The sequence below is a fragment of the Pinus tabuliformis genome, chromosome 5_1 (assembly GCF_031772625.1).
Source record: "Pinus tabuliformis cultivar Carrire ecotype Pingquan chromosome 5_1, CPIR1, whole genome shotgun sequence".
Classification (NCBI taxonomy): domain Eukaryota; kingdom Viridiplantae; phylum Streptophyta; class Pinopsida; order Pinales; family Pinaceae; genus Pinus; species Pinus tabuliformis.
The window spans coordinates 530,239,131-530,311,219 of NC_142305.1; positions in this window are offsets into that span (position 1 = coordinate 530,239,131).

Below are 72,089 nucleotides of genomic sequence, written 5' to 3' on the forward strand. Positions count from 1 at the left end.
ATGGAAACCCCTCACAAATAACCTATTGAAGAGATTTATTTACAAATTGATAATCTTCATTCTAAACTTCATGAGTAACTTAAGCAAGATATCAATGGTTTTATATGACATAACACACTCTTACGATCTCATTATAACCTGTTTGATATGAAAATGGGGCACTTAGGCTTCTTGTCTAAGAACCTCTCCCACTTCCAAAGCTTAATTATTCCCAAGTCTTTATGATTAACCAATGCGGAATTAAATATGTGCTTGACAATATAGGTGTATGCTTATGTCTATTTTAGAACTGTTTATGTGCTTTAAGTTAATGTGCTTCAGCTGATATATAAATGCATATAACAGTAAATAATGCAGTAGTAAAACAAACACATAAGACAACAATTTAATTAGGAGTTCACCCAAAACTCTTGGGCTACGTCTCCGTGAGCTCTAGTCAACTCAACTAGGCTCTCTGGGATTATGGAAAAGTCCTTTTTACAAGCTCTTGGCTCAACTCCACTATTTTACATAGAAATAATGGGTTTAGACACCATTTTATCCCTGGCTCTTGAAGCTCTTAGCTTTCTGGCTCTCGGCTCTGGCTCTGGCTCTCGGCTCTGGCTCTGGCTCTTGGCTCTGGCTCTGGCTCTTCAGCTCTGGCTCTGGCTCTGGCTCTTCGGCTCTGGCTTCTTTGGTTCTGCAACTTTCAGCTCTCTGGCTTTTCACTTGACCTCCAAGTGACCCCAAAGACTCCCTCAGCTGCTCTGCGCATTAGCTTTTCACTCTCTCCTTATACCTTCTGCATTCACTTTCTCAATTGAGCTCCCTGTCTCCTTTGAGGCATTCTTCTGGCTTTTCAGCTACCCCAGTCGTTTCTCTGCATTTCTTTATCCCTCTGCGGCTCTGCAACTTCTCTGCTCCCTGTCGGTTAGACTGGCCATCTGGCTCTGCGGCTCCGTGGCTGCAAAATGCATCATTGCCTGTAAAAACACCTGCTTCAGCGTGGCATGATGATCAGGAGTGGTTACAAAAGGAATCGGGGCCGTTTCATAGGCAAAAACCCGAAACTAAGAAAAATCCATTACACAGAGTTTTCTGGAAAAATACACTATCGGGCGTGTATTTCGGACGTGAAATTACATTCAATCGCCCCTAAATCCCTATCGGGTCTGCCATTAGGCAGTATATCGCATCGCATTAGTGTATTGGGAAAAATCCCAAATACATGGGAAAACGATGAAAAACCCGACAAAATCCCTTTTATCGAATTTCAAATGTTTATTGCATCTGCCCTATAATCACATCGGGTCCGCCTTGGGTCGCTTTCACAGCTCCACCGTCGATCTATGGGATCTCCAATCCAACGGTCATCATGCGATTTTGGGCGACTTAAGGATACGGAGGTTACCCACTTGAAAAGGCAGTTTTCCTCTCTCCTCCGCTAGCCACGTGTCGACCAGTGTGTGGAAGCGGGCAGAGCCAGCCCAATACCGCTTTCCGCCCGAGGCCCGCCCAAAATCCGCCTTTACAGAACTCAAATAATATAGGGCCGCTCAAAATTCCTTTTGGGTCCGTTTTTATCGCTTTCCTTTGTATTTCGGTTTTTACACCGAAAAGCGTAACTACACAGAAATGCCCCTTTATGGCAGAACTCCAATGTTATCAGCCCGGGTTTATAAAACCCATCGGGTCCGGCTTGTAATTGCCCCTTTTACATCACTGCGATGCGACGTTGTGATGTGATAAATCGCAATCGCAAATCGCACTGGCCCGGGGGTTTGTCCCTTGTCTCATGCCACCGCCGATGTCGATCCGTCGATATTGGCAATCGCAACATCGCATCAGCCCAGGGTCCTTGCCTTTGCCTCATGGCATTGCTGACTGCGATCCACCGATATTGGTGATCGCAATATCGCATCGACTCGGGTCCTTTCCTCATGTTATATGCACTAGCCTGCCTCCGACCCGATATGTCAGGGATTAGCAATCGGGGGTTTCTCCCCTTTCCGCTTAAGTCCGCCTCTTAGACCATCTCCGATGTGATTTCCCTTTATAAGGGTTTTTTGCCATTTTTAGGGGATTTTGCCTCTTTTTCCTTAGAACAAAGGGCATCTTCTTTCTGCGATAACTTCTGCATCCTAAGTCCATTTTTTCCCATTCAAGTTGCAGTAGATTCAGAATGAAAAGATCTCTGTCGTGGGGCTATTTCCAGGAACCTCCTTGGACTTTCATTTTCCTCTGTGAGGAACACTAAGACTTAGGAGTCTATCCAAAATCCATTTCGGATCACGCCTTCCCACTAAAATAATTTTTGGTATCCAAAAGACTGATATATTGATCTGAACAGTAAATGAGAGTAACATCACCCTCTTCTTTCAACCTCCACACAGTTGCCTTGCACAATGCCTCTAAACCAAAGTCTCTGACCACTTCCCTTCCTAGATGGGCTAGTCTTCCTGGGAAGAATTGTCTTCCTCCTTGCCTTCCTACAGAACTCCTGCTGAAATGGTCATAGAAGGTGGTTTGAACTTCTCTGCCTTGATCATTGATCCAAGGTGGATCAACAAATTTGAAGTACATCTGCTCCACAAAACTTTCATTTGTACATGTTTGAAAAGTTGTCAACAACAACTATTAACAACAACAAAAACACAGACAACAACTGGATGGCATAAACTCCTGCTTCAACAAAAGAAACAGATCTTGTGAACACCTCCATGTCTTACATCTGCATACAAATGATGGACTAGATAATAAGCCCACAAAACATGCCTTTAAAACAAATGACCCTTCAAGTCAAGCATGTAGAAAAAGACCATTAGGACTCTTTTTCAAAAGATGAAACACTTCATCATTATCTCCAACTTGGAGACCAAGTTAACTTTCCCCAAGTCAACATTACATCACATGCATGTCAAAGCAACCAACCCTTTAGTTAACTACACATACATGTTCAAATACAAGGAAATCATCAACATCCCTGTGTTCATGAATCTCAAGCTTATGCATGTATTTCATTCTTCAACTTTCGCTTAAGCACACTATACTTTCGAAGCTGAAATGAAATATTTTTTTGCAACAACAAAGTGAGTCTCCTGCTCAACTTCTCCATTCACCTACTTGGTAAAATCCTGAAACTTGCATTCCATTAACAAAGAAATGCAAATAGATGCATCAATAGACATGTAATCTTAATTGGATAAGAACTCTAACCATTCCTCACCAATCCCTTTCAAAGGTACTACCTTTGTCTGCACATCAGCATCAACATGTGAATCATCCTAAAACACATCAATCATGGAATCTTCCTTTCCATTTCTGCCATCTTCTCTTTCCACTTTCTTCAGCTTTGGTGGAAGCATTGTTGGATTCAAAGTCCAACATTTTGCAGCAAGATGTCCTTGCTTATGGCAGTAAGTGCACTGCATGTGTATCCTCTTGACAGCATGATTTTCCTTGTCCAATGGACCTTTGGCTTCTTGCTTCCTTTCCTTCAAAATTTTCATATATGTGGCCATTCTCTTCCAACATCTAGAAACATTATGGTTATCCAAACCACAAAAGGAACAAGCAATTCTTTTCCCATATCTGTGTGGAAATTTATCATGCTTTGCAAAATCAAAAGGAAGATGATTCAAACCAGATTTATACCTTTCTCTTTCACCTTTATTGCCTTCATGAGGGGGTGAAGCAAATGAAGAAGTGGCTCCCTTTGGAACACCATCAATCTCTTCAAGGTTGTTAGAGTCTTCCCAACTCTTTGGTTCAATTGTGTGCTTCTAAATACCTGCATCCTACAAATGATGTTTCAAGCTATTGCATTCCTCCCGAATACAATCTTCACACTCTTGAAGACCTGCAATGCAACTCCTTCTTGGAGTTGTTTTAATGGTCTTCATGGTAGCTTTGGAACTTTCTCCATAAGCTTGTCCATAGCCAAGACCCAAGTACTTAGGCCTTTCCTCAATCATTATTGGCTCAACAATACCTTGTGCATGTATACCCAAGCCTTTTCCTTCATAGCCCATCTTGGACATTAGCTTGGAACCTATGCCTTTGGTATGCTTTTCAAAAGTACCAATATAAGAATTCTTAGAAGAATTTGAAGACAAACTGGAATGGTTTACCTCTTCTTCAAGCTAATACTTGACTAAGGCTTCTTGGGTAACAAATAGTTGTGCCTCCAACTCATGCATCCTTTTCAGGTTCATATTTGCAATATGAAGTTGCCTCTCCATTTCCCGCAATTTGTTAGAAAGTAACTGCTTCTCTTCCTCCATGGAATTCAACTGCTCTCTAAGTATGTTACTCTTCCTTTCATCCTCATACATTTCTCTCACCATATCCATCATGGTGGCCAGGTCTTGCTTCATGTCTTCATCAAAGACTTTTTTGAAGAAAGAAGAATTTGAGGACTCACTTGTAGAAGTAGTCATTATGCCAATAAACAAAAGAACTTCAAACAAGATTACTAAAGAGTTTATTTAAGCAACCTTTTGCAACAAACCTCTTCTGCTTCAAGGATTGCCTTGAGGTCCTTTGAGATAGAATAATTCCTTCAGCCCTTCTTCCTTCTTTTCCTTCCTGGACTGAGCTATCAATAGCTTTCCCTTCACCTCTGCAAACTCAAACAATAGTCAGTCTGCAAGACAAGCATACATCAATCAAACAATCAATCCTTAACTACCCAAACACCTTTCAGACAAGCAATCTTTTCTCTATCAGTCAAGCATTCTGATATAACCTTCTTTGAAGGTGGGGTCAATCAATCTCAAGCTCTAATACCACCTGATCTGAAAATGGGGCACTTAGGCTTCTTGTCTAAGAACCTCTCCCACTTCCAAAGCTTAATTATTCCCAAGTCTTTATGATTAACCAATGCGGAATTAAATATGTGCTTGACAATATAGGTGTATGTTTATGTCTGTTTTAGAACTGTTTATGTGCTTTAAGTTAATGTGCTTCAGCTGATATATAAATGCATATAACAGTAAATAATGCAGCAGTAAAACAAACACATAAGACAGAAATTTAATTAGGAGTTCACCCAAAACTCTTGGGCTACATCTCCATGAGCTCTAGTCAACTCAACTAGGCTCTCTGGGATTATGGCAAAGTCCTTTTTACAAGCTCTTGGCTCAACTCCACTATTTTACACAGAAACAATGGGTTTAGACACCATTTTATCCCTGGCTCTTGAAGCTCTCGGCTTTCTGGCTCTCGGCTCTAGCTCTGGCTCTAGCTCTTGGCTCTGGCTCTGGCTCTTCAGCTCTGGCTCTGGCTCTGGCTCTTCGGCTCTAGCTTCTTTGGCTCTGCAACTTTCAGCTCTCTGGCTTTTCACTTGACCTCCAAGTGACCCCAAAGACTCCCTCAACTACTCTGTGCATTAGCTTTTCGCTCTCTCCTTCTGCCTTCTGCATTCGCTTTCTCAATTGAGCTCCCTGCCTCCTTTGAGGTCTTCTTCCGACTTTTCGGCTACCCTAGTCGTTTCTCTACGTTTCATTATCCCTCTGTAGCTCTGCAGCTTCTCTGCTCCTTGTTAGTTAGACTGGCCATCTAGCTCCGCGGCTCTGTGGCTGCAAAATGCATCATTGCTTGTAAAAATGCCTGCTCCAGTGTGGCATGATGATCAGGAGCAGTTACAGAAGGAATCGGGGCCGTTTCATAGGCAAAAACCCGAAACTGAGAAAAATCCATTACACAGAGTTTTTCGGAAAAATACACTATCAGGCGTGTATTTCGGACATGAAATTACATTCAATCGCCCCTAAATCCCTATCGGGTCCACCATTATGTAGTATATCGCATCGCATTAGTGTACTAGGAAAAATCCCAAATACAAGGGAAAACGATGAAAAGCCCGACAAAATCCCTTTTATAGAATTTCAAATGTTTATCGCATCTGCCCTATGATCACATCAAGTCCGCCTTGGGTCGCTTTCACAGCTCCACCGTCAATCTACGGGATCTCCAATCCAACGGTCATCATGCGATTTTGGGCGACTTAAGGATACGGAGGTTACTCGCCCAAAAAGGTGGTTTTCCTCTCTCCTCCGCCAGCCACGTATCGACTAGTGTGTGGAAGCGGGTGGAGCCAGCCCAATACCACTTTCCACCTAGCATCAGTTGAGCAAGGGTAGTTGGAAACGGGATTCCCATCAGCACTCGGACTGGCTTCGTAGAGTCAGGTGCGGAGGTGAGCTTAGCATTTATTTTCTTTCATAATAGCTACATCCCCATCCCATCAGGTGCTAGAATGGCACGAGAAGGAATAGTGGGACCATCTTGATCTTCTACTTGACTCTGTTTTTATTGCTTTCCTTTGTATTTCGGTTTTTACACCGAAAAGCATAACTACATAGAAATGCCCATTTATGGCGGAACTCTAATGTTATCAGCCTGGGTTTATAAAACCCATCCGGTCTGGCTTGTAATTTCCCCTTTTACATTGTTGCGATGTGACGTTGCGATGCGATAAATCACACTGGCCCGGGGGTCCATCCCTTGTCTCATGCCACCGCTGATGTCGATCCGCCGATATCGGCGATCACAACATCGCATCAGCCCGGAGTGCCTGCGTTTGCCTCGTGGCATCGCCGACTACGATCCGCCAATATCGGCGATTGCAATATCGCATCGGCCCGGGTCCTTTCCTCATGTTATATGCACCAGCCTGCCTCCGACCTGATATGTCGGGGATCGACAATTGGGGGTTTCTCCCCTTTCCACTTAAGTCCACCTCTTAGACCATCTCTGATGCGATTTCCCTTTATAAGGGTTTTTTTCCATTTTTAGGGGATTTTGCCTCTTTTTCCTTAGAACAAAGGGCATATTCTTTCTGCGATAACTTCTGCATCCTAAGTCCATTTTTGTCAATTCAAGTTGCAGTAGATTCACAATGAAAAGATCTTTGTCGTGGGGCTATTTCCGGGAACCTCCTTGGACTTTCATTTTCCTCTGTGAGAGTCTATCCAAAATCCATTTCGGATCACTGTTGATGGCCTAAAATGCTAGCATCAAAATTAGAGGAAACCACCAAGTCAGGACCTTAGAGCAGATCATTTTCTGTTTGAGATGATGGCTCTGACTAGAATTATGGGACCAGTTTCCCTTTATGTGAAATTATATGAAATGAATTTAATAAAATAATAAAGCTCTAATATAACTAAAAACCGAAAATAAAGTTTAATAAAATTACTATTTATCCCAGGAATGTTGTTGGTATATGTGATTAGAGAGGTGTCATAATTAACATGACAATGTAGATTATCGTGTAACTATGAGGTTAAAGCATAGAAATATGACTAATTTAATTAAATACCTTATGAATTCGTCACATATATGAGATCTTGTTGTTCATACATATAATTTATTATTTCAATCTAACATATAAGTAGTGATAATGCACAATTTCTTAAGCACATATATTATGAACAAAATAAAATTTCCATTCAACTCTAAACAAAAGAATAACAAAAGGATAATAGTACCCGATATATCATTGCTCTTCTCATGATAAAATTGGCGATGGTTCAACTATATATTAAGAAAAATTTGAGTTACAATAGTGCAACTTAAGCCTTCTTTCAAAAATTCAGAACCCCTTCTCCTATCTTAGACAGGGGATTTATAGTTTCATGATGAAATACAAATATATAAAATACAATAACAACTTCAGGCGGTTTCAACAAACATAACCAAAATAAACAAAAAGGGACAAATTTAGAATCTATTGCAACAAATTGTCTAAGCCTGGGAGGAAGACTGTCCTCCAATTCGTTGTTGCAGCTCGTAGATATCTACCATATTATTTAACTCGAGTGGATACTTTGGTTGTAGTCGCATTTGGATGATGAAGATAACATCTCTCAACGCTAGCAAAATTTGAGTGGTGGTATTTGATAAACATCAGAGGAACAACCACTGATTGTGTGGTTTGAAAAAAAATTACCAATGACTTTCCAAGTTAATTTTGGTTAGCTGATCTATAACCTCGGCTCGCTTCTTAGAGGATCCTTGCCACATTTTAGTAAGTAGTTTGATATTGGGCAATGATCCTTCGGGACAATTTGATATGAATTTGGATTGAAACAAGTTATCGCTAACTTCTTTAATGAGGTTATTTGAAATATCTCTTGAGTGAAATATTGTTGCTTCTGCTTGCTTGAGGCGAACTTCCCATTCTCTAAAAACAATGTCTTTGTGTGATTCTTCAATTTTGGGAAGATTAGCCAATCTTCCATTTGCGCTTTCTTTTCATGTCAAGAAACCGACAATTTTCTCTTCTATGTCCTCAAAGTAAGTCTTGACATCATATAACTAGTCTACCAGGGTACTAGTTGTTCTGCATTGATCATGAATGTTTGCCAATTTCTGGAAAAATACAATATGTTGTTGAGTAAGAAGAGTATTCAACTCTTTTGTTTCCTTCTTAAACTCATTTAATTTAGGATTGACACTCAGATGTTCAATCCTTATTTGCAACTCTTTAATTTGAGAGTCTTGGGCCTGTAAATCAACATCATACTAAACATGGAGGGAGTTAAACTTGTTTTGGAGCTTCGTGACCCATCCTTGCCAATGTTCTGCTACCTTTCGTTTCTCATCTTCAATGCTATGTTCTAATAAAACAATATTTTCTTCTTTTCCCTTTAGCAACTATTGCATCTATGTAGCTTTGTCCATAGTAGCTAAAGCGTAGGCACCCATAAATTGGTTAAGTCTACCCAATTCTTCTGTAGGAGTTACCAAAGAAACTTTCAGAATGCCTCAAAAGATGCATTTCCAGGAACAAGAGCCTGGGATTGGTCAAGTTTTATTTTCTTCCTCTCCCTTTTGACCACAACCTTGTGCTGAGGGCTGTAAAAGATATCCAATGTAGGAATTTCTTCAATTATTAACACAGCCTCGAATGAAGGGAAACTTGGTATAATTTCAACATCTTTATCCTCCAAAGGCTTCTCTATAATCATTGTTGTTATCAGAGTATGTTCAAGGATTTTGGAAGTTTCTTGGATCTTCTCCTATGGAGGCCTTTTAACATCTTGAGGATCATCAACTTTAACATTAAGAGATTGATTATATTGTTCTCATATTTATTCTAGTCTAGGATCAGGTACAGAACCCTCTTCTTGAGAAGAAGAGGAGGCAACTGTTTCTCTTGAATGAGAAGCACCAACAGATTGTGTAGAATGAACAATTAGAACATCTTCAGGAACTATCCTCTCTTGAGGAATCCATAATGAATACATATGCAGATTTACTAGCCTTGAGGCCCTGTACTGACTAAACTGAATCATTTCTCCTGGAGTTAACTATTTTTCTTCTTGTTTCACAACCATTGAATAAGTAGAATCCTTCTTAAATAAATCGTAAAACTTATCTGGCTCATGGGAAAACTTACTAATGCTTGATGCGGTTGTAATCTTTTTGATAGTTTGTGAGGGTTATACTATCTGTTAGGAATAGTGGGGAAGATGAGCTCTTGAATGGCGTTAATTTGAATGATTGCATGCATGTAGTTATCCAAGGCATATATACCACACTGGACAGGGAAAACGGGCCATATATTCCTATTAGATTATTTTAAAACTTTAGAGATATTGTTTCCTACGGTCTGATGGGCAATCTCTCTGTCAAGAAGTTTGTCAAGGATGAATAGAGGTAACACATGTGGGTGAGCTAAAATACCATAGAATCTAACATAGGTGAACAATTATTCTCCGAACAAATTTCATACTTGGAACAAATCAATTTCGGCTTCTAGAGATACTCGTGGAGCCATTTTATAAAAATAATCTGGTAAATGGGTAGCATGACTCCATGAAATATTTTGTAGAAATCTGGTATATATTTTGAATCCCACAAGATATCATGATAGATGTAAATAGGGGTAGGGTCTTCTAGGGTCCACTTCCAACCCATAGAGGAAAATTCCATGGTGAAAAAAAAGGCATCCATTATATAAGTGCTCATGTAAAAGGGAGGAATTATGTTCTCAGAGACTTTGCGCTTACTCCTAAAAGACAAGATATGGGTGGCTAGGTTATCTGAGAGAATATTACCCCAATCAAAGATAAAACCTTTTGAAGCCCCATCAATAAGTGGTACCCATTGATCAATGAATTTATGAGTATTAGGCTGAGCAAAAAGTCTACACAACATAAGAACTATCTAGCAATAGCGACCGATAAGGGAATCCACAAAATACTTACCAGTTTCCTCTCTCTTGTGTTTGTTAGGGTCCCTCCTCCATCCTCTAATCGGCTCTGATGCATGATCATGTTATTTCATAAATGATTCAACGAATTTCTTGTCATATTTACACTATGCTTCGGGAAAATGGTTCATCCTCTTCAAGTCTTCGCTGACAAATGATCTGATGATTGTTTGCTTATTTGTGACAATCTGCCTGTTAGCAATGCTTAAATTGTCTACAACCCACCGAACTGTGTCTATATAAGGAATAATTTTTGGCATGGATGCATTCCTATGAAAGAAGGATTTATCCACATCACTATAGGTAGTGTTTGAGACAAGAGTAGAGTCGTCGATAGTCATTGTCCTTTGCGTGACCCTGGGTCCTTCATCTTCAAAGAGTTTATACATGGATTCCCATGAGGATTGTCTAGAGTCTTTCGAATAGGTTGTATCAGAGAACAACCTTAGTGTAGCATTATTATCTTCAATGCTTTCAAATAGAGGAGTGGCAGATTTTTGTTTCCCTATGGTTTTCTTCTTTCCCTTTTGTGCTTTCGACATATCTTCAAGGTTACAGTGATCAGGATTGGCCTATAGCAGAAAACACAGGAATGAGAGAACAACTTTTACTCTCATAGGACTTAGCGCAAATAATGAGGCTTTACAACAACAATCTCTTATTTAAAGAAAATATTGATAAAAAAGAACTGCATTGAATGAAAGTGTTTATAATTTCGAAAATAATAACTTCTCCACTTTCAAACATTAAGTGTGGAAATGTGAAGTCATGTGGGTTTTCCCAATCAGCATATTAGAGGTTAAATATCGAAGAAATCACTTGGATGGATGCATTGGAAAGTTACGATAATTTGAACTTTTGATATATGAGAGTTACGATAAAGTAACAACTATGATATATGTCAGAGAAAATGCTCTGATGGAAAGAGGTGCGAAGTGACATCGGGGAAGTCATATTGGAGGTGGCATATCGGGGGTTTAGGAACAGGGTTCCGATGGAATTTTTTAATGGGAATATCAGAGATATCAACGATGAGGGATATTAGAGATATGATATATCAGAGATAAAGTGTATTAGAGGTATAAGATATCAGAGGTGTCACATATTAAAAGTTATGATAAATGGAAACGTTGATATAATAAATGACAACTGTGGGGTCGACGAATGATTATAATATTTATTTATATAAAGGCGCACGTGACTTGTGATAAACTTTAATAAAATCCTTTTTGTGTTTTTGTTAATAAAACAATCATCAAGAGGAAGTCATATCAAAGACGGGTTTTATCGTAACTTTCTTAAAAGGGAACTTACGATATAACAAGGATCTGATGGATCTTTGAATTTGTGAGCATGACTTATCGAGACTTATTTTTATCATAAGTTCTTGAAAGGTGAAACTCTGATATATGGGTTCCGATAAAGGGACAACCTTCAAGCCTATCAAATTTTTATTAAAAATAAAAAAAATGTCCTAACTTTATTGAAAATTTGAAGAATTTTATTAAAATAAAATAAGGGTCCCCATTATTTATTAATAACTAAGTAAAAATAAGTAGGGGGTTGTTGAATACTACAACAATTGGTGACATACTGGGTGAAACAATTATCTTTGTAAAAGTAAATGAAATTTTAACAACTAAAGAAAAAGACTTAGAAAGGTCTAAATACTTGAAATTTAGATTGATTAAGATTACTCTAAATAAAACAAAAATCATTATTTTGTAAAACTTCAAAACTTTTTATTGATAAGAATCTTCATTATCTTTGTCAGACATTTTAAGTTGTAAAGATAAAATAGAGAACTATAGAAGCTTAGCATAAAGATATACTTATTTGTCATTGGTAGAGACACTGCTACTAGCAGGCGTCCATAGCCTCGATAAGGTTACCATTTCATTGAATAATACCAGTATCCCATCCACTTATAGTAATTTTTAGCGGTATTAATCTTCTTTTTAAACTTTTCTTTTAGTTGCTTGAAAGTCATTGTCCTTGTTTGGTAGCCACATAATGACAATGCCATTCACAGGTTATAATGATATTGAACAAGTCGGCTCATGATGAGACCTCTTGTCCTATAGTTATGCATCCATAAGCCACTATTATGGATTGGTGACCAGTCATGATAATGTCAACATCATTAGTTCCCCATGATCATGGTAAGATGGCTCATAATGAGACCCCTTATCTTTCAAGTTTTAAATATTTTTGAATTACACTCTAAAAATGTAAAATTAGTGGATGGGGAGGTAAAATTACTCCTTAAGAGTTGTGGATGACAATCAAAGTCAAAAGGTGCTAAAAATTCAAGATAGTCTTTATTTTTAAAAGAAATTGTACATGATAGATCAAAGGATAACAATATATTTTAATGTTTCAAGTCATGAAATATTCACAAAGTAATGGGAATAAAGATTTCAAAGTTTATAATGGATGAAATACTAAATTTCAATGTTATAATTTTTTTCTAAAAAAAAATTCCTTTAATTAATAAAACTCCATGTTAATGATGAGACAACCCAATATGAATTCAAAAGAGTATTACTCAACAAAAATAACCTAATGACACAGATATGTACATATGATTTTTTACATATTTACAGCAAAATATGCATTTTCAAGAAAAATAAAATTCAAACTAGCCCATTTACGATAAGAGAATCTCTCGTACCCTATAAATATTGGAGGGTAAAAGTTGATGGGCCTAGTTTCTCAATGATCTTAAATGGGGCGAGCCACAGTTTTTGGAATTTTGTGTGTTTACCTTTTTCTTCATGGGCCTTATCCCATTTCAAAACTAAGTCACTGATTTCAAAAAAATTGTTACTTACTGAAATTGCATCAAACCAGGACTTGACCATTTTCTGATGTTGACCATGAGTTTGTTTGGCTTTATCTCTTCCTTCCTCTAATTAGAATTTGCGACATTCTTAACTGTAAAGAAGAGAAAGGTTGTTTCTCAACTAATTTCACTAGGGATAGTGAAGGAAAAGCCAAATTAGGAAGCAATATAGCTTCTTTCCATACACTAAGTGATAGGGGGGAGTGCCTAAAGAGGATTTATGATTAATTATGTGATCTCATAGAGAAAAAAACTAGAGATTTATGCTAGTTATTTTGATTTTGGTCAACAGTTCACTTAATGATCCTTATGGGGTTTTTATTAGTGGATTCTTCCAATCCATTTCCCCGAGGATAGTAATTTGCAGAATATTTGACTTTAAAACCTCTCTTGAGTGAAAATTCAATTTACAGAAAAATAAGATGCATTGTCAAACATGAGGGCACAAGGAAGGCCAAACCTGGTAATTATATGTTGGTCGATAAAATCGATAATATTTTCAGAATTGACCACCTTCAAGAGTATTGCTTCCACCCACTTGGTGAAATAATATGTAGGAGTTAAAATATACTTATGTTGTTTAGAAGAGTTTGGAATGATCTCACCTATGATATCTAGTCCCCATTGCTCAAAAGGTTGCTCAATATTAATTGGCTACAAAGGCAAGGCTAGTTTCTTTTCTTTCCCTGAAGTTGTTTGGAAGAATTTACACTTTCTTACATAAGCATGGGTGTCTTTAAATAGAGTCTCGTGTCGATGATGTGGGAAACACTATGGCCCACCTTCGATCAAGGTCACTTCCTGTCGACTTCAGCTCATTATCCAGGAAGCTGATCTAGAGACTCCCTTCCGGTGCCTTGGAGCCTGCATGCCTCAATGGCAGGTTCTTCGTGTTCGACGTGAGGTTTTCATCATTGGCCTCCGATCGAATGATTCTACGGGTGTTCGACACCAGCTCACTGATTCGCATGCCGTAGATTGTACCTATAGTACCTTGAGGGCCATTGTCATTATTGGTGGTACCTCTCACGTTTGTTAACAGTTTTCATTACTGACTGGTAATCAGACGATGTTCATGCATGTTCGACTTCAACTCATGTATTCGCATGCTTGAACTTGTACTTTTGTTCGGGTCGAGATGGAGCGCAAGACCCTGGATTTTGTCTGTTGGAATCCAGGCTGCGATTTTATGGATTATTGTGATTATTACATGACTCATTCACTGGATGGTTGTGACCATGCCTGAGTCTATTCATCGATCCTCACTGGATGGCTGCGCCCATACCTTGGATCTAGATTATTATGTACTCTGTTATGGATGGCTGCGCCCATACCACATATATCATGTACTTGAGATATCAGTTGTACCTCTCTATGCAGATTCTTCGGCGGCGGCATTTTCAGTTGCATGTGTTCTTGTAAAGCATTTCACCCCTCTCTCTCTCGGGCCTCATGCTTTAGGGGGCATCTGTTACACAGTAATTTGTCACCATTTGTCACCGTCCCTGTTACCCCTTTCCCGCACTTTGGAGGACTCATTCCGGGACCTGTGAGAAGTGACATAACTTGAAAACACTTGCATTATGTTCCCCTAAGTATGGACTTCATATGCCTTGAAGACATCTCCTGCAGAATATCCTTAAAAAGTCCCCTTTTTCCATTAGCGCGGATCCACAGTGTATCACCCGCGCCAATGGGGGAAATCCTCCAAAGAGGGCGCGCCAGTTGGCGCTCTGTCTCAGAGTCTTACCCGCGCCAACCAAGTTTGGGAAAGCTTTTTAACAAACGCACGCCCGAAAGTTTTTTCCTTTCGACTCATGAAGCTTTTCAAGGATAATGCCAATCTCATGGATGTCGAGATTCATCGTATCTCTATCCATAATAGCTTTTCGAGGATAATGCTAATCCCATGGATGTCTGGATTCATTGTATCTCTTCCTCCTCCTCCATCTATAAAAGCTTGTTCTGTTGCATTTGACAAGCTAGTTTTTGAGCATAGGGAGAATTATACTGTCAAAAGTCTGAGAGATTGCTGTAAGAGTCTTCTTTGCATTCATAATCAAAGAGAGAGAGGCTTGTTCCCAATCTTGACAAGCTTTGCAAGACATATGTAGCTGATCATCCAGCCAAAGGAGGATTTGACGTCAGAACTATGGTTGTATTCTCCTTTGTTGATTATCAATAATAGATGAATATCATTATGGTTCCATCCTTGTTGTTCATTGTGATGATGTTGGAGTTATATCTTTTCTGACCGATATATAATTGCATCTATTGGATTTTATGTTTGTATCCGTGTCGTTCTTTGCATGTGCAGGTGTCCATTCACGGAGATCGTGAGGATCGTGACCGGTCGGAGCAAAGGAACGGGAGTGTCAACTCTTCTACAACACTAGCGTTGGAATCCAAGTAGGCTCTCATAATTCACCTTTAATTTGCAATTAGGAACTTGCGTGATAGCATTGTTTGATTGTTGCTAGACCCATTTTGGGCTAGTAGGGATCGCCTCTGTCTGCAGAGGGGATTTACCTCTCCAACAATTTGGCGACTCCACTGGGGATACTATTTGTTGTTTGATTTGTAAACTTTGGACGGAGCCTGAAGTACGGCCAGATAGCCTTTGAAACACTATTTCTCTGCATTAGCGAAGTAGATCAATGCCACTTTAGTCAATCTCTGGTTTGGTTTACGAACTAAACAACTTGGAGTTTGTCTTGTCTCTTTGGTTTTCTCTTGTTTTGATTGCTTAGATAGCTTTCTGGGTTGGATTCTTTGCTGTCTCTTGCTGCCTGGTCTGTCTGGATACTGCTGGCCTAGTCTTGGATTGCTTGTTTTTTATTTTAGCATAGAAAACTTGATTGGCGCTCTTTTTTGCATGACAGTCGCGCCAATTGGCGCACTTGTCAATGTACAGCCCGCGCCAATCCTCAATTGGCGCTACTTTTAGCCTGAAAGTCGCGCCAGCTCAGGGAAACTTTTAGAGTTTGCTTGTTTTGAGCCTTCCAAGCTTGGTTTTTGTGTCTGGATACTATTTTTCAATCACTTGAATGTGTTAGAGTCTTGTTTGATTGGTTTTTGGCCTTTACCCTTTGGATGTTTGCTTTTTTCCACCGATTTCACATTTTCAGCCCTAGGGCATCTAGTGGCTTTGTGCATCGAGCCTTCCTTAGGAGTTTTGGTCTTTTGTCGGTCCAGTCGACTTTTTGGTTACTCTCTTGCACTTGTTCAGTGATTGTTAAGCTTTTTATTGCGTTATTCGAGTGATTCACTTCTTTTTCACTTGGATTCCGCTTGGCTTCGTTTTGGGCTTAGATCACATAGCTCATTGAGGTCTTTGTGATTTTTCTTGGTTTGAAAGATTGTCTTGGTGTTTCAGGGACTTGATTGTGTTTTCATTGAGTGAAATTTGTCTTTTTACTCTTTGTTATTATCTCTCAAAATTTGTTTAGTGCATTTTGCCAACGAAAAGAAAACGAACAATCTCTTTTGCATTGCATTAGTTAATGGAAATTAGAGCTTTTCATTGTTATTAAGCGATTAGTGATTTAAAAAAAAAAAAAATTGTTTATTGCCATTAGCTGCATTAGAGTCATTGTTGATTGTTTTATGATCATTTTGTTTGATTGAAAGATCTCAACTCTCCCATAGTTAGCATTCATCGAATGAAATGATATATTTTGGCATATAGCTTGCATTTAGGAAATTGTGAGAGATTACATACGGTAGGACCTGGAAACTGAAACCTAATCAAAGATCAACTGTAAAATGAACTGAATGAATCTAAAAACGCATTGGAACTTAACGCATACATCTAGAGGTCTAGGCTAGAGACGTGTTCTGGCGTCGTTAAACCTAGTCACTATTGTTTCACATCATGGTTGGGTGATTCCTCATTTTTTGACTCGATAGTGTTCTAGCACGGATTTGTGCTCCCACGTACCGTCGAGTATATGGGGAGACCCCACTAGGTTATCATCCTTTATCCACAGGAAGCCGTGTCTGCCCCCTTACAAGCCGTAACACACTGAACACAGCATTCGGGAAGATTGACTGCTGTACGGAAAGTCCTTGGTTTTCATATGATTGCCAAGGTGTATATGCAGTTTTATGGATTGTCTGGTAAACCCTTTGCCTAGTTCTCCAGAGTAGTCACTTTTGATCCTTTTCGGACTCCCTAAAAGAAAAGGCTCACCTGAGCATTTGCCACTTCGGGCTCACTAAACATTCGAATGAGACTAGAGTCACCTTTTTGTCCTTTTCTCGACTCTTAAAACATGAAAAGGTCAAGTTCAGTTCCTTTGTCTTAAAATTTATTCGGCCGCGATTCACATTTACCCGGTTAGATCTTGTTTGTGTTAGCTTGAGTAGGCTTCTTTTTCGATGGCAACCTTTCTGGGGTTCACCAACCCAGGGATCCCCTCTGATGGAAACCCTGGTCATTTCGCTCCTTTTGGGAATGTTGGTGCTCCTTACATGGCAATGTTGTCCCTCCCAGGGTTAACTGTTGGGTTGCTTGTTTGGTTGTTCCCAACCTCTTTGGTCCTTGCCGTCTCAACTTCTGGTCAATCAGTCCCTCCACCTGAACAACATCATGTTGATTCTAAGGTGGACCTCTCCCCTTCTTCGCCTGTTTCTACATCCTCATCTTCTACTTCGCCTGGTGAAAGTCTCGATTCGAGTAACCAGGTGGCTAAGAACAAGAAGAAGAAGACGAAGAAGAAGAAGTATCCTAAGGGAGAGGCTAAAAGTGCAGCTACTCCCTCGAGTACACCTCCAACCGGGCCACCTTCTGCTCCTCCGCGGAAGGTCAAATTTCCTTGTAGATTATGCAAGGAGGACCATCTTCTTCGCGATTGTCCTGGCATTCCCAGGGTCTTAGAAGTATGGTCTCGTGATCTGGCCCGCCCCTCATCATCCTCTGGAGCTCACGGTGATGCTACCCTATCAACTAGAAATGGTAAGGGAAAAGGGAAGATTCGAATCCCCTGTAGACTCTGTGAAGGCAATCATCCCCTTCACCTTTTTCCACTCATGGATAAAGCCTCCGTTGTCTTGGAAAGTCTCACAGCTCCTTCACCCCAACTACCCGTTGGCTATCAACGTCTCTCTGCAGTCGCAGATCGTTCCCCTGCTGACAAAGAGATCAACTAAGATTCCTCTCTTGTCCAGCCTCCTCTTCCTGAACCTGGCTCTGCCAAGCCTGTTCTAGACCAACCATTGATCGGAAAGAGTGTCGACTCGAGTTCACCACCTGTCGACCACTTTGTTTCGGAAGAGCATCATTCCCATGTTCTTCTCGTCTCCTCAGATTCTCCTGCGTCCGGAAATGATTCTCCTATCCCAACTGCTCCTGAGAGTCCTGCTTCGGTCCCTTTAGAGCAGGGGGGAAATCATACGATTCCCCCACCAAGTAGTTCAGTCGTTTCTTTCGACTGGAGTCATTTGACCACCTCCTGCCTTCCATCCCATGTGCCTTTCTGGGTCACAGTACATGCCTATAATAAGGCGATACCTGGCACTATTTTGGATGAGGGTGCATCTGTCAGTCTTATGCCTGCCACTACTTGGCAAGCTTTGGGTTCCCCACAGCTTGTGCCAGTCGCACCGAATCTGACAGCTTTTGACGGAGGAACTAGTCAACCATTAGGGATCCTTCCAAAGTTCCCTATTACTTTGGGAGGCAAAACCGTCTATATAGACGTATCGGTTACCCAAGGTGCTTTAGATTTCAGTCTTCTCCTTGGCTGTGACTATGTTTACGCCATGGGGGCCCTTGTCTCTTCACTTTTCCGTGTGGTTTGCTTTCCACACGATGGAAGAACTGTGACTATCGATCAATTATCGTTCGTTCGTCCACGGGTCCCTCCTGCGCAGTTGTCATCCCCTCCTGGGTTTCCTCCACCAGTTGCATCTGCCCCACCACAGATCAACTACGTGGCCACTTATCCCATGCCTATATCCAGTGATGCCGCCGTCGTGCATAGTGTCCTAGGGGCATTGGGTCCTGCATCGGGAGTAGCACTCTTGGAAGCCCCGACTTCTTGTTCATTATGATGAGGCTTGGTCGGAGCATAGTTCATTTTCCTATGTCAAGCTCCTTAAAAAATGAAACTAGGCTTGGTTGGAGAATAGTTCGTTTTCCTATGTCAAGCTCCTTAAAAAATGAAACTAGGCTTGGTTGGAGCATAGTTCACTTTCCTATGCCAAGCTCCTTAAAAAATGAAACTGGATCTGGTCGAGCATAGTTCCTGATCTTGTGTCAAGCTCGTTAAAAACATGAAACAAGGGTTATGAGGATAGTTCTTTTACTGTGTCAACCTCATTAATAAATGAAACAACTCCCTTTCCAAATCGAGTCTTTTGATTAAGATCTCGTAAAATACAAGTCGAGTCTTTCATAGATCTCGATAGTGAACCTTCATTCCATCCACTTTGTTGAATGCAATGAAGCTTGGGGGGCATGTACCTCATTTTGCGTTATTATGCTGGGGGCATGCGAACTTATAACAAGCATAGTTTTTCATTTCAAGCTTGTGTAAACATGAAACCGAATCCAAGCAGAGTTCTCCATGGTTCAAGCTTGTGTAAAAATGAACCCATACCCATTTTACATCTCGTGATTGCCGTTATTTCGCTAAATTCTATTAGATGAGCCTTGGTTGTTTCATTCCATTGCTACCATCTCTTTGGCTGATCATATGCTTTCACTTGGTTGTTTATCCTTTCCTGAGGAACCGCAACGATGAGTGGTTTTATTAGCCAGCCTCTTGACCATTATATGTTTTGAGCAATTCCACCATTTCCGGTACCAGTTGCTACCCTTTATACCACTCGTTCCTCTAGGACGAGTCTCCTTTTAAGCTCTTTTCTGACTCATAAAAAATGAAAATATTGTAGAGTATTTTTCCCTTTTTGACTCGTTAAAGAGAATAAAAATGGAGGTCTGCTTTCAGCTCTTTTCTGACCGTTTAAAGACGAAAAGATTGCCAAGTTATTCCTCTTGACTCGCTAAACGTAAATAAGGGGCGGTCGTCTTTAAACTCTTTTCCGACCGTGTAAAAATGAAAAGATCGTCGGACCCTTGTCGTTTCAGGTTCGTTAACGGTCACGAAGCGACGTGATTTTGATCGCTTTTTTACTTTTTCAGGTCGAAGTCACTAACTATGAAAAGTACTCCTCGATCGTAATGGTCGGGCGGTTCTTTCGAGCATTGTTTTATACTTTTTCGGGCTCGAGAGACACAACTTTACGAAAAAGGACACCCTTGGAGTTTTCTTTTCTGTTGTCTTTTCAAACTCTCTAAACATGAAAAGACGCCGAGTTCTTCCTCTGTCAAACTCGTTAAAACCTGATGACATTGGATTCCGTCGAAATGACGCCTCACAAGCATATGTTATCCCCGTCAAGCTTGTTAATAAAAATAACTGGGGTACTTGCCAGAAATGGTGGGGGAAAATGGAACCATAATTATTGTCATGTCGGCAGTATGTCGCTCTTGAACATGGCACTTTATTTGCATTCGTGTCTGGGTGGGGACATCTCATCTCGTTTTTCACTTGCCTCCGTGGATTTGGGTGATCCTGTTTGACCTCTCATTTGCTCATTGCCTCGTCACCATGACCTTTGATCCATTGATGTCAAATACTACCAAGTCCACTGCCGTGCCGTCGATATGTTCAAGAGAAGTTGACCTCTGCAGAATAACAACCTCCCTCTGATAGCTCACATAATTCTGATTCACCACAACATTCTTCCTCTATCTCGTTTTGATGATGTGGGAAACACTATGGCCCACCTTCGATCAAGGTCACTTCCTGTCGACTTCAACTCATTATCCAGGAAGCTGATCTAGAGACTCCCTTCCGGTGCCTTGGAGCCTACATGCCTCAATGGCAGGTTCTTCGTGTTTGACGTGAGGTTTTCATCATTGGCCTCCGATCGAATGATTCTACGGGTGTTCGACGCTAACTCACTGATTCGCACATCGTAGATTGTACATATAGTACCTTGAGGGCCATTTTCATTATTGGTGGTACCTCTCGCGTTTGTTGACAATTTTCATTATTGACTGGTAATCAGACGATGTTCATGCATGTTCGAATTCAACTCATGTATTCGCATGCTTGAACTTGTACTTTTGTTCGGGTCGAGATGGAGCGCAAGACCCTGGATTTTGTCTGTTGGAATCCAGGCTGCGATTTTATGGATTATTGTGATTATTACATGACTCATTCACTAGATGGATGTGACCATCCCTGAGTCTATTCATCGATCCTCACCGGATGGTTGTGCCCATACCTTGGATCTAGATTATTATGTTCTCTGTTATGGATGGCTGTGCCCATACCACATATATCATGTACTTGAGATATCAGTTGTACCTCTCTATGCAGATTCTCCAGCGGCAACATTTTCAGTTGCATGTGTTCTTGTAAAGCATTTCACCCCTCTCTCTCTCGGGCCTCATGCTTTAGGGGGCATCTGTTACACAGTAATTTGTCACCATTTCTCACCATCCCTGTTACCCCTTTCCCGCACTTTGGAGGACTCATTCCGGGACCTGTGAGAAGTGACATAACTTGAAAACACTTGCATTATGTTCCCCTAAGTATGGACTTCATATGCCTTGAAGACATCTCCTGCAGAATATCCTTAAAAAGTCCCCTTTTTCCATTAGCGCGGATCCACAGTGTATCACCCGCGCCAATGGGGGAAATCCTCCAAAGAGGGTGCACCAGTTGGTGCTCTGTCTCAGAGTCTTACCCACGCCAACCAAGTTTGGGAAAGCTTTTTAACAAATGCACGCCCGAAAGTTTTTTCCTTTCGACTCATGAAGCTTTTCAAGGATAATGCCAATCTCATGGATGTCGAGATTCATCGTATCTCTATCCATAATAGCTTTTCGAGGATAATGCCAATCCCATGGATGTCTGGATTCATTGTATCTCTTCCTCCTCCTCCATCTATAAAAGCTTGTTCTGTTGCATTTGACAAGCTAGTTTTTGAGCATAGGGAGAATTATACTGTCAGAAGTCTGAGAGATTGCTGTAAGAGTCTTCTTTGCATTCATAATCAAAGAGAGAGAGGCTTGTTCCCAATCCCGACAAGCTTTGCAAGACATATGTAGCTGATCATCTAGCCAAAGGAGGATTTGACGTCAGAACTATGGTTGTATTCTCCTTTTTTGATTATCAATAATAGATGACTATCATTATGGTTCCATCCTTGTTGTTCATTGTGATGATGTTGGAGTTATATCTTTTCTGACCGATATATAATTGCATCTATTGGATTTTATGCTTGTATTCGTGTCGTTCTTTGCATGTGCAGGTGTCCATTCATGGAGATCGTGAGGATCGTGACCGGCCGGAGCAAAGGAACGGGAGTGTCAACTCTTCTACAACACTAGCGTTGGAATCCAAGTAGGCTCTCATAATTCACCTTTAATTTGCAATTAGGAACTTGCGTGATAGCATTGTTTGATTGTTGCTAGACCCATTTTGGGCTAGTAGGGATCGCCTCTGTCCGCAGAGGGGATTTACCTCTCCAACATGACCTATAACTATTATAGCCGGTTTTATCTCTAGGTCATATTCTTACAAGGTGATAACCCAATTAGCCCTCTTTTCTCCTAATTCTCTCTAAATAAGCAATTGTCTAACTGATGGGAAAGGAACAATCACTTTTGTATGTGATTTCAGGAGAAAAGTTATAAAGTGGTTTATTGACTTGAAGATCGCAAAAGCTTGTTTTTCCACTTTTGAGTAGTTTAACTCAACTCCTTGTAGATTAGAACTAAAGAAGTAAATGGGAGCTTCAACTTGTTGTTCATTTGGTTGGGTTAAAACTGCTGCATATGACTGTTCAGAAGCAAAAGTATATAGAACAAATTCTTTAGAAAAATCAGGTGATGATAATGAAGGAGCGTTTATTATTGCTTTCTTTATTGATTCAAAATACTTCCTTTTGGTTTGTTTCCATTTGTAGACTGCCTTCTTTTAACCATGTTCTGTAAAGGCATAACTATTTGTGAGAAATCAGGGACAAATCGTTTGACAAAATTGATCTAGCCAAGAAAGGATTGCATAGATTTTTTATTGTGATGCAAGGTGATTTCTAAAATAGCCTTAATTCTTTCAGGGTCTATGCAAATTCCTTCTTTAGAAACAATAAATCCCAAAAGTTTACCTTCACTAAGAGCAAAGAATGACTTCTTAGGATTCAGAGAAATTCCAAATTTTTTGCATCTTTCAAATATTTGTTTAAGATCATTAAGATGATTATTCCTCTTTTTGAATAAATTGTAATATAATCTAAATACACAACAACTTATTTATTGATCAAACCTTTGAAAGCTATATCCATAGCTCTTTGGAATATAGCTCCAACGTTTATCAATCCAAAAGGCATCTTATCATAAGCGTATGTTCCCATTTGGTCCTGAATGTGGTTTTTAGTTTATCTTCAAGATGCACAATAATTTGGTTATAGCCTGAAAAACCATCTAAAAATGACATCAATTCAGAACCCGCAACAGATTACAAAATTTGTTCCATCGGAGGAAAAGGAAAATTATCATTTTCACATGCTCTATTTAAATTCCTAAAATCTATGCGAATTTGAATGTCTCCATTCTTTTTCCTAACTGGCACAAGATTTTAAAACCACTTTGAATGTCTGATCGAGAAAATAATTTTGGATTTGAGTAGCTTATTTAACTCGGTCTTGATTTGAGCTTCAAGATTAGGGTGAATTTTCCTAAGTTTGTGTTGAATCGATTTTGCATCAGGAAACATAGGAATAGTATGTTGAATGATGGATGTGTTGTATGTTTTTAGATCATCATAACTCTAGGAAAATACATCCTTGTATCTTTTCAAAAAATGAATGAAATAAGATATTTCATTTGGTGTAAGTCTAAGGCCTAAATTTATGTTTTGGAGTTTATGATCAGACCCTAGATTAACCAATTTAAATCTTAAGGTACTACTATGGAGTTTGCAATTAGTAGCCTTTTCTAATCTATCTTTCAAATCATACCGATCTTCTAATTTTACCACAGGCTTTGGCAAAGAATTTTCTTCAGAAGATTTATTGAGCTTCCTATCATGTTCATCTTCATCAATGATTTGATCTGAATAATATCCTTTGGAACTTAAAACAAATTAGGATATCTTTATCATCATTGAGTACATGCTAATTAGTTACATTATTTGGAATGGAGGGGTGAAAAATCAATTCAATCGAAAATATATCAGGACTCAAATCTTTAGGAGGGATGAGCTTTGAAGCAACATTAGCTAGGAGATCAACACTAACATTATGTAATCTTGGAATTGGAGTTATATTGAATGTAGTGAAATGAGTAGTTAAATCTTGGATCAAAGATTGATAATGTTTAATATGATTAGAAACACAATGAATATTGTTTCTTACCTGCTTAATGAAAATTTCTAAATCACCATAAACCTTAAGATACTTGACATCAAGATTGATAGCCTTTTGCAAGCCTTGAACCAATGCTTCATATTCAACAATGTTGTTAGTGCAATCAAATTCCAATCTACATGCAAGCATGGTTTTTTCTCCATTTGGATTTATTAGGATGCATCCAGCTCCTGCACCATCATTAGATTTTGATCCATCAAAGTAAAGAGTCCAAAATAATTCATCACACTTATGTACAGTATTATCTACAATATTAATACATTTTGATGAATCTGTCTGTGAAAAAAATTCAACTTGTGATATAACAAACTCAACAAGAAAAGGAGAATTCAAAGCAGGGAAACTTCCAAAGAAGGATTCTGAAGAATAGTTTCCCAGAATATTGTTTGTGAATACCACTGGTTCATTTTCCTCATCTAAGTCGGTCATAAAATGTTTCAAATGATTTTCCATGTCAACACACATTTGTTTAGGTTTTCCGTTGTAGGGGAGACAAAGATGTGACCAATCTATTGAAAAATAACCATGTAAATTCTCAGACCAATCCTTTCTTAAAATGAGGCCATAAAATTCATGGATGTCAGCAACCAATATATCAATTATTTGACAAACTTTTGGATTTGAAGATAGTCTGATTAGGACAACATTCATTTCTCCTAAGACTTTGACTTTTGTCCTATCTAATTGGACAATTTGAACAACAAATTTCTGAGGTGTAACATTCAATTTAAGACAAACTGAATAAGGCATGATATTTGAAGATGCACCCAAATTTACTAAACAATTGTGGACATTCTTATTGAATATTTCAAAAGTAAAAAGAAAAGGAGGAGTGTGAGAATTTGATCTATCTCCAATCAAAATAGCATCGGAATAATCGATCTTATCTATAGGGACATTTGGGGGTTTATGTTTTCCTTTTGAGGCTTTTGAAGTAACAACAATAGAAGGTAATGGAGATGTAGGGGCTGCATTTATTTCATTGAGTAACAATTTCTGTTGTTGTTTTAATTTACTGGCCTCATATAAGGAAATGTTAGCTTTGATCTTTTTCATGTCTTCTATGATATTGTATTCAATGCTTTCTGTAACTATCAAAGTTTTAGATGATGAGGAGGGCTTAGAAGTAGTTGGAGCATAATCAGAAGATTGAGTAGAAGTCTTTTTTACCGTACCTTTCTCTCTAGTAGGAGTAGGAGACCTTTTATTTTTACTTGTTGTAGTAGTACAAACAGGACCCTTAATTCTAGTACTTAATGGCAAAGCTTCTTCTTCTTCTTCATTCTCTGAAGTGGTCAAGATGAAGTCCCATAAGCCATGAGATTCAACTATTTCTTCTTCTTGTGCTTCATCAACAAATAGGGATGTTTCTTCTTCTTCATCATATTCATCAGATTATGCATTTGATACATCAGCATGATTTTGTGATTGTGATGGTTGATTCCTTTTAAATGGTCGAAAATATTTCCTTGAAGATTCAACAACTTGTTTCTTAATTTCAACAATCTCATTTGACATCGTTTTCAACACTTTTTGTAGTCCTTCCAAATCAAAAGGATCTTTGGAAGCCTTTTTCTTAGATTCATCTTTAAAATTCACTTTTTTGGTATGATTTCTTTCTTCAATGGCAGATTTCTTCTCAAGAGCTTGAACTCTTTTTTCAACAAATAAAGCTTCTTTCATGTTGTCTAAGAGTACTATTTTTTTAGCTCTATCCAAGAACATGGAAATATTTCAAGGAAGAGTGCTAATATACCATTCAATTTGTACATCAACGCTGGTTCTGGAAGCCAATGGGATTTTATTTAACAAATTTTTAAATCTTGAGTTAAGATCCTTAATTTTCTCATTTGAATTTCATTTGAGGTTTGATAAATCATTGATTAAAGTAGTTGTTCAATCATCCCCAAATTTCAACAAATGAAAATTCAAATAGATCCCAATTAGTGATTGATCTAGCTGGTAAGGAGAAATACCATGACCCTGCAAATCGTTCAAATGTGTAAGGGGAAATTCTGCAAACACAATCCTCTTCTAAAACCCCATTGATATTTATTTCCAACATAAAATTATGAAGGTGTTCCTCTGCAGGAAAACTATCATCTGGATTATAATTAGGTAACCATCGTTCTGGGTGTTTAGGAAGAGGATGAAGTGGTGGTGTCATCGCAACTACCCTGAGTTATTCCATGTGTTGTAGCTCCAAATCTCACTCTTATGGTTTGTGATGCTGCACTCATGGCCTAGGGCAACCCCTCCTTCCAGACCTGGTCCTAAAATTTAAAAAACAGTGTTTTATCCCTTATACGCAACATTGCCCTGAGTTAAACGTGTGTATACGTAGGTAGGCATATACCCAACCCGCGTATATGTATTAAAACACTTAAAAAATATAAAACTCCTTATTTTCGGGCAAAGATCGCGGGTTTTACCTGCTGATCACCTGTTAGTGCCCGTGGCCCAACTGTTCCCAACCAACTCCCAACTAAAAAACTACTTTGGGAGAGGTATAAAAAGACCTCAAAGGGAAGGCCTAAAGGAGGAGAGAAGAGAGAGAAAGGTTATTATGCTGAGATTTTTCCCCTGACCAGGTCTGAAGTCCCTTGTGCCTTCTGCACTTCCCCCATTTGTACAGGAAACCCTTGTTTCCTTGTGTGTTGATGTTCATCCATTACTTGTGACATCATGGAGAGAGTCATGGAAGGAGTTTGTTAAAGGCTTGAGGCTGGAACGGATCCGGAAGGAAGCTTTGCTTGGAGCCTGCTGAAGGTGACTCAGGTGAAATCATTCCTTTTTATGTACTTTATTTGTCTATAATAAAAGAAACACATGTCTTGGTTCCCGAAATGAATCCTCTTTATGTTAATGATATTCATGTTTAGAATTCATATGTAGATGGTTGTTTGGATTTCATAACTAACTACCTTTATTTATAACATGAAGATGGTTTCTTTATAAGGTTTTGTCCATATACTGTTGTGTTCTTTGGAATTGGTTGTTTTGCAGGACAAAAGAGAAGAAGGGAACTCCAAGAAGGGTTTGGACCCTAAGGGCCTTCTCAAACATAGGACCTAAGGTACGTACCCCTTTACAATAGAATTTGCTTATAATAGCATAATGGTTGTGTGAATGTGTCTTTATTTGAATAGATAACTTTCAGTCTACTAGGGTTTCAACACAAAAAGCCCTAGGGGAACAATTCCCTTCAAACAGAATTGGTGACTCCACTGGGGGCAACACTCTTGTTGTTCCTAGTTTGGGTGTTTTCAAGCCAATCAGGGCTCAGCTGCCTGTTTGTTTGCTGTTGTTGTCTAGTCTGTTTTTGAACTTTAAGTTTTGCCAGTTTCTTCAGTTTGTTTTTTATTTTTCTTGAAACCTTTTATATACGCTGTTTTTCTTAGTTACAGAGGCGTATGTACGCATGTTGCTTTAAGTGAACCTGCGTATACACAGGTTTCCTTAGTTACAGTAGCGTATACACGCAATCTGTACATAAGTATAGTCGCGTATATCTTGCAATTTTCAAGATTTGTAAATCTTTTTGTCTCTGAAGGTCTGTCTGGTAGTTTGAGTCAGTCTGAAACAGTCATTTTCCAGTATCAGTTTTTGTTTTTACAGCGAGCATCTTGTTCCAAATTCTCTCTGATTATAAGGAGTATTGGTCTTGTTTTTTGTTGATTGCAAGCGTCATCGTTTTTTGCTAAAGCACGCAAGATTTCTTGCTAGGAATCTTGGCTGCTCTGATTCATCAGGGTAGGGAGATTGATCTCAATCTTCGTGTCAAATCTTGCTTTTGGTGACTTTTTGTTTGCTTGACAAAACCGCTTTTGTGACCATCCGCTTCTTTGTTTCATGAAAGTTGTTGATTGACACTTTCTTGGAATTTGTCTTTTTGATCTTTTTGGTTTTCATTGCCAAAGCTTTCATTGCTGCTTTTGATTGTTAAGAGCACTTTTAAACACATTTATTTTTGTTGAGTTTTCATCCATTGAGTGGTGTCAATTTGCAAAAGTGTTTGTTGCCTATTCTTCAATCACAAGTTTCAGTGTTGTTGAGAGCATTTTTGAAAAGACTTTTTTGTTGTTACTTTTGAAGAAAATCTTTTTGAAAAGCTTAGTTTTTGCTTTCTTGAACTTGGTTTTCATTTGGTTTCCTTTTAGTGAATGAAAGTGCTTTATGTTTGTCTTAGAACTTGTTTTTAGTGTTTAGACGAAATGAATGGTAGCATCTCATATTCCATCTAGACATTTTAAGTGGCAAGATAAAGATTGATAAGCAAGCAACTTTCATTTTGTTAGAGTAGTTTCGAATCTTGCATCGGCATATATTTGTTGCATTAGGATAGATTTGCATACCTTTTTAGGCATATATAGCTTTGTTAGCTTTTGTGAGTGTGAAGCGTGAATTAACGAAAAGAAAAGAAAATTTTGTTTTATTAGAAGTTCCTCTGAACCCTATAGAAATTGCTCTTCATCAAAAAACGAAAAAGTGCATGTGCATGTAGTTAAGTTTTTATTAATTTCTTTTGCGTCGAAAAACACCACTAGTTTCACTTCCGTTACCTTGTGACTTAAAGAACAGCCTATTTTAAAATCAAGCGCTAACTAAAAATCACTAGAACTTTTTGTTTAAGTCAGTTACACCAACAAGTTTAGGCTTTTAGGGCCTTGGATTAGGCGAGTGGAGAGATAACTCTCCAAGGCCATATAAACGTCAAACGTAGGAGTCTGAATAACGAGAGAAAATCCAATAGCGTTAGGAAGACCAGGAAAGCTCCAGATCTGGGAGTTAAGCACGAGGGTCTGTGAAGACAAGGAAGAGAGATACCCCCTCTCCTACTTGTCCGAACTTACCTCACGACTGTTCCGCTTGGCTTCTACGACGAGTTGGTATCCATAGTTGCTACTCCTAGGGATCTACACAGGTGGCTGCAGAGGGGAATCCCGTGGCACCTGAGGTCGATGTTGCATCACTCTCGATAGTACTACTGGAGGGCACCCTTGCGAAGCTTGGGGGCTTGCACCAGTGCAGACTGTTGTTAGGAGGTCAGCGTAACTTCCTCTAATACCTTCACTGGTAGGACTGGGCCGTCATCATCCTAGACTATCTTCGGAAGGCCCCTTAATTCACTTTCTTGTATTTTGGTGTCCGGTCTTAATCACCCGGAGCAGAAATACTTGGAAGTTGTTTGACTGGTTGTTATCTTTAGGGACTTTATAGTGTGTGCTCTGTGCTCTTAGTTGGCCTAGCTTTCAATTTTTTGAGTCTTTAGTTAGATCATAACAAAAAATTCAAAGTGGTTGACCGATCTCCCAGACGGTCTCGAAGACTTCGTGGTCTTTCACCACCAAGTTTAGAGCCTTCTCCTAGAAGGCGCAGAGGTAATACTACCGGTGGGTTCCGTCCCACGCCAGTTGACGCATCGGGGATTGATCCTCCTCTCGGGGGCATTAGTGTTCAAGCAAGGCCTGGCACTTCTGAACAAGAGAGGGACACTCCAGTCCTTTCTCGAGTTCTCTTTCAAGCGGAGAATAACATAGAGGTAGAAGAACTCTTAGAGTCATTAGCGGCTCTGAATTCTCCACTACCATCTAGTCATCCAGACGTATTACAATACGTTGGGACTCCGACGCATAGACCGTCAAGTCCAGGTTACGCTACGCGCTTACCATCGATGACCACTACTAGAAGCATGGCTTCTACAAGTGCTATGACTATGAAAACTCCAACATCGGTGCAAGGGGGAGGAACGATTTCCATCTCCTCTGCTTCCTTGTTTGGATCTTTTGCTAGCACATCTTTAGTTGGGTCTACCTCCATTCCGTCCACGAGTGGAAATGCCCAAACCAATGCTTTTGGTACTGGATTCTTCCCATTTGGCACCCACTCACAGGGTATTCCATCGGTTCCGTTTAGTGCCGCTACGTCCATGATGGGCGGATCAGCTTCATTCCAGGGTTTTCCTTTCGGAAGTGGTCATATACCACATTCCAACCCGACGATAGGATCCATGCCTTTTTCTTCTGTAGGAAAAAGCAGTAATCATTTCCAAGGTTGGACTAACCCTGGGGTTAGTGGCGCGGGAATTGGGAATCAGTTTATCGTCCAACAAGGGAATAGGTCGTACTCCATAGTTAGTTCGTTTCAAAGTATTCCTCCCTTAGCTTCGGCTTGGAATCCGTATCAGGGGTTATCAACTCCTTACAATCCTTTAGGGGGAAACTTTGTTGGTTATGGAGGCTTTGCGGCTGGAGTTGGTCAAACTCCGAATTTTTCTGGATCACAAGGCTTGCCTTTTAGTTCAGCTGGTCCTACTGGTTACTTTGGGCAGCCTGGTGCCTCCCAAAATCCAGGACAATCTTTTCAGAACTTTGGGAGTTCTGCCCAGTCTGGGTGGAATCCCCAAGGTCCTCCTAGGCTTCCGTTTCTGGCAACGTTGAACTTGCTAGATCTCACTAAGTTAACAAATGACCCAATCAAATACAATCCGGCCTGGCCTCCGGTCCCAACCAAATTCCCTTCGGACATTCCAAAATTCGAAGGGAAGAGCGGTGAAGACACAGGCGACCCTGTAACCACATTCCATTTGTGGTGCTCATCTAACTCCCTTATCGATGACTCGATTAGGTTGAGACTCTTTCAATGCACCTTGACTGGTAATGCGACCAAATGGTATATAGAGTTGCCAGGGGGCAGCTTTACATCTTTCGCTGACTTAGCCAATATTTTCTTAAACCATTTCCAGTTGCCTGTTCGTTATGATGCCGGAACTGAACTTCTGGCTACTTTTCGTCAAGATAAGGCAACTCACATCTCTGACCATATTCAGGAATGGAGACGGAGAAAGAGGCTCATTAAAGCCGAAATCCCTCCGGAGTACCGTCTCGAGTGGTTTTTGAAATCTTTACAACCCGAGATCTCCAAGGATGTCTCCATGTCTGGGGTCTATTCTGAGGAGCAAGCCATTTTTAGGGCCCAACAATTAGAATTGATCTACTCTCAGTCTGGGATCCTACAAAAATACTTGCCAGATGCTCCTGGGTCTAAGGTTGACGTAGCTAAGTCGAAGCCAGGTCCCCACGCGGATGGTATCGTTGGGTCGGTAGACACAACTACCGTGAACTTGTTGAACCAATTGCAGCAGTTGTCCTTACAAACTGCTTCTAACAACCAAGTCACATCGTCTAATCCCTCGGCTTCCCAAACTTCTTCAATTAATGCCGTCCAATCTGATAACCCCAAAGGAAATCAAAATTCCAATGGGAAAAATAAAGGACGAGGTAAGAAAAAGAACCAGGATGGGAAGCCTGATGCAAATAAGTCCGGCAACAACACTGGTGGTGGTAGAAATGAGTCTAGAAAGAAAGTCAAGTTTCCATGCAAGTTGTGCAGTGGAGACCATTTAACTCATCTCTGCCCTAAGATTGAAGACGCTCAGCGCTTGTTAGGACAGCAAGGGACTTCTAGTTCTCAAGCTGTGTTAACTAACCCTTTTCCCCAAGGGCAGCAACTTCTTGCTGGCGCGAGTTCAAATCCTGGTACCTCCGCAGGGGGCAACCAGGAAGGGGACAAGTCGTCAAATGTTTTCATGATGGGTTCTCACGCTAATGTGGCCACACGATCACACGATTATGGTGAAGGTGAAACTTCCAAGGGTAAATCAGTTCCCGAAACTAACAACCCACTTCATATTGAGCGACCTTCTGTTGAGACTATACCTCGGGTACCGAAAGGTTCCGCTAAATGCGCGACTATCAACCCTAATATTAGGGCAGCCCAAAATTACTCCATTGTTGAGGATCTGGCTCAGAGTCCATGTGCTATGTCCACTTTAGAGGTTCTCCAGTAATGTCCTGCTCAAAGAAGTGTCTTGCTATCGGCAATGGGGGCAGTGGATCCAAGTAACTCCTTAGCTCTCACCTTTGATATGAATAATGTCAAAAAGAGACTTCCTCATCACATGGCTTTCCAGATAAAGTCTACCTACCAGAAAACGAATATTTTTTGAACAATTATAGATGAGGGAGCTTCCACGTGTGTCATGTCTATGTCATGCTGGAAGGCCATTGGATCACCTTCGGTTGTTCCTTCACCCACCGTCTTGACTGCATTTGATGGTCATTCTCATAAGCCGCATGGGATTATCCCGGCCTTTCCTATATGTGTTGGGGGGAAGGTCGTCAATATTGAAGTCGAAGTCATAGATGCTAACCTAGACTATAATCTCCTATTAGGAAGCAACTGGGTATACGAAATGGACACCATTGTTTCGACCCTGTTTCGTGTCATTTGCTTTCCTCATGAGGGGAAAATCGTTAAGGTTGATCAAATGGATTATTGTCCAGTCGATCCTCAAGTAAGCTCTGACTCTACTATTCCTTTAGTGGGTAACCCCCATCTGCCTATTGAGAATCTAGGAGTCGGGATGTACTCTTCATTGATGGGTACATTTAATCTTCCCCCTCCTACAGCTGGAATAGATACAATTTCATCCTCCAGGGACCCTTTACAGAGAGAGTTTGTTCAAACTCCTTATTTTTCGGATCCTGGAACCTTAGCTTCATCTGTGACCACACCAGATGACGACAAGGCGGGTGGAATAGAATCTCTTATGTCTGCAGTAGAGCTTAGATGTGAATCTATCGATAACTCTGCAGATAACCATTCTACTACTTCCTCTGGGAAAGAGATAGATGGTGATGTGGCTCATTTTCAGACCCTTGATTCCACCTCTGCATCGGATTGCTCGGATATTGTTTTTCCATCGGATGAAGCAATATTCAAAGCAATGACGGCTGTAGATCAACCTTTGGACGATCTACATCGTTGGTCATGTTTTCATTCCCCTATGCATGAAGTCGAATCTCGGTCCTCCAATTTGACTAGCGATGTTTGTACGGTCCCTTTGGCTCCAACACAGTTATTCGCCGAAGGAAGTATATTGATTGGTTCGATAATTGTACCTATAAACATCCCTAGGAGTAAGGTGGTGGAGCCCCCTGACGGGCTCTACCTCAGGAAGTGCTTTGCTTAGCTTTGGCCAAGCAATGGCTTCTTTGTACTTTATGTATATTTGTACATATATCATCGAGAGTTTTTTATATCAGCACTTTTTGGTCTGTTGTGGCAGGTGTTGATGGATGACTTGGTCTATTTTGGGTTCGCCGATGGTGCTAGTCGGCACACTCGGAATCTCGCTTCCGCAGCTTGGGTACTTTATTATCCAACTGGTCAATTGATGGTATCAATAGGCGTATGCATCGGTCCTACTTCAAACAATATGGCTGAGTATACTTCCATTATTAATTTATTATCTGAGGCAATCTCTCATGGGATCGACTCGTTGGTAGTGTATCTTGGTTCTCAATTGATAGTGTCTCAATTAAATAACATTTATCGGGTAAGGGATCCATCTTTATATCGCTAGTATTTAAGGGTGAGGTTGTTGCAAAGATCATTTACTTATATTAATTATTTGCACATAATTGGTTAGCTGATTCTATCGCTAATCAGGCATTAGACTGGCACATCAATCATTCATCATAATAAAATCAAGCATCAAAAAGTCAAACTGTATATATATATATATATATATATCATAAAGCGTCTCGAGTGTACATATGTGTGTCCAAAAATATACAAAATTGGGACTCAAATGCCCATAATCATGTCCGGCATATCTAATGCCTCGGCTCAGGATGAGCGTCTAAGTATGTAACTATCGCATTGGCCACATGCCGAAAAGTGCGAACCCAGTCACGTGGCATGCCAACCACATGACGCTGCATATCCTCAGGAAGGTCCTCTATGGCGGCCATCGGTACTCGGCAGCTCAGTCTCGCCAAGTGTCGTTGGACGTTGTTTAGAGTCCGTTCTGTATCAGCAGCCGCCTCTTCGGCTCCTCGGCCGCGCCGTCCATGCCGCGGGAACCCATCTGGTCGTACTGGCCCAATGTCTGGAACATGATCATCATATCAGTCATTTGAATCTCATCAAAAATATTTTTCAAAATTCATTATTATATTTGAAAAATCCAAAAAAAAATCATAAAATCAAAAAAATTCTTACCAATCTCGCCCCATGCTGCGTTCGGTGGTAACACTAGATCAGGATCTCCTCGGAAATCCAGCCCAGCATAGGGGTAGTCATCCACGGCGATGATCTGCTGATCCCACCAGGTGAAGAAGTCATCATCGAAGGCAGTCCTTGGGACCTCCCCACCCCCCAGACGTTTCATCAGATCAGCCCACTGGCCCATGCATGGATCGCGTGGGGTGCTGATGGAAACTGCTACCCTGGGGTGGAGTGCGGGAACCTTCTCGAAAAAGAAAGTGCACAGGATAGTCCCGTATCCAAAGTTTTTGGTCTGTCCCCTCCTGATAGAAGTGAGCTGGCTCTTCATGTTGGCCAGAAGAGGAGTACACCAGTCGAACACAGTAGTGAGATAGTCAACTGCCATGCTCATGGTTAGCCATGACGCCTGATGCAGAGAGGATGATCCGTTCACTCGAGCTATGGTGAACAGGATTATCCTAAGTGATAAACTCGCCACATGTGTGATGGAAATCTGGCTCCCAACCTTCTTGGGATGTCTCGTGCAGTATATCTGTACATAGTCCTCTATCATGAGGCTACTCCGTGTCCTGCCCCGGGAATGTACTACCTCTCCCCTTCGGGAAAGGCCCGTGATAAAATAGATATCCTCCACTTCTACCCTGAGCAGCATCTGATCAATCATAAAGGCTTCCTCCTCGACGTCCCAATAATCAATGAGCATCTCAAGCAGACGCGTGTTCGCTTTCATATTCGGCAGTTTGAAAAATTTAAGCAAACCGCATCCCCATAGGGCATCTAAAGCTTCTGGATTGTTCATAACTTCATTATCCACCGCTGCATGCTCTCTTTCACGCCACGTGACAGGAATTCTGAGAAAAAAATGATTTGTAACCATTAGTTTTTGTTTAAAAATGGTTTGCGGCATATACGCGGGTCCCTGTGCACACAGTCGCGTATAGGGCCCGCGTGTACGCGGGTTTCATATTACCAACCCGCGTATACGCCGCGGGGAAATTTTTGACAAAAATTCAACGGTGAAACATTAATCAAAAATCTTAAAACCAGTCACAATCAATTGCAAGCTAAGTATAAGAGTTACCTGGAGGTTTTTGACAAATTTGAATGGTTGAATTTGGCTGTGGGAATTTTGCTCCTTTTGCTCCAAATCCTTTGCTCTCAAACTCAAATGGTAAAAATGGTGAGTCCAAAATTTCTTTTTATAAGTTTTGAAAATGCAAAATTTTTTCAAAATTTTATTTTGTTTGGCCTCATGTGACTTACAACTTGGGAGATTGGAATGTCGAGATTGGTTTGTTTTTCAGGACATTTTGGACGATTTTCAGTTTCGAGACGGTTCCATGACTGCTGACCCGTCATGGCAGGTATCGTTTTCTCACTGGCATATAGGTTAGGGACACCATTTTTCCATTGCATTATGCATACTAGCCTCCATTTGCCGATACATCTGCCATAGGGTCGATCCCATCGTGTTATGGTTCATAAGCCATCTTCACTCGCCGATTCTTTAAATCATGACACGATGGTAGATCCATCCTTTACATGGGCATCGTAGTTAGCACCTCATTAACATTTGTTGCCCATGCTGCTCCGATTTGAGTAGGCTCGGGAGTCCTCTGTAGTTCCGCCATGACTTATGCGTTGAAGACTCATTCTTCTTAGCTTCTCCGCTTTGTTCTGGCCTTATACCCTAGAGGCTCCTTTGTGTTGAGTTGTACTACTGCATTGCATGTTGACCACTTGCACCTTTTGGCCTAGAGCCAGCTTCACTTGGACTCGTGTTTAAGCAAAATTTTGACCATGACGATTGCAAAATCAACCTTGCATACCTTTGACTTCTACAGCTTGACACACCTTGACCCATGGAAGGAACATACCTTTGAGTGTCACTGACCAGTTTTCACCTCCCTGCATTGAGCATAGGAACGTTCCATTCCCAGGAACTAGATCATCTGTTTCACCGGCACTCGTTCTTTCCACTGTACCATAGCATTCTTTTATTCTTTTTCCGGCTTAACAGAAAAAGACAAAAAAATAAATATTCCAAAAAAGAGCGGGAATGGGATAGTATTTCCATTTATTGTTGGCAGCTAGAGTCAGTCATGTCGCCCTTGAACAAAGCACTCAAAACAAAGTCTCCTCCATGTGGGTGGGATTTAGTTTGACTTAGGTACGCCTTAACCTTGTTATTGAGTCAGTTCTCCCCCGATTGGTTATCTCTTCCAATCATATGGAGGGTTCGTTCGTGCCTCCTGCATGGCGAACTTATACAGAGTCATCATATGCTGCCACATAGTCACATTGAGTCGTGCTTTTGTTCAAGGGAAGTTGGCCTGCGTCAGCCTCTCTGTGGTGTCTCTTGACTCATTTTTCAGTCGGCCATCCCTGGTTGTCAGTGTCATGTCTATCATCACATCAGCTATATTGGTCTTTTACTCGTGCCGGTTTGAGAAGGTCCCCATTGACTTCTTGCTGGCGCGTCTTGTCCTTATCGACGACGACATCTTGCTTTGAGGACAGGCCTAGAGCCGCACCCTGGCCCTATTTTCATTATTGATAGGTCACCTTGTGCTCAGCATCGATCAGTATCATGGGTCTTTGACTGAGTGGTTTCCCTTGTGTTCGACATCAGCTTACATTATCACACATTGGGATTCGTGCAGTACATTGGTTTCCATTTGACCCTATTGGTGGATACCTCGCCTCTATGTCATCTTTCATTATTGGTTGGTTCAGAGGGTTTCTATCGTGCGCTAGCCACATCTTGTGTACGCCGGAAACGTACTTCGGTTCGGTTACTACATCTCTTTCGTCTGATTTCTTCCACATTATTGGCCTACGAGTTACACTCGCGCTAGATTGATGAAGGATGCCTTAATGCCTTCCTTCTAGCGGATCTTTCCCTATCGACTCCGACTCATTTCTCTGGGGCAAAGATCTAGAGTCCATTTGGCATTACCTTGGGGTTTGCAGTAATTAGTGGCAGATCCTTCACTATCGACAGTGGGAAACCATCATTGTCTCCTGATCGATAGATTCTTACAGGTGTTCGACTCCAGCTCATCTATTCACACTTGTTAGATTGTACTGGGTACCTTGACGCTCATTATCATTATCGGTGAGTAGTCTCGCGTTTGTTAATGGTATACATCAATGACCGGTAATCAAACGATTTCTCACATGGTCGACTTCAGATCATTTATTCCCATGGTGTAGAAATGTACCACGGCGGTCGGTGAAGACCTCAGGCTGTATCAACATTCATTGGTTCACTTGACAGTTGCTCCTGTTGCTGCTCGTTGATACCACTCCACTTTATATGTTGCAGTCAGTCATGGCGACATTCTATATGTTGGCACCTAAGTTTTGCAGTGTAGTACCATCCTATTCCATCATGTTCAGTTGGTACCTTTTGGGATCAGTCTTTGATATCAGTGATCCGTTGCATCTTTCAGCATCATTGACAGTCTTATATGTGATATTCAGACATGTACTTGTTCATCATGATCAGATGATCCATTATGTATCTTTCAGTCATTTATACTTGTATACTTAGTGGATCCGCTTGTACTTGATATGTGGACATGCTTTACTTTTTCTGAGCATGGGTATGCCCGCCTCAGACAGTGTTTCTTTCTGATCTCCTTTGGTGGCTTGGCAGGCTGAATTCTGGTGAAGTCCTCCTCGGTTTTTGACAGACTTCCTTTCCATGTACTCGCATAATATATTTTGGCCATCATGTACCCCTTCTGACCTCATATATTAGGGGGCATCTGTTGTAGCTCCAAATCTCACTCTTATGGTTTGTGATGCTGCACTCATGGCCTAGGGCAACCCCTCCTTCCAGACCTGGTCCTAAAATTTAAAAACAAGTGTTTTATCCCTTATACGCGACATTTCCCTGAGTTAAACGTGTGTATACGCGGGTAGGCATATACCCAACCTGCGTATATGTATTAAAACACTTAAAAAAATATAAAACTCCTTATTTTCGGGTGGAGATCACGGGTTTTACCTGTCGATCACCTGTTAGTGCCCGTGGCCCAACTGTTCCCAACCAACTTCCAACTAAAAAACTACTTTGGGAGAGGTATAAAAAGACCTCAAAGGGAAGGCCTAAAGGAGGAGATAATAGAGAGAAAGGTTATTATGCTGAGATTTTTCCCGTGACCGGGTTTGAAGTCCCTTTTGCCTTCTGCACTTCCCTCATTTGTACCGGAAACCCTTGTTTCCTTGTGTGTTGATGTTCATCCATTACTTGTGACATCATGGAGAGAGTCATGGAAGGAGTTTGTTAAAGGCTTGAGGCTGGAACGGATCCGGAAGGAAGCCTTGCTTGGAGCCTGCTGAAGGTGACTCAGGTGAAACCATTCCTTTTTATGTATTTTATTTGTCTATAATAAAAGAAACACATGTATTGGTTCCCGAAATGAATTCTCTTTATGTTAATGATATTCATGTTTATAATTCATATGTAGATGGTTGTTTGGATTTCATAACTAACTACCTTTATTTATAACATGAAGATGGTTTCTTTATAAGGTTTTGTCCATATACTATTGTGTTCTTTGGAATTGGTTGTTTTGCAGGACAAAAGAGAAGAAGGGAACTCCAAGAAGGGTTTGGACCCTAAGGGCCTTCTCAAACGTAGGACCTAAGGTACGTACCCCTTTACAATAGAATTTTCTTATAATAGCATAATGGCTATGTGAATGTCTGTTTCTTTGAATAGATAACTTTCAGTCTGCTAGGGTTTCAACCCAAAAATCCCTAGGGGAACAATTCCCTTCAAACACCATGGTCTATTTTCCATTCTCGGAGTACTAGGAACAAAAGAATTTGCATATGATGTAGAGGTTATAGGAGATTGGATAGTTGAAGAAGTTTCCCCTGTAGCACTACTAATTACAATACTAGTTGATTGTGAAAGAGGAATGTGAATGGAAGGAATCAAAGGATGATAAGAGGAAGGTAAAGGAGAATGAGAAGAAGAAGCGGGATCGACAGAAGGAGTATGAGGTGGGGAAGATGATGTAATCTCACTAGCCGAAGGTTGAGTATCTGGAGTATTTTTATTTTTCCGATGAGTGGGTAATGGAAAATAAAAAGGATTCATTCCACTTTTTTCACTCCTATATCTATTTAAAATTCTAGAATATTATAGAGATGAAGTAACACTTCCTTTAGATAAATCAGTTTGAGCAGGTTTTTCTCTAGAAATTGAAATTCCTTCCAGTCTCTGAATTAAAGTTTGCACTTCAGGGGACTCTGTAGGTGATTCTGTAGAAGTTTGACCAACTAAATTTGGGAGTGAGCTAGGAGATTTAGTGATTGTTTGAGAAACCTCAAATCTATGACTAGGAGATTTAGAATGTGATCTTGAAGTTGATGGAGACTTTGAGGAAAACTGACTCTTAGAAAGACTTTTGCTTTTGGGATGTGACTTTGTTTCCATTCATAGTCTGAAAGGCCTCCTTCTAGCATAAAAAATGTTGATGCCCTGAGATGTCAGCATCAACATTAGGGGAAACCATCCGGTCGAGACCTTAGAGCAAATCCTTTTCTATTTGAGATAATGGCTCCGACTGGAATTATGGGACCAGTTTCCCTTTATGTGAAATTATGTTAAATGAATTTAATAAAAGTATAAAGCTCTAATATAACTAAAAATTGAAAATAAAGTTTAATAAACTTATTATCTATCCCGGGAATGTTGTTTGTATATGTGATTAGAGAGATATCATAATTAACATGACAATGTAGGTTATCGTGCAACTATGAGGTTAAAGCAGAGAAAGATGACTAATTTAATTAAATAGTTAATTAAACTTGCTTATGAATTCATCACATAAATGAGATCTTGTTGTTCATACATATAATTTATGATTTCAATCTAACATGTCAATAGTGATAATGCACGATTGCTTAAGCACATATATTATGAACAAAATAAAATTTCCATTCAACTCTAAAAAAATAATAACAAAAGGATAATAGTACCCGATATATCATTGCTTTTCTCATGAGAAAAATGGTGATGGTTCAGCTATATATTAAGAAAAATCTGAGTTACAATAGTGCAACTTAAGCCTTCTTTCAAAAATTCAGAACCCCTTCGCCTATCTCAGAGAGGGGATTTATAGTTTCATGATGAAATAAAAATATAGAAAATACAATAACAACTTCAGGTAGTTTCAACAAACGTATCCAAAATAAACAAAAAGGGACAAATTTAGAATCTGTTGCAACAAATTATCTAAGCCTGGGAGGAAGATTGTCCTCTGATTCGTTGTTGCAACTCATAGATATCTACCATATTATTTAACTCAGGTGGAGACTTTGGTTGTAGTCACATTTGGCTGATGAAGATAGCATCTCTCAATGCTAGCAGAATTTGAGTGGTGGTATTTTATAAACATCAGAGGAACAACCACTGACTGTGTGGTTTGACCAAAAATTGCCAATGACTTTCCAAGTTAATTTTGGTTAGCTTATCTATAACCTCGGCTCGCTTTTTGGAGGATTCTTGCCACATTTTAGTAAGTAGTTTGATATCAGGCAATGTTCCTTCAGGACAATTTGATATGAGATTGGATTGAAACAAGTTATCACTAACTGCTTCAATGAGATTATTTGAAATATCCCTTGCATGAAATATTGCTGCTTCCGCTTGCTTGAGGCGAACTTCCCATTCTCTAAAAACAATGTCTTTGTGTGATTCTTAAATTTTGGGAAGATTAGCCAATCTTCCATCTACGCTTTCTTGCCATGTCAAGAAACCAAAAAATTTCTCTTCTATGTCCTCAAAGTAAGTCTTGACATCTGATAGTTGGTCTACCAGGGTACTAGTTGTTCTGCATTAATCATGAATATTTTCCAATTTATGGAAAAATACAATATGTTGTTGAGCAAGAAGAGTATTCAACTCTTTTTCTTCCTTCTTAAATATTTTAATTCAGGATTGACACTTAGATGTTCAATCCTTCTTTGCAGCTCTTGAATTTTAGAGTCTCGGGCATGTAAATCAACATCATACTAAACTTGGAGTGAGTTAAACCTGTTCTGGAGCTCTGTGACCTATCCTTTTCAATGTTCTGCTACCTTTTGTTTCTCAGCTTCAATGCTTTGTTCTAATAACACATTCTTTTCTTCTTTTTCCTTCAGCAATTGTTGCACCTCTGCTACTTTGTCCATAGTAGCTGAAGCGTAGGCATCCATAAATTGGGTAAGTATACCCATTTCCTCTGTAGGAGTTTCCACATAACCATTCCACAACACCTCAAAAGATGTGTTTCCAAAAACAAGAGCCTAGGATTGGTCAAGTTTTCTTTTCGTCCTCTCCCTTCTAACCACAACCTTGTGCTGAGGGTTGTTAAAGATATCTAGTGGAGGAATTTCTTCAATTCTTAACACAACCTAAAAAGAAGGGAAATTTGGTATAATTTAAACATATTTATCCTCAAAAGGCTTCCCTGAAATCATTGTTTTTATTAGAGTCTGTTCAAGGCTTTTAGAAGTTTCTTGAATCTTCTCCTATGGATGAGTTTTAATAACTTGACGATCATCATCTTTACCATTAAGAGCGTGATTATATTGTTCCCAAATTTCTTCCAGTCTAGGACCAGGTACAAAATCCTCTGCTTGAGAATAGGAGGAGGTGAATGTTTCTCTTCACTGAGAAGCACTAGAACATTGCGTAGAACCAACAATTAGAACATCTTCAAGAACTATCGTCTCTTGAGGAATCCATAATGAATCCATAAGCAGATTTAGTAGCCTTGAGGCCCTGTACTAAGTAAAATTAATCATTTATCTGGGAGTTAATTGTTGTTCTTCTTGTTTCACAACCATTGAATAAGTATAATCCTTCTCAAATAAATCGTCAAACTATCTGGCTCATGGGAAATTTGCCTAATGCTTGATGCAGCTGTAATCTTTTTAACAATTTGATGAGGGTCATACTGTCTGTTAGGAATAGTGGGGAAGTCGGGCTCTTGAATGGAGTTAATTTCAATGACTGCATGCATGTAGTTATCTAAGGCATATATACCACATTGGATAGGGAAAATAGACCATACCTTCTTATTGGATTCTTTTAAAACTTTAGAGATATTGTTTCCTACGATCTCATAGGAAATCTCTCTGGAAAGAAGTTTGTCAGGAATGAATATAGGTAACATATGTGGGTAATCTAAACTCCCATAGACTCTAACATAGGTGAAAAATTCTTCTCTGAACCAATTTCCTACTCGGAGAAAGTCAATTTCAGCTTCTAGAGATACTCGTGGAGCCCTTTTATAAAAAATAATTTAGTAAATGGGTAGCATGACTCCATGACAAATTTTGTAGAAATGTGGTAGATATTTGGAATCCCAAAGAATATCATGGTAGATGTGAATAGGGGTTGGGTCTTCTAGGGTCCACTTCCAACCCATAGAGGAAAAGTCCATGGTGAAACACAAGGCGTCCATGATATAAGCGCTCATGTAAAAGGGGGGAATTATGTTCTCAAAGACTTTGTGCTTACTTCTAAAAGAGAAGATATGGTTGGCTAGGTTATCTAAGATAATATTACCCAATTAATGATAAAAACTTATGAAGCCCCATCAATAAGTGTTACCCATTGATCAATGAATTTTTTAGTATTAGGTTGAGAAAAAAGTATACACATCATAGCAACTATATGGAAATAGGGACCGGAAAGGGAATCCACAGAATACTTACCAGTTTCCCCTCACTTGTGTTCGTTAAGGTCCCTCCTCCATCCTCTAATTGGCTATGATGTGTGATCATGTTCTTTCATAAATTCTTCAACAACTTTCTTGTCATATTTACATTGTGCTTCGAGAAAATGGTACATCCTCCTCAAGTATTCATCGAGAAACGATTCGATGAATTTTTTCTTATTTTTGATAATATGCCTGTTAGAAATGCTTAAATTGTCTACAACCCACCGAACGATGTTTGTATAAGGAAGAATTTTATGCCTGGCTACAATCCTGTGAAAGAAGGAATTAGCCACATCATTGTAGGCAATGTTTGAGACAAGAGTAGAGTTGTCAGCAGTTACTGTCCTTTGCATGACCCTGGGTCCTTCATATTCAAACAGTTTATACATGGATTCCCATGAGGATTGTCCAGAACCTTTTGAATAGGTTGTATCAGAGAAAAACCTTGGTGTAGCATTCTTATCTTTAATGCTTTCAATTAGAGGAGTGGAAGATTGTTGTTGCCCTGTGGATTTCTTCTTTCCCTTTTTTGCTTTTGACATATCTTCAAGGTTACGGTGGTCGGGACTGGCATGTAGGCGAAAACATAGGAATGAGCAAACAACTTTTACTCTCAAAGGACTTAGCACAAAATGAGGCTTTACAACAAAAATCTCTTCTTTAAAGAAAATCTTGATAAAATCAAACTGCAATGAATGAATGTGTTTATAATTTCGAAAATAATAACTTCTCCACTTTCAAACATTAAGTGCAGAAACATGAAGTTACATGGGTTTTCACAATCAGCATATCAAAGGTTAACTATCAGAGAAATCACTTGGATGGATGCATTGAAAATTTAAGATAATTCGAACTTCCGATATATGAGAGTTCCGATAAAGTAACTTCCATGATAGACGTCAGAGGAAATGATTTGATGGAAAGAGGCAGGAAGCGACATTAGGGAAGTCATATCAGAGGTGGTGTATTGGGGGTTTTAGGAACAAGCTTCCAATGTAAAAGTTATGATGGAAGGCTTTAATTGGAATATCAAAGATATCGACGATGAGGGATATCAGAGATAAAGTGTATCATAGGTCTGAGATATTGGAGGTGTCACATATTAAAATTTATGATAAAGGTGCACGTGACTTGTGATAAATGTTAATAAAATCCTTTTTGTGTTTTTTTTAATAAAGCAACCATCGGGAGGAAGTCATATCGAAGACGGGTTTTATCGTAACTTTCTCAAAAGGGAACTTACAATATAACATAGATCCGATGGAATTCTTCTGATGGAGCTTTGACTTTGTGAGCATGACTTATCGGCACTTATTTTTATCGTAAGTTCTTGAAAGGTGCAGCTCCGATATATGGGTTCCTATAAAGGGACAACCTTCAAGCCTATCAAATTTTTATAACAAATCCAAAAATGACCTAAATTTATTGAAATTTTGAAGAATTTTATTAAAAGAAAAGAAGGGTCCCAATTATTTATTAATAACTAAGTAAAAATAAATGGGTGGTTGTTGAATACTACAACATAACCCAACACGACAATAATGGTTGGAGTATATCATGCTTGGTTTGTTGAAGACACCTTGTAATTAGTTAAACAACTACATGAGTTACCAAAAATCACTAAATAACACATTAATAAATATAACCTCATTGACAAAATTTTAGTGGAAAATCATGTTGAGGCCTATATTAAATCCATTCGACTTCTAAATTTTGAGAGAAAGATTTATTTTTCTAACTAATTGCTTTACCTTCTAATGGAGGAAATTTAGTAGGTTTTATAATTACCCATTCATTCCATCCACAACTAGTAGGAATTTGAAAAGGCTTTCTCAAACAAGTTTGAGAATTATCATAATCTTGACCACTTGCATTGTAGTTAACCAAGCTAAATATCAAACCTAAAGAAATATTTGTGATTTTAAAACCAAATTTCAAACATTATATTTATGTATCATGAAAGTAGTAGACCTCCAATTTACTTTCTATGGAGTTTTACTCTAATGCATTTGATTATGCCATGGCTCTCCTCATAAAGAGAGTTGAGACCCATACCTGATAGGAACCTATAATGAAGCCATTAAATATAAAATAAAATGTCACCTCTTTAATTAACACCAGTATTAAATGTAGCCCATGTATGTACCATCCAACCAAATGATAATACAAACAAAATCTTCACATTATTGTAGTGGGATACTAATGCAACTACAAACACAAGTATTATTCACCCAAATATTGAATGTATACAAAGAGTCTTGTGAAAGTGTGCTAATGGATTTGTTAATTTTACAAAGAAAAAACTATTGAGGGACCCTAAATAGGTATAGGCTTTATGTGTAATAGAAACAATTTAACACTAATTATTTTGGAATTCCATGGCTAAAAATTATTCCACTCTAATAAACAGTCAAGGTGGCCTTAATGACATAGGCATGGAATTCATGTGTATATCACCAAGAACCCCTCTAAGTACTATTTTCCCAAATGATAATACTAACAAAATTGTGGCATTATTGTAGTGGGCTACTAATGCAACTACAAACATGAGTAGTATTCACCCAAATATTGAATGTATGTAGAGAGTCTTGCAAAAGATTGTTAATGAATGTTTTAATCTACAAATAGAAAACTATAGAGCGGCCCTTAATAAGTATAGGATTTCAATGTAATGGAGGAAATGTTGATCCTAATTATTTTTGAATACCACAACTAAAATCAATTCTACTCTAATAAACAATCAATGTGGCCTTGGTGACATAGCCATGGAATTCATGCATAGATCACAAAGAACCACACAATGAAAAATAATGCCCACAATTCCCAAGTGCTTTAGAACTTTTTACATTGTGAAGGAATGATGGAAGTAATCAATCAGATATGGAGCTCGAAGATTTATCCTCTAAGTTTAATATTAAATATATTGGCTCTACAAATTTTATGATGGTCATGGAAACTAAAAAAGATCGTGTAAAAAAGAAACATTTGTTTAATGAGAGGAATATGTTGATACAATATTACAAAAGGTTTAATATGAGAATATGTAAAGTAATAAAGGTTCCTATATATGTAAGATGATATCCCAAGACATAAGAAATAATGGACATGTCTTTTTTTCCTTATGCAAGTGTTCTTTGAAGTTTGATGTAGGTTATGTTGTATAATATGCAATATATTGTCCATGTGGAAATTTGTAGAAAATACATATCAAAATTAGGGAAGGATCACTAAGTAGCTATAAAAAGGGACTTTAAATATTTGCATGGATATTAAAATTATATAATTAGCTACCAAGGAAGACCTTGATTGAGAAAAGTGATAAATGTGCAAGGTTTTTTAGATGTTGATTAGGTTGGAGATCTTGATCATATGAGATCTACAATCTATAAAAAAAAAATTAACCTATTCGATGGAGGAATCAAATGGAAGAGAAAGATTGAGCTACAATTATACTTTCGACTATAAAATATGAGTACATAGTAGCCACTCATGTGAGTAAAGATTATTTATGGTTGAGAGATTAAGGATAGATTGTGGCAGTAAAAGATAGATTTCCATATAACCCTACTTGTCATGTTCAAACTAAGCATATTGATGTGTAGTCTAATTTTGTTAGAGATATAAGGTTGAAAATAACAATGTGTGGTTGGAGAAGGTTGATACCTTGAAGTATGTTGTAGAATCATTGATGAAGCTTATTACTGTTAAGAAATGATTTTGTTGGTGTAGAGAATCAATGGGGATATCTACCCTTAGTAGTTGATTTTATGAATGCCTAGTTCCCACTATTTTGCAAACTATTGAAAAACTATGGATTATTGAATATGTGTTGCATTATTTGAACAAGACTTTACATCCTGGCACAACCCACTTTTGGTTCATTTTTTGTGCTTTTTTGGCTAATGGTTTCATCACATTCTAATTTTAAGCTCATCAAGGATGATAAAGTGGACAAGGATGACCTAATCACTCATTTTGATGTGGTTCATTATAATATTCCCTTAGAAGATGCTATCCAAGTTCTCTAAGAGGTTACCGACCCTAAAACTACCAAACCTGTGGAAGTTTTCCTTCGCTCAATATTCTTTAGCTCCCAAGGAGAAAACTACAAGAAAGTCACTTGTGTTGCTATGGGCTCTTTTCTCCTATTGTAGCTAATATATTGTGGTGAAGTAAAATTATAAGTGCAGACACAAACAAATTCCTCTAGCCCGATGATGGGTCTAGCCACAACAGATACATTCTATGGAAGATTTCCTTAGGTTAGAACCAATTAAGAGGGCCTAACTCTTAGTACACTTATCCCATTTGATGATGTCCTTGCTTGCTTGCTCCAGCTATCTCTCGCTTCCTTCTTCAAGCACCTGAAACAAGTAAACAACAGCAAACAACAACCGTGATAATAGACAAATTGTAATTCAACCTACTTAACAAGTCAAGAAACATTAAGCCATGAATATGTAAGATGAAAAAATATGTAGGAAATCAATCGATAGTTGCATATATTGATATCAAAGAGAGATTACAACCATTGTCTTGACGTTGTAGTTCTCCTCTGACAAGACCAGGTTCCCACACACTTCTGCTAGCATTCCATGATGGCCTCAATCAACAATAGTTTTAAGACTCTTCCCTTTAGTGTAGGTTTTAACCCTGTACAAAAATTACTTGCATACGAATTCTAAAACACAGAAAATAAACAATGCGAGAGCATAACACATATACACAGATATTTTCCCCTGGATCCCAAAACCAGACTACCAGCTTGATTTTTCATTATGTTCCTTTTAATTTTACAATACATATTTATACATGTCGAAGCATCCAATACCATGGATCGAAAACCATCGCATCCAAAAGCATGGACCGAAAACCATCGCATCCAAAACCATGCGCGAAAATCATGCACAAAACCATAGGTGGGTCCGCCCAACCTAACATAGGGTCCAAAACCAAAATTTTCCGGGGCGCTGCCCCAGACCCCATAGAGTGGGGTTACCTGCATCCCTCAAACCCTCGCTACGCAATCAACGCAATGAAGGGGGGGCTCTGCCCCCCCTCTAACCCCCCGGTTAACTACATGGGATAGTCGTGGAAAGAAAATAACACAACCCAACATTCTCCCACTTATTGTTTTCTTTCCACAGGGGACCACAAGAGAGCTTAGTCATTTATCCAGCCCTACAATGCCCATTGTTTCTCTACACCAAGAGAACTTCTCAGAGCTCACATATTTTGTCAATGCATCTGCAGTATTCTTCAAAGTTTCCACCTTTACCAGCAACACCTTTTTGCCTTCTATCATATCCCTCACAAAGTGATACTGAACATCAATGTGCTTTGTCTTTGAATGATATGCAGGGTTCTTTGCCAAGAAAATTGCACTTTGTCTGTCACAGTCTATCCTTATAGCTTCGTGTACTAACACCATACTTGAACACAATCTCTGCAACCAAACTGCTTCCTTGCTTGCATGAGTGGCTGCCATGTATTCTGCCTCTGTAGTTGATAATGCCACTACAGATTGTTTCTTACTCATCCAACTGACTGCACCTCCAAATAGTTTAAACACATACCCACTTGTAGATCTTCTCTGATCTAGATCTCCAGCCTAGTCTGCATCAACAAAGCCACAAATATCCAATACTCTGTCCAATCCTGGTCTTCCTTGGTAGCACAAGCCATAATCACTAGTGCCACGCAAATACCTAAAAACCTGCTTCACTACTGTCCAATGCTCCTTTCCTGGTTTTTAACATAAACCTGCTCAATACTCCCACTGCATGTGCAATGTCTGGTCTAGTACAGACCATTGCATACATCAGGCTACCGACTGCACTTGCATATGGAACACAGGACATGTCCTCTTCCTCTTCTTGTGTCTTGGGACACTGTTCAGTAGATAGCTTTACACCTACAGGAATAGGAACCTTCACCAGTTTACTATCCTGCATATTAAACCTTTGTAGTATTGTCTCGACATACTTCCTCTGGTTTAACCAGAGCTTCCTCTTTTCTCGGTTTCTTTTAACTTCCATGCCCAAAACATAGTTTGCAACACCAAGATCTTTCATGTCAAATTTGAAGGACAATTGGGTCTTCAAATCCTGGATAATTTCTTTGTCATTTCCAACCAGCAACATATCATCCACATACAAGACCAAATAAATAACACAGTCACCAATTAATTTAAAATACACGCAGTGACCTGCTTTGCTTCTGGTGAAGCCAAGTCCCCGTATAAATGTATCAAATTTCTGATACCACATCCTTGGTGACTATTTTAACCCATACAAAGACTTCTTTAACTTGCATACCAGTTCTTTCTTACCCTTCACCACAAAACCTTCAGGTTGCTTCATGTAGATCTCCTCTTCCAGATCCCCGTGAAGAAATGTTGTCTTCACATCCATCTATTCTACCTCAAAATCAAAAGCAGCAGCAACAGATAACAGTAATCTAATAGAAGTTACCTTGGCAACAGGAGAAAAAATATCACCAAAATCAATTCCCGGCACCTGGGAATAACCTTTTGCTACCAACCGAGCTTTGTATTTCTCCACCTTTCCTTCTGCATTTGTCTTCTTCTTAAACACCCATTTGTTGCCAATGGGTTTCCTTCCAGCTGGCAACTCCACCAGATCCCAAGCCTCATTTTTGTGCAAAGATGCCATTTCATCAACCATGGCCTCTTTCCAGAGTTTTCCATCCTCTGAATCTACTACTTCCTTCACAGTTCTAGGATCATCATCAGTAATAGATAAAGTAAAATTTGAACAGAAAGTAGATGGACTATACCTTTCTGACTGCCTTCTTTCTCGAACTGATCTTCTCACACCTGGAGTTTGTGGCTCTTCATCTTCTGGTTCCTCCTCTGATGTAGAGTCTGATTCTTCCTCCTTTAGCTCAAACTCTATCTTCTCAGGTTCCTTTGGTAGGAATTCATGTTTAATAACATCTTTCACCTCTCTGAACACCACATCTCGGCTGTACACAACCTTCCTTGTCACTGGGTTCCAAAGCTTATAACCCTTTAAACCATCCTTATACCCAATAAAGATGCACTTTTCAGATTTACTATCCAACTTTGTTCTTTTCTCCTTTGGAACATGTACATATGCATCACATCCAAATACCCTCAGATGTGAAAGAGAGGGTTTCTTACCAGTCCATACCTCTTGTGGAGTCTTATCCTCCAATGCTGATGACGATGACATTTTGACCAGGTAACATGCAGTCTCCACTGCCTCTGCCCAGAATTCATGTCCTAACCCAGCACCACTGAGCATGCTTCTTGCCCTTTCCATCAACGTCTTGTTCAGTCTTTATGCAACTCCATTTTGTTGAGGTGTATATGGAGTAGTCTTCTGTCATGCTATACCACACTTCTTACAGAATTCTTCAAAATCCTTATTGCAAAGCTCTCCATCGTTATTTTTCCTCAGCACCTTTATCTTCTTCTCTGTCTGGTTTTCCACCGGAGCCTTAAATTCTTTAAACCTATCAAAGACTTCATATTTCTTCTTAAGGAAATATATCCATGTATTCCTTAAGAATTTATCTATAAATGAAAAATAGTACACAGACTTAGCCAGTGATGGAACCTTCACAGGTCCAAACACATCACTATGCACAAGCTCTAATATCTGTTTCGCCCTCTTACCACCAAAGGGGAAACGCACCCGATTCTGCTTCCCATATACACAATTTTCACAAAAATCAAAATCTAGAGAGATATTACTCATACCTTCTACCATACCTTTACCATGAATATTCAAAGGCCCTTCTCTCCAATATGTCCAAGCCTTTAATGCCACAGCATGGTCTTCTCTCCAAAGACCACTAGATTTTCTGCTCCATTTTCAGGAACCATAGAACTGTTGCACCCATCAACAACCGTGCTACCATGCAACTTGTATAGAGTTCCAATGCAAACTCCCCGCATCAATACCAGTGCTCCCTGAACCATCTTGCAGGTATCCTTCTCGAACACTGTTTTTACACTTGCATCACCCAACTTTCTTACAGAAATCAGATTTCTGGCCAACGCAGGAATGTGCAGAACCCCGGAAGTGTTCTAACCCTTCCACCTTGCAACTTCAACTTTACTTTTCCGTGACCAACAATTTTAGCCTTCCTATCATCCCCTAAGAAGACATCACCACCATCGTATTTCTCATACTCGCATAACCACTCTCTATGGGGAGTAAAGTGAAAGGATACACCTGAGTTAATCAACCATGCCTCATGATCTACATGTGTACTTGAAGAAGCCAAGTACACATCCCCACCTTCATCTGAGGTGGTTTTCGCCTCTGCGGAAGGAACATCATCAGATCCCTTTCCTTTATCAAGAGCTTTAGATTTACAGTCCCTTTTGTAGTGACCTTCCTTTCCGCATTTCCAGCACACCGCCTTTACAGGTTTTCCTGGAGATTTAGATCTCCCACTCGATGACTTATTTTTGTTTATGTTCTGGGATCATCCTCATACAGACAAGGCATCACCATTTTGGCTCTCCATATTTTTCTATCTCATCTCCTTTGTCAGCAAGGATGAGACTATTTCATCAAACTGCAAGGCAGTTGCATTGCTACCTATTGCAATAACCAGACTATCCCACGAATCCAGTATAGAACACAACAAACTGATGCACTTATCCGCATCTGAAATTTTAATATCAACAGATGCTAACTGACTTACCACAGTATTAAATGTGTTCAGATTCTTTGTCACTGAGTCTCCATATTTCATCCTCAGGTTATACAGCTTTTCTGCAAGAACAGTTTATTCACCAGAGACTTAGATTGGTACAAAGTCCCTAACTTGTCCCACAAATCCTTTGCCGTAGCTTCCCCTGATACATTCAACAATATTGAATCTAAGACACACAATCGTATTATGCTCTTTTTCTTCTGATCCAACTTCTTCCATTCTTCATCGGACACTCCCATTGGTTTAATACCCTGATCTATCGTGATCCACTGATCTTTATCCACCAACAGATCCTCCATCTTGAGTTTCCACAACTCAAAACTCTGACCATTAAATTTCTCGATCTCTATCTTTCCACTGCTCGCCATCTTCTTTCACCACCAGAATCGATCTCACAGATCTCCCACTGAACAGGGTCTACCACAGGCCCGAGCGAAATCCCTCAGCAACAAAGGCATCCCCTTGAAGCCAGAACAGCTCCAATACCAAATGTAGGTTTTAACCCCATACAAAAATTACCTGCATATGAATTCTAAAACACAGAAACTAAAAAATGCGAGAGCATAACACATAAAACACATATACACTATTATTTTCCCCTGGATCCCAAAACCGGGACTACCAGCTTGATTTTTCATTATGTTCCTTTCAATGTTACAATACATATTTATACATGCCGAAGCATCCAATACCATGGATCGAAAACCATCGCATCCAAAACCATGGACCAAAAACCATCGCGTCCAAAAACATGTGCGAAAATCATGCACAAAACCATAGGTGGGTCCGCCCAACCTAACATAGGGTCCAAAACCAAAATTTTCCGGGGCGCTACCCCGGACCCCATAGAGTGGGGTTACTTGCACCCCTCAAACCCCCTGTGACCCCCCCGCTACACAATCGGCGCAACGAAGACCCCTCGGTTAACTACGTGGGCTAGTTGTGGAAAGAATATAACACAACCCAAAATTTAGGCTTCACTCCAAACCAAATCACACTTCTCCCTCACACAACTAGATAGCTACAACTATGAATAGCTTGTTATTTACTCCAAACCAAAATAGCACTAGCACACCAACATTAACACTAGCTTGTGCTTGGGAAGAAGGGAGGTTTATATAGGATGAATGGATGGGAGATGGATCCTCTTCTCATGGGAGAAGGTCTTATCCCTTGAGGTAGTTCCATCATTATAGGGTAAAGGAGCCCAAACTGACGTCCTTGACCCCATCCATCCAAACCATTTACCAGACTTCCATTACGAAGCTTCTAGAGTTGGAAGCTTCGGCTCTTAATTTAAAAAACTTTCCATAATAGGACCAGCGCGACTAGAACACAACTCAGTCGCTCTGGTCGGCACTAGGGATAGTGCTAATCTCTACACATCGGCGCGGGGGAGACAAAGGTCATTAGCGTCGATCTTGTAAACTGGGAAAAATAGAAGTTTCAGGGGAAATGGTGCAAAAGGGAATTGATATGCTCATGAAGAGGGACACAATGGGAGTTTCTTCATGAAGGGAAAGCATGTGGGGTTCACTGTAGAGGTCCTCCAGGATCAAGGAATGGGGAGTACAGGGACAGTGACAAAATTTTGTGTAACAGATGCCCCCTAAAGCGTGAAGGCCGAACTAGAGTGAGGGATGAAATGCTTTATGAATCAGTGCAAGGAAGCGTAGTCTGACGTCGAAAAACTTGCAAGCAAGTACATATACATAGACATAACTGAGAAATCTGTCAAATCATACATGAATCGTGGCATGGACACAGCCATCCAAAGAATGATCATGTAAAGGGATCTAGGTATGGGCGCAGCCATCTATCAAAGAGGATCATAATGAAACCAAGGTATGGTCGTAGTTGTCCAATAATGAGAAGGATCACATATGACAACTCATGGTATGGTCGCAGCCATCCATCTGAAAGAGACATGCATATCAACATAATCATGTCACATCACTTCGCAACCTGGGCTTTTGTGATCTGAGCCCAGGATATTGCACTCCAACACGACCTGATCAAAGTACAAATCCTAACATGTGAATAGATGTGTTGACGTCGAACAGGCTAGAAAGTCGCTTGATTACCATTCAATGATGTAAATTGTTAACAAGCGCGATAGAAACCACCAATAATGACAATGGTCCTCAAGGTACTATCAGCACAATTCACGGAATGTGAATAGAGGAACTAAAGTCGAACACCCGTGAAATCACTTGATTGAAAGTCAATGATGTGAACTTGTCGTCGAGTGCAAAGAACTTGCCATTAGGGCATGCAAGCTCTAAGGTACTGGAAGGGAGTCCCTCGGTCAACTTCCCAGATAATGAGTTGAAGTCGATGGAAAGTGACCATGTCGAAGGAGGGCCATAATGTTTCCCACATCATCGACACGAGACGAAAGGATGCAAAATGATTTTGGATGATACAGAGAATCAGAGGCAAATGTAACTGCAGAAGGACAACTCTTGAACATATCAGCGACACATCTTGGAATTTTGGAAGCTTTTGGATCCATGGGATCGATGGTCATGATGACATGGCAGAGATCAAATGGAAGGCAAAAATGAACGGCCCAAACCTAGGAAAGTCAACGATATAGAGGAGGATATCCCAACCCGACACGAAGCAAAAAGTGTCATGTTCAAGAGTGAGTTGTCAACACAACTGATAGATTTCCAAATTTTCCCCCACCATTCCTGGCAGGTACCCCAATTATTTTTTAATCGCAAGCTTGAAGGGGATAGCATATGCTTGCACTGTAAGTTCATCCTTTGGACGAATCCAACCTAGTAATTTTAACGAGCCCTAGGAAGGAGAAGCTCATGTTCGTCATGACGACGAATCCGATGTCGTTTAATATTTTAACAAGTCCGACAAAGGTGTAACTCAGTATCTTTTTCATGTTTAGAGAATTTGAAAAAGACACGTAAAAGAAAACTCCACATGGTCCCTTTTCATATGTTTGTGTCTCTCAAGCCCGAAAAGGTAGAAAACGATACTTAAGAGAACCGCTTGACCATTTTAGTCAAGGAGTACCTTTTTCGTAAATAGTGCCTCCCACCCCGAAAAAGGGGTAAGCTTATACTGGGCGTACGATGCTTCGCATCCATTAACGAGTTCAAAATGACAAGGGCTTGTCCATCTTTTCACTTTTAAAGGGTCGGAAGAGAGCTGAAAGCAGACCCCCCATTTTATTTTCTTTTTACGAGTCAAAAAGGGAAAAACACTCAACAATATTTTCATATGAGCTTAGCGAGTCGAAAAAAGCGTTGAAACATGACTCGTCACCATTGTCGAACATCCATCACCTGTCGTTGCGCAAAAAGGTAAAGTGTATTATCTAGCTCTTGAGGAAAAATAGGTTAAAATATTTACAAAAACCTGATATTTTCATTAAAAAATGAATAAAAAGGAGAAAAGTAAATATATTTTTACCATTTACCATTTTACCTTGCTATGAAAACTTTTTACTCACTTTTTCCCTAATTGTTCCGGAGCAGATTGCGGGAGATCCGGGAGGTCAATCACCGAGCCGCCAGTTACAGGTAAAAACCAAAGCCCTGAGCTCCATTTCCATGTCCTTTATTTCTATTTTTAACCATTTTTTTAGTTTTTTGAGGGGGTTTTTGAAAAACTTTTTCACCCTCGGTCAGTGCGACTTCTGGGCACGGAATCACGCCGGCTGAGGGTGATTAACAAAGGCAGTCGCACCGTTTGGCGCAACTATTTTTAAAATAGGCGCGTCGGTGCCATGAATAGGGAAAAACCCTATTTCCTCAAAAAATCACCGTTTAAACTCAAATTTTATGGGCCAAGCATGATTGTTGACTCAAATTAATGGCTTTTGCAGGAAAGAATTGTTGAAAATGGTGGACTGGAAAGAACGGGAACATGAGAATGTTGACACCCAGGCAATGAATGACCCAAATTGCCTGGAAGCTTTGAGGGCTTGTGAGCTCCTCAAATTCTTTCTCACACCAGGGATGCGGGCCCAACCCAAGTTGCTTCGGTACCTTATTAGTCTTTGGGACATTAATCAAGAGATATTTGTCATTGGTGACCAGGAGCTGGAGTTGGAAACTTCAGATATATACTTCATCACTGGACTATCTCGCCGAGGGGAACCAGTGAACTTGTATGGGTCACGACCGATTGGGGCAAGCATATCTTCATTGCTTGCCGAACACTGCCCTAAGGCCCTGAAATCCAAAAGTGGGAAGATAGAGATTTCCAGTGTTCAAGATCTGACACTGAGAGTGCTTCTGTTGACCATCAACAGAGTGGCAGGGTCCCAGGTGGAACATGAGACTAACAAGTCGAAGTTCCTTTATGCTATCAACTATACAACTCCTACGATCTTCAACTGGGCCAAGGCCATGAAGATCAACATCAAGCGCCAGCTGTCCAAAGCCAAGGTGGGGAATTTGAAGCAATTTTGCTTCGGATTGGTGCTTGTGACCTTCTTCTTGGAACAGGTACCACTATTCCAGTATCAGTTGACTGAGGTAGATCCTCCTATCCACGCGATTCGCGGATGGCTCGTTGGAGTCGTTTGATGCCCAAGATCTCTTGGGATCAGCACATGTCATATCGACATGCATTCTTTTCATGGCTACGACGACAGAAAATCATCGTGGAGGACTAGCCATACAATGACACTAAATTTCGTGGAGATCCAGATATGCCCTTACTAGATGGAGAGGATTTCGACGATGAAGGTAAAAAATCAACTTTTTATTTTGAATTTTTTTAATTATTTTTGGTATATATGTGCTTATAACATTTCTCTTGTTAATGCAGATGTTGGACTAGAGTGACCTACTGGGATGTCCCCAATATCCAGGCGCGTCCCCCATCCTATTGATGATGTCGCTCCTTATCAGGAAGGGAGTGACAATGAGGAGGATATTGCGAGTAACTTTGAGGGGTTGACTCGTGGCATCCCGGAGTATGCTCGAGTAGGAGACATTCCTCGTCAGTACCAGAGGCACATGGTGGGAGTCTCGGATCAGATCCGCCGATTGCTGACTCGTGTTGCACGAGCCATATCATGCTACCATGATCACCATGCTGATTAGTTCCTAGGTCCAGCATTTACATCTTTTGAGGCCTGCGTGCCACGGATATACGAGGCTTGCGAGCCATCGATGTTATTTTGGACACACATATTATTTTTTGGGGGCTTTGATGTATCAAACATTATCACCATATATATATATATGCTATATTTTCTTGTCTACTATGGTACAAATGGTTTGTTTTATATTTTCACATGTTTCGTAAATGCTTATCCAACACATGATTAGCTAATGCACCTGTCAATGTATTCATGCCTCTAGGAATATGATGATATGTAACGTAATAAAAATGTCTTTCCAATAGACGGTATGGAGATACATTCTCAATATTTGAGGGTTTCTGATAGAATATTGCCCATTGAGTTGAAGGACGACAAGCTGTGAATCCAGGTTGACAACAAACTCTCTAATGTCAAGAGTAATCGCTTCTGACAATAGTTCGATGACTGCACTGTATTCGGCAATGTTGTTAGTTGTGCGACCTAGAAAGATACATTAAAGGTCAATCAAATCACTGTTAGGGTTATGTTGTGCTCCACAACAACCCCCCATTTCATAACATTTGTATTCCCAAAATTATCTTATGAAATGGGTCCCTTAGAGTTTAATTGGTATCAACATTATATCTTTCAAAATGGTCCGAAAACCAAATGAATACATTATACAAAAAACCTTTTGAAAAACCCATGTGATCAAATAAAACAATCCTTTTTCATTGCGATAAAGCGATCACATATCGCAATCACATAAGGGAGCATAAGTAAGTGGCACATTGGTCTCCGCCGATGCGATATCGCTATCGGCTATCGGCAATACTTCATGCACATTTTAAAGTGCTCCCATGCCATTAGCCCCGATGCAATGCGCAATCGGCAATCGGCAGTATTTCATCCACATTGTTAAGGCACCCGGGTAATGTATCCCGATGCGATGCGATATCGCAATCGGCAAATCGGCGGCAGGCTGTCAATATTATATATAATCCTCATTCTCCCGACGCGATGCGATATCGCTATCGGCGATCGGAGGTTTTGAATAGCATCAATACAAAAGGTTTAAGGTTGCCCCGATGACCGATTGCGATAAAGCACAGTTTTCGAAAAAGCCGTTAAATAAAGGGATATCATGATTTGTTTCATATTAAAGGCTTGATCCGTCCAACAATGATTCGCCTGCGCACAACCACCAAAACGCCCACAACATGCTTAAATGAATCATTCGGCCTATTAACGATATAATGGGCATTTAAGATTGGCAGGTTTTAAACGGCCATTTAATGTGATCGTAAGTCCTAAAATCCTCCCATGGATTGTGTCTGCGCCCATTTTAAGAGCTAATCCCTTATTACGCATCTGTCAATATTTCTCATCACTTGCAAGTTTTCATTGCTATTTCTCTGTATTACGTATATTTGCGCCTCTGTGCAAAATTCATCCAAAGGAGAAAGCTCAAGCAAAATGGGGAAGAAATCCAAGAAGACCACAGGCACTTCCACTACGCCAGCTGCAGGACAGGTTCTCACTGACAAGAAGAAAGGATTAATTTCGGATACAACATGTTCAGGTCTCGGCAAAACTACTTGGCAGGGTACCTACAACTTAATCGAGATTGAAGAACCTTCGGTGACAATAGTAGAAGCCGCTGCTGATTCCACTCGGAAATCTGAGTGCACTCTTAAGGATTTAGCTAACTCCTTCCTTCACAGGATAGCAGCTAGGGAGCAAATTCTCCCATACACAGATGTAGTACGTTGGGCAATTGAAGAAATCCCAATCTTGGATAGAACCTTCAGCACCAGAGACGGAAGAATTTTCGGGTCGTTCAAAGCTGAGGACTTGAGGAAAATGTACCATTTACCTAAACCAGAGAAGATATACAATAAGGCGTTCCTGGAGAAATTCACAAGTGAAAATGAAGTTGAATCCGAACCCATCTGGGATTGGAGACAAAATCCGGCCAAGCACAAACATGAATCTTCCGGTAAGTACTCAGTTGATTCCCTGGCTTCTCCTTATTGCTACGCTGGAATAATGATGTGTAGATTTTGGGGATTGCATGACTCCTCTAATTTCACCATAGAGATGGTTCCTTTAATGGAAGCTGCAGTGAACAGTCAAATAATGGATTGGGCCACTATTCTCTCAGATAAACTAGCCATAGCTGTGCTTGATTTTAGAAATCAGACTGTCGTCTCTGAAAGGAAAATTCCCCCATTCTATTACAGTGCATATATTTTAGATACATTATGTTTCAATTCTGAATTTCCCGTGCTCGGCTGGAGGTGGACGCCACAAGATCCCACGGCTATCCACATATACCATCAGAAATTATGGAAGTCCTCTTACAAGCACCATCTGTACCAAATCTGCAATGGCTTTATGGTGCCTATTTATTATTCTATTTTTGATAAACCCATTCCCAAAATTTCCTATCAAGCTTCGTTTGATTTAACAGCGGTAGGGAGTTGGTTTGGAGAGGAAAAATTCACTTATGTTAGAGTTTTCGGCAGCCAAGCCAACCCACATGTTCTCCCTTGTACATACCAGATAAACTGCTAGCAAGAGAAATCGCTTACCAGATTACGGCTGAGAGTGTTACACAGACTCTCAAGAAAGAAAAGAAGAGGGGCTGGCCCTCTTTTCCCTTGAGGTGTGGTGTCTATACTCTGCACGATCTCAAACATGCATAAAAGGAAGCCACAAAAATTCAATCCTTGACTCTGGCGACTCTCCCAAATAGGCACTTTGATCCAAGGAAAGTTGCCTATAATTCATTAGAACAGGCCAAATTGACAAAATTTGAGCATAAAGAAGATATGTTTGATGACCTATTCATTTCAGCTGAATCAATAGGCCAGGCTAAAGAATTCGCTAGAATGAAATATAATGATGAATGGTTGACTGAGTTTAATAAACTTAGAGAACAGAGGTTGCAAACTCTGCCTCTAGATTTACTAGCAACAAACCCGGCGACATCATCAAGCGAGCCTGGTCGGCAACAGTCGAAGGAACCTTCGGTTATAACAAAGGATCAAAAGAAGGAACAGGAGGAAAGGCAGAGAAAAGAAAAAGAAGAAAGGCAGAAGAGAACACAGGAGGAGAAACAGAGGAAAGAGAAAGAGGAACAGCAGATGAAAGAGCAGGAGGAAAGACAAAAGAAGGAACAAGAGGAGCAACAGAAGAAAGAGCAGGAGCAAGTGCGGAAGGAGTCCCAAGCCGAAAAGCAAAAACAAACCACCATTGATGTCAATATAGATACTCGTATTGACCCCAAATTGCTCCAGGAATGGAAGCAATTTGACTCTATCATCAGTGGGTTGGAATGTTCCAAGGATACAGACACTTCCAAGACAAACGATACACAAGACATCACTTCACCCCAGGTTCTAAGTGGAACCAGCGGCCCACCCATTTCTAAGGATGTTGAGGTAATACCAAAAGACCCCTCCGACCAAATCATTCTCCAGGTAGAAGATATTCCTCCCCTGGATGTCTTCTACAGCCCGAGGCATAAAGTAGTGGTAAAACGACAAAGGAAAAGAAGGAAGATTGATCAACCTCCCCTTTTCCCAGAACAAACTGTTACGGGCAGCGTGGTTTGGAAGGAGGAATTTGACCCCTCCGATGACCTGACAAAACTGTCACAGTATGCGGGAATCTATTCGGAAGCAACAATCGATAAGGCATCGGAGGTAAGTCTTCTACTGAAAACCAAGGATCAAGAAATTTTCGCATTACAGGCAGAATTGGCTGAGACAAAGCAGAAGGCAGAGCAGGCAGAGCAGCAATTTTTGACACAACAGCAAATGAACAGCCAACTAACTCAGCAATTGCAGGCAGAAATGCAAAGGATCGACCAAAGCGTGATCCAGAAACAGAAGCAATTATCAGAGGCATTGGCATAATTAAGGGCAGCTAATGAGCAAATGATGAAAACAAAGGATGAGCAAATCGCTCAATTGTCATCGCAGCTCGAAATAATAAAGGGCGCTCCACAAGTGGCTGAATTCAGAGCAGAAGCATTACAAATAAACACTGCATTAATATCTCAAATTAGGCTTCTATGTCAACAAATCGCTCAGGCAGAGCCACTCTGTGAATTAACGACATCCATAAATCAGCAGGTAGAGAAGGCCAGGAATGAATTGGATCAAGCTGAAGAAATTATAGCTGCATTTCTTGACTGGCAAGATTCTGAACAAGGGAGAGCAGCAAATTTGCCCAGAATCTTAGAAACACATAAAGATATACTCTTCACAGAATGGCAGTCTCAAATGATGAAAGCAGAGAGGGCAGCTTCGAGATGTAAATCAACTTCTAGCAACCTGGTTGAACTAGTTAACAACACTCTCTACTTATCAAATATGATTTCCCAATGTACACCAGGAAGGTTGACAACAACAAACACATTGGAGCAATCATGTTACCCTGATTTAGAGGAAAAGGGGAGATTAATCGCTGGGATTAACAGTTTAACCATGGAAGCATATTGGCTCTTCCTGGTAAAGCCGCATACACAGAGAGCCGCCCTTAAGTGCCTAACAGATGCGATCGGGTATATAATTCCCGATATTCAGGATGCCACCTATGCCGCCTAGCTCAGTTCGCGCCTCAACAAACCTCCTGAAGTAGAGCCAATGCTTGCGATAAGTCAGCTCAGATTTAAAGGCAAGCAGCCTACTTGATGAATCATGCCGCCAATTGCCAGATCGCTGAGGAAAATAGGATCAAGATTTATTGATACCAATTTAGTAGGATTTCAGTTTAATAGATATTTAGATTAATTTAGTATTTATAGACCCTTTCATTGTTTTGGAAAGGGTCGTAAAGTTTTGTACCAGACTTAAAGACTGAAGTTTTGCACTATTGTGCTTCAGTCAATATTGTTTTATGAAACTGGACCAGTTGTTCTTAATTCAACAAGGAGGCTTTTTATGCAATTGTGCACTATTGTCTTTGTTGAGAATGTTTCTGCGTTGAAGGAAGAATTACAAGTAGCGATTGATATCGGAGTGTCAAAGCAGCTCATATGGTATTTCTATCTATGTCTGAATTCATTCCTGTTATGTGAATTGTTATTTGATTATCCTTGCTATTGTTGATTATATGCATGTGCTTTAATAGCAATTCTACATTCTTTCCACTATTGGATGTTTTATGATATGCTTTCCTTTTAATCATGTATATGTCGATAATATAAATGATGAGTGTGGTAATATCGCTTTAATCGCTTTGCTTAACTATTTAGGCACAGTAACCTTGAATGAATTAATATCTATGTCTGTTAGATGGAGTCATCTGTATGCTTGTCTATTAGACACAGACCATCAAACAATACACTTTAAAGCTCAATAGATTCTCGGGATAGTTCATATATTTTTTTTTGTATTCTTGTCAATAGATTTAGTTATTCGCTCATTGCTAGTTCAGTCTATATATCACCCATTCATCCCGTTTATCCACTTTTGGGAAACTGGTCCCATTATCCCCAGTCGGAGCCACTATTCCAAACGGAAAAGGAGCTGTACTAAGGTCCGGACCGGGTGGTTATCCCCGATGTTGTTGCAGCGATTTTCGAGGCATCAACATTTTTGGCGCTAGAAGGAGGGCCTGACTGTGAATGGCAAACAAACCCAAATCTGCAAGCCATTCTAAGAGTAATTCTCCCTCCGAATCCTCTCGAACTTCTCATTCGCATGTTGGTTCGCCAGTATCCAAACAAGAAGAAGAGGAATCAACTACCACTGCTCAAACCCATCATACTCCAGAACAATTAAGTCTTGAATCTCCTGAAGTTCAGTCTCTTATCCACAAACTTCAGAGATTCTCGATTTCACCACAGAAATCTGAGGTATCACAAAGCAGTGTGACTTCGCAGTTCAATTTATCTCATCCTCTCACTAGACTTCAGAGTGTAAAGCTCGGTATTGAACCCACTGAGTTCCCTTTACCCAAAAGGAAAAAGGCGAAGAAAAATACTGAAGGATCTGACAGTGAAGAGTTTTCATCCACATCCCCCATTTCAACTTCTCATCTGCAAAGTCAACCATCCACTCCCCCATTACATATTGTTGTTCACCAGGGATTAGAACCTTCAACATCCCAACCTGCTCACTCTTCAGCATTATTTCCTTCCCATACATCTGGAATTCCAAAGGTAGTATCATCCACTACTGCTATTATAATGGCAGATCAATGGACCAGACCTGGTGCAGTCAATATGCCTGCGCCATTGCATCCATTACCAAATTATCCTGAAAAATGGCTACCCAAGTTTAATCCAGATGATGGAACCCAGGCTGAGGAACACATTAATAACTTCATGTTAGCAATCAACTTGAAAGGAGTAACAGAACAAGATGTTGTTGTTAGACTTTTCACTTACACCTTGCAAGGATCAGCAGGATCCTGGTATTTCTCTTTACCCTCTGGTTCCATTACTAGTTGGAACACTTGCCAAGAGCAGTTTCTTACCAAATATGGAGATGATAGGTCTTTGGCTACTTTAATAAACGATCTCTCCAATCTGAGAATAGAGCATAGGGAACCAATTAAGGGATTTAATGCTCGCTTCAATAAACTCCTCAATAAAATCCCTACAGCTTCCAAACCAAGTGAACAAATTCGAAGCGAATGGTATATCACCGCCCTACCTGCCAATATAGCCATTTTTGTAGACAGGGCTGGGAAACCGACCTTAGCCGAAAACATGAGAGAAGCACTTGCTGTTGAAAAGCGCTTCAATGCTCTAGAGAAGAAAGCTGCTCTGGAAGACAGAAAAGCCAAAAAAGTCTCTTTTAAAGATGACTCGAAAAAGAAAACCCCAAAAGACCCATACGACATGGAAGGTTTGCAAAAGGTCCTAAAAACTTTATCAAATGAAATGGTTGAGATAAAGAAACAGGTGGCCGAAACTTCAAACAAAAGGCCCTTTAGAACTTTTAAGAGAAATGAGTCAAAGCCCCCAAATGTCATATCTAATGCAGACTCAAAGCAAGAAGAAGAAGAGGAAGAGGAAACAATCGCACCGACTGATGATGAAGAAGAAGTAGTAGAATGTCATGGAATGTGGGATTTTATACTCCCCAACTCTGATATCGACAATGAAGAAGAAGCATTCCCGGTCACTACTAGAAGTAAAAGTACTTCTGAACCTGTTCAAGTAACATCAAAGAAAAGGAGTGCTGGTGCTGCTACAACCAAAGAAAAAGCACCTGCAAAGAAATCACCAGTAGCAGTTCCCCTAAACCGGCCCTCAACTTCTAATACTCCTTCAACATCCAAAACATTAGTGGTATCCGATTCAATGGAGTATAACATTGTTGATGACATGAAGAAAACTAAAGCAAACATTACTATGTTTGAGCTTAGTAAATTAAAGCATCAGCAGAAATTACTTCTTAAAGAATTGAATGTTGTTCCCTCTACACCACTTCCCAGTGCAAAAGCTGCTAATGACTCAGGCCAACCTCCTCCAGGTATGGTTGAAGCTACCGATTCAGTTTTGATTGGCGATAGATCAAATTCTCATACTCCACCTTTCCTTCTAACCTATGAGATTTACAACAGAAACCTGCACAACTGTTTAATTGACTCAGGGGAATCATCTAACATAATGCCAGCTTCAGTTTGTTCTAAACTGAACATTGAACCCCAGAAGTCTGCTATCCATATTGTACAGTTGGACAGGACCAAAGTGCAGGTTGTGGGAGAAATTAATTCCGTAACTATCAGGTTGTCTGCTGATCCCAGAGTAGTACAAAGGATTGCAGCCGTTGTGGGAGAAGGGAGGTTGGGTACGATCTAATCTAGGATGGTCCGAATAACCTATTTCTAATGATTGGTCACATATGTGGCTTCCCTATAAGGGTAAGCCAAATCAAATAAGGATCGATCGAGAGAAACATATGACCCACACAGTTACTGAATTTGAGCAAGAAAACCAACCCGTAGCGTTCAACAACAACATTTTGGGGAATTATTCATCAGAGTCATTCTTTGGCAACTTTGTTGCCCAATCATCTCCTTTTTCAGTCAATCATTTTACATCTCAGATTGAGAATTTTTCACAAACAGATCGGTCTAGATGTTTCAATGATGCTCAGAAAACTGTAAATACAATTGTTAATACTCCTTTATTTTGGTCTTTATATTTTGATGGCTCTAAGTCCAGCGAGGGCTCAGGAGCAGGTTGTATTTTGGTTAGTCCACAAGGAGAAAAGACAATGTTGTCCTGTAGGCTGGAATTTGAATGCACTAACAATACAGCCGAATATGAAGCCTTAGTCCAGGGGCTGTATAAAGCGATCGGTCTTAAAGTGCCATATTTGAAAGTATTCGGCGATTCTGAAATTATTGTTAAACAGGTGAGGAATGCAATTCATTGTCTTTCAAGTCACCTCAAGCATTATCAATCGCTAGTACAAGAACTTACTTCGCACTTTTTCGCATTCAACATTTCCTCCATCCCCAGGTCTCAAAACTCGGCAGTCGATCTCCTAGCTAATGTAGCTTCCAAGCTCCTACCTTCTGAAGACTACAGCCCAGATAGATTTTCCGTAGAATTTCTTTTTAGGCCTTCAATTCCTGACAATGTCACTAATTGGAGGGTATTCAACCATGATGAGGATATTTTACAATTCTTAACTTCTGAAAAGTCCTATGATAATCAAATCATTAAGGAAGATGAGCATGACTCCCAAATGAGAGAAACACCTCAGGAAAATGAAATTCCTAAGCCTGTGGTAAAGCTGGAAGATCTTTATGATATTAAAGACAGGTTTAAACCTATAACTAATGCAAAGCTCCAAAGCTCTACCCTAAGGTTTGAATTGATAAATCTAGGTACAGAGCATGCTCCTCAAAATATTAATTTAGGATTAGGAATCTCCTTGGAAGAGAAGGAGGCATTCATAAGACTGTTAAGGAAAAATAAACAGGTTTTTGCTTGGAGATACGATGATTTGAAGACATATGATACATCCATTATCCAGCATACCATTCCTATGCTTCCCGATCAGAAACCGATTCAGCAGAAGTTAAGAAAAATACATCCAAATTTAGAGAGCCAGATAAAATCGGAACTTAACAAACTCTTGAAAGCCAAGATTATTTTTCCTGTCCGACACTCAAACTGGCTCTCTAATATGGTGCCAGTCAGAAAGAAAAATGGCGACATTCGAATTTGTATTGATTTCAGAAATTTGAACAAAGCAAGCTTGAAAGACAATTTCCCATTACCTACTATGGAGCAAATACTCCAATCAGTAGCTGGCTCTGAATTGATGTCTTTTCTTGATGGTTTCTCAGGATATAACCAAGTTCTGGTTCATCCTGATGACCAGCTTAAAACCACATTCAGAACAAAATGGGGAACGTATGCATATCAGAAAATGCCTTTCGGACTTATAAATGCAGGGGCAACATTTCAAAGAGCGATGGATACAGCTTTTAGAGGGTTGATTAATAAAACAGTAGTCGTCTATCTAGATGATATTATTGTATTCTCTAAGGAGAGGTATAATCATTTGCATGATCTAAATCAAATTTTTCAACGTTGCAAAAGATATGGTATTTCTCTTAACCCTAAAAAGTCTTTCTTTGCTCTTGATCAAGGGAAGCTCTTGGGTTTTATTGTGTCCAAAGATGGCATTTATATTGATCCTGATCGGATCAAAGAAATCTCTGAAATCCCTTTCCCACACAATAAAAAATCGATGCAGTCATTTTTAGGCCAGATCAATTTCGTTAAAAGATTTGTTCCAGATTTTTCTCAAATTATTTTGCCACTTCAAACAATGATTAAGAAAAATTCAGTTTTTAAGTGGGGATCAGTAGAAAAAGAAGCTTTTGATCTAATCAAGCAATCAATAATCAACGCCCCAGCCTTAAATACTCCAAATTTTTCTAATCATTTTACATTGTATACCATCGCATCCAACTCGTCGTATGCCGCAGTACTCACGCAACTAAATGATCACAATCTGGAAGCACCCATTTCATTTTTTAGCTCAAATCTTCAGGGTGCCGAATTGAATTATTCCGATGTAGAAAAACAAGCCTTTGCTGTATTTAAAGCAGTCAAGCATTATAGACCCTTCCTTTTGAAAACCCACACAAAAGTTATAGTTCCTTTCCCTGCAATTAGGCAACTTTTAATCCAAAAAGAATTGGGTGAAAAAAGGGCAAATTGGGTCACAACGCTTCAAGAGTATGACTTAGAAATTAAACCAGCAAAGATTGTTAGAGGTCAAGGTTTTTGCAGGATATTGGCAGGAGCATCCAACATTCCAGAATCAAGCGATACAGATCAAACTGAAGAAATCAATCAGATAAGTGTTACTGATTCTGAATCTCAATATGCAGATTTAATCTTTTATTTAAAGAATGGTTATGCACCTCCAAACCTATCTTACAAGAACAAAAGGGCCATTAGGTTGAAAGCAAAGAATTTTACAATTATTGATGATGTGCTTTTTAAGCAGAATTATGATTCCATCTTATTGAGATGCCTTGAGAAAACTGAAGCACAAAAGGTTTTGCAGGAGTTACATGATGGACCAGCGGGAGGACATTTTGGAGCTGATACAACAGCTCACAAAATTATTCATGCTGGTTACTATTGGCCCACTTTGTTTAAAGATGCCCACGAGTATGTAAGGAAATGCCTCAATTGTCAAACTTCGAGTGGAAGACAACGTAAACCAGCTTTCCCTCTGCAACCAGTCAACATTGAACAACCATTTGAGCAATGGGGATTGGATATCATTGGGGAAATCACTCCACCGTCTTCCAAACAGCATAAGTATATCCTTACCGCTACCGATTATTTTACTAAGTGGGTTGAGGCAATCCCTTTGAAGACAGCAAATTCTGAAGCAATCATTGAATTCATAGATCAATTCATCATTACCAGGTTTGGTGTCCCAAATGCTCTTGTTTTTGATAATGCATCTTACTTTTCAGGCAATGCTATGTTTGATTTCGCTATTAAAAGAAGATTTAAATTAAAATATTCTGCTAATTACTATCCCCAGGGTAATGGTTTAGCAGAGTCTACTAATAAAAATCTGATCAAAATCATTAAGCGAACTATCGAACAAAATCATAAAAACTGGCATAAATCCTTAATTTTTGCATTATGGGCTGATAGGATAACGCAGAAAGCTTCTATAGGATCTTCTCCGTTCAATCTTGTGTATGGAAAAGAAGCAGTGCTGCCCACAAATCTTGTTCTTCCTTCACTAGCCCTAGTTCAGTTCATTGAGGAATGTCCTTCCTCTTCTATTCAGCTTAGACATGACCAAATTCTAAAATTAGAAGAGGAAAGAGAAAAAGCGAAGGTCATTCATGCCAAGCATCAGCAAGTCATCAAGGCAGCTTTTGATTCAGTCTCATCTGGTTCAAAACAATTCCAAGTCGGTGATTTAGTTCTGAAATGGGACAAAGCCCATGAGGACAAGGGTAAACACACCAAGTTCCAGAAGATGTGGCTTGGACCGTTTCAGATCTATGAAAAGATAGGCCATTCGACCTTTATATTGCAAGATTTATCAGGTTCGAGAGATTCTCTCACTGTTAATGGCCTGATCTTGAAAAAAATCTTCAATTGAGGAGGTAACCCCTTCTCCTTTTATTTTAATAGGATTTTGTAGTTTGTAGAATTTTTAGGAAATAAAGTTGTAAGGTAACTTCCATTGACCTTTTGCTGTGTTTGAAAAGTGGTCCCACAGAAGTAGTATGGATATTTGCTTTTAGATAATAGAACTCTTAACCAAAAGGGATAATTTCTAGGAAATTAGGTATCATTGTATTCTGAAAACATACTTCAAGTTTTGTGAACTCCTCTCAAAGTATAGAAGTATTGTAAATCATTTTCTGTTTTCATATTGGTCTCAAAAGGTTATCAATATCAAGATAGGAGCTAACCCAATTTCAGCATCTTCAACTCTAACCCTGTCATCCATTTACTCTTAAGGAGAAAATTGTTCATCCCATTCACTAAAGTTTATGATTACTCAGAGTGTAATTCTAAAATATTTGATAGAAAAGATAAGAGGTCTTATTACAAGCCTGCTTACCATGTTCATAGGGAAATAGTTTAACCGACATTACCGATACTGCATACCAAAACAGGGTAATGGCTTAAAATTATAAGACAAGGGGTCTCATCACGAGCCAGCTTGTTCGGTTAGATTACTACCAGTGAATTGCATTGTCAATAGCTGGCCACCAAACTAGGACAATGGCTTTTTATCTTATCAATAACAGAAAAAGGAAATGAAATACAAAATATGAAAACATGTTTTGAATTCATTCTGTTAATCACACTCTTAATTGGATGGAACAATGGACAATAGCATGGTTAAAAGGTATCCCTGTCGAAACTATAAACGTTTGCTGGCAACAGAGGCTCTACCTATGACAGATGAGTTTACTATAAAAGCTGATTTGGAAAGGTTTTCTGTTTTATCAGTATAAACCAATAAAGGCCTATTTAAAACTTAGAATGTATTTATTTTCTTAAAAGAGAGGAAATTAACAAAATAGTTTCATTTTATTTGGAATACATATATACCTAGTTATATTAGAATTTTCCCCTTTAATTAGAAATCTATTTTTGAAAAAGTTTAAGTATTTCTATACTTTTCAGAGATAACAGTTTCTTCCAGCGAATCGCCAATTGTTGTGCTCCACAACAACCCCCCATTTCATAACATTTTTATTCCCAAAATTATCTTATGAAATGGGTCCCTTAGAGTTTAATTGGTATCAACATTATATCTTTCAAAATGGTCCGAAAACCAAATGAATACATTATATAAAAAACCTTTTGAAAAACCCATGTGATCAAATAAAACAATCCTTTTTCATTGCGATAAAGCGATCGCAAGATCGCATATCGCAATGACATAAGGGAGCATAAGTAAGTGGCACATTGGTCTCCGCCGATGCGATATCGCTATCGGCTATCGGCTATCGGCAATACTTCATGCACATTTTAAAGCGCCCCCATGCCATTAGCCCCGATGCGATGCGCAATCGGCAATCGGCAGTATTTCATCCACATTGTTAAGGCGCTCGGGTAATGTATCCCGATGCGATGCGATATCGCAATCGGCAAATCGGCGGCAGGCTGTCAATATTATATATAATCCTCATTCTCCCGACGTGATGCGATATCGCTATCGGCGATCGGAGGTTTTGAATAGTATCAATACAAAAGGTTTAAGGTTGCCCCGATGACCGATTGCGATAAAGCACAGTTTTCGAAAAAGCCGTTAAATAAAGGGATATCATGATTTGTTTCATATTAAAGGCTTGATCCGTCCAACAATGATTCGCCTGCGCACAACCGCCAAAACACCCACAGCACGCTTAAATGAATCATTCGGCCGATTAACGATATAATGGGCATTTAAGATTGGCAGGTTTTAAACGGCCATTTAATGTGATCGTAAGTCCTAAAATCTTCCCATGGATTGTGTCTGTGCCCATTTTAAGAGCTAATCCCTTATTACGCATCTGTCAATATTTCTCATCACTTGCAAGTTTTCACTGCTATTTCTCTGTATTACGTATATTTGCGCCTCTGTGCAAAATTCATCCAAAGGAGAAAGCTCAAGCAAAATGGGGAAGAAATCCAAGAAGACCATGGGCACTTCCACTACGCCAGCTGCAGGACAGGTTCTCACTGACAAGAAGAAAGGATTAATTTCGGATACAACATGTTCAGGTCTCGGCAAAACTACTTGGCAGGGTACCTACAACTTAATCAAGATTGAAGAACCTTCGGTGACAATAGTAGAAGCCACTGCTGATTCCACTCGGAAATCTGAGTGCACTCTTAAGGATTTAGCTGACTCCTTCCTTCACAGGATAGCAGCCAGGGAGAAAATTCTCCCATACACAGATGTAGTACGTTGGGCAATTGAAGAAATCCCAATCTTGGATAGAACCTTCATCACCAGAGACGGAAGAATTTTCGGGTCATTCAAAGCTGAGGACTTGAGGCAAATGTACCATTTACCTAAACCAGAGAAGATATACAATAAGGCGTTCCTCGAGAAATTCGCAAGTGAAAATGAAGTTGAATCCGAACCCATCCGGGATTGGAGACAAAATCCGGCCAAGCACAAACATGAATCTTCCGGTAAGTACTCAGTTGATTCCCTGGCTTCTCCTTATTGCTACGCTGGAATAATGATGTGTAGATTGTGGGGATTGCATGACTCCTCTAATTTCACCATAGAGATGGTTCCTTTAATGGAAGCTGCAGTGAACAGTCAAATAATGGATTGGGCCACTATTCTCTCAGATAAACTAGCCATAGCTGTGCTTGATTTTAGAAATCAGACTGTCGTCTCTGAAAGGAAAATTCCCCCATTCTATTACAGTGCATATATTTTAGATACATTATGTTTCAATTCTGAATTTCCCATGCTCGGCTGGAGGTGGACTCCACAAGATCCCACGGCTATCCACATATACCATCAGAAATTATGGAAGTCCTCTTACAAGCACCATCTGTACCAAATCTGCAATGGCTTTATGGTGCCTATTTATTATTCTATTTTTGATAAACCCATTCCAAAAATTTCCTATCAAGCTTCGTTTGATTTAACAGCGGTAGGGAGTTGGTTTGGAGAGGAAAAATTCACTTATGTTAGAGTTTTCGGCAGCCAAGCCAACCCACATGTTCTCCCTTTGTACATACCAGATAAACTGCTAGCAAGAGAAATCGCTTACCAGATTACGGCTGAGAGTGTTACACAGACTCTCAAGAAAGAAAAGAAGAGGGGTTGGCCCTCTTTTCCCTTGAGGTGTGGTGTCTATACTCTGCACGATCTCAAACATGCAGAAAAGGAAGCCACAAAAATTCAATCCTTGACTCTGGCGACTCTCCCAAATAGGCACTTTGATCCAAGGAAAGTTGCCTATAATGCATTAGAACAGGCCAAATTGACAAAATTTGAGCATAAAGAAGATATGTTTGATGAC